The sequence below is a fragment of the Balaenoptera physalus genome, assembly GCF_965194825.1.
Source record: "Balaenoptera physalus genome assembly, chromosome: 7".
Lineage (NCBI taxonomy): Eukaryota > Metazoa > Chordata > Mammalia > Artiodactyla > Balaenopteridae > Balaenoptera > Balaenoptera physalus.
Window position 1 is genome coordinate 109,811,998 of NC_138886.1, and position 72,089 is coordinate 109,884,086.

The window sequence follows — 72,089 nt, forward strand, 5'->3', positions numbered from 1 at the left end:
ACCACCACATTAATGGGAACCCAATATAATAACAGATGACAGATGGAAAAGCTGCAAAGCACATACTCTATTTAAAGAAGAGTCTTTCAGGATACACAAAGGAAAACAAGGGAAACAAAGAAACAAAAGACTTGGAAGAACTCGGAACCTCTAGCACCTATACCTACAGCAAACTTTAAACACAGCCCAACTCCTAGGCAGATTAACACAAAACCTCAGACTAAAGGATTATTTATCTCAGTTCCCAATACCCAATGTCTGGCTTCCAAGAAAAAAAGTATAAGACATGCTAAAGAAATTGAATCAATAATTGAAAATGAGCAAGACTCTATGGGGCCCAGTGGGTACAAAAGCCTTTTTGCATTCCCCATTTCTCGTTTGTAGAAAAAGGTTTTATTCTTCTAGGTTTTCCTTGAGTTCCAAAGAGAAAGCTCAAGCAGTTATCAATTAGGGAAATGAGGGAATGCAGAAACAAAGGAAAAGCAGTCACACAAGAAAAGTAATGATAGCTTAAGCAATAGTTCAGTGACAAAACAGAGTCCTAGTTCCTCCTCAAGGGATATACATAACAATCTGACACATATCTTTAGGTTGCTCTGCAGAAAATAAGACCCCCACCCAAGTGGAGGATGGTGACTACATGCTGACCACAAGCATGTAGACCTTAAACTGGTTGGAACCAGAAGGCTGATGATTAAGATTCTTGAAACATCATGCTGTCACCTCACCACCAACTAATTAGAAGAAAGTCCACATCTGATCACACACCTTGGAACCCTCACCACAAATGTTGCCTTTTAAAACCCTTCCTTGAAAGCCTCAGGGAGTTTGGGTCTTTTGGCACTAGCTGACTGTTCTCCTTGCTTGGCAGCCTGCAATAAATGTTATACTTTCCTTCATCACAACCCAATGTCAGTAAATTGGCTTTGCTGTGCATCAGGCAAGGAGATCCTAGTTTTCCTCTCTACAAAGACAAAAAGGCACAAAATAACCTTCCCTGCTGTGATTTCCATAGATGGATGCTTCTCTGGGAACCCTTTCCCCACCTCCACCCACACACCCGCCCCATATAGCTACATGTTTCATTTCAGAACATCTTGCTTCCTCCACATGCTTCAGTGCTTTCCTACCAGTATAGAATTATGAACTCCAAGAATAAAGTACACAAAAAGGGGGTGGATAATGGGAGCAGAGTGTGTGACATGGTGCTCCACAGCGTGCAACATGGGGTCTAGTAGTAGGTTTCCTTCTCCACCAGCCACCAGGGCATCAGCATCACCTGACGATGACTTTTCTGACTTTGTCATATAGGAAGATGTGGAGAGAGTAGGAGAAGACACTGAGCCACCAGGTAGGTTTGAGAGGATACATCCTCAAGGCAACACCCACTCCAGGGCAGTAGAAAAGGAAAGCAGCAAGGGCCATCTCTTCAAAGAGGCCAAATCCCCTGCTGGAAGACTGTATTCCTCCTGGTCTTGCAGATGACCAAGTTGGCCCATTGTGCCACCAAGATACTGACAAAGAAGGCTGTGTGGCAGGTAAAAGCCAAGATTTTCCTCTGCTTGTAGGTCCACTGCTTTCCGCAGCTGTCCTCAACATCATTGATCCAGTGGTCATCTCAGGCCACTCAGACCCAGCAGGTGAATTGGGAGGAAGCTCTTCTCAGCCTAGGATCACAAAGTAAGTGAATAAGACCCCCAGAGCCTGGATCATACCAATCTGTCCATAGGCCATGCTGATCAGCTGCTTATTCACACGTTTGTCCATTTTGGGGTTTTTGAGCTGTCTCTTCATGATGTCACTCCGAGCTAGCTCATAAGCCAGGGAGGTGGCTGGAACCATGTCCATGCCCTAGTTAATGCAGAGGATGGTGATGATCCTCAGGGGTAGTGGAATGTTTGTAATAATGAATATCAGGAAGGGGGTGTTCCAGATAATAAATATCTGGAATGTTCTGGTTACGGTGTAGGCAATGGATTTCTTCAAGTTATCAAAGATTAGACGACCTTCCTCCACTCCAGTCACAATTGAGGCAAAATTCTCATCCAAGAGAATCATGTCAGTAGTTTACATAGACACTTCTGAGCCTGCAATTCCCATAGTAACCCCAGTGTCCACCTTCTTCAAAGCTGAGTCATTGACACCATCACCAGTTACAGCCATGATAGTGCCCTCTCTCTGGCAGTCTTCCTGAACAATCAGCTTCTGTTGAGGAGAGGACCTGGGAAACACAGTCTCAGTATGGTACTTCAAAATGTCATCCAGCTGCTGGAAAGTCAAGTCCTTCAGATCACTTCCATGTACCATGCAGGCATTGGCACTTCTTGGGTTCACCTGGCTCACTGGGATGATGAGGTAGGATGCAATGTCTTCTATGGTTTCCTTGTCTTCTGAGAGGATGCCCACACCTTTGGCAATGGTTTTGGCTGTGATTGGATGGTCTTTGGTAACAAATTAATAATCTTTCAAAAAAAGAAAAGAAGCATTGACTGAGATTGTTTCACTGGATTATGCTGCACACCCCAAACTGAATAAATACAGAGGAAACACGCATAAGCAGAGCATAGTCAAAATGCTGAAAAACAAAGAAATAATGAATTCTTTAAAAAGTTGGAGAAAGAGATATATTATGTACATGGGAACACAAATTCAAAAGGCCATGGACTTCTCATCAGAAACTAAATAGGCATGTAGTATTATTTCAATATGGATTTAATTTGCATTTCCTACTGACTGATGGTATTGAGCATATAGCTATGAGATGATTACCTATTACCTCATATATCTTCTTTTATAAATTCTGTGAATCTTTTTCACAGTTTTATTGAGTTTATTGTCTTATTTTTGAGAATGAAGAGGTCTATATATCTTCTGGGTACAAGTCCTTTGTTAGATACTATGTATTATTAAAATAGTTTCTCCAAGTCTGTGATTTGCTTTTTCATTTAATTGTGTTGTTGTAAGAGAAGTTTATAGTTTTCGTGATGTCAAATTTATTAATTCCCTTTCCTGGTTTAGACCTATTTTGTTCTATCTAAATATTTGCCCATCCCAATGTTGTAAAGATTTTCTCTTATTTCTTCTGGAAAAAACTATAGTTTTAGTTTTTATGATAAATTATAATATTTAGGCTTATAATCCATTTTAAGTAATTTTACGTGGCATGAGGAAATGGTCAAGGTTCATCATCATTTTTTGAAAAAACTCTACTTTCTCCACTAAATTACCTCGGCTCTTTTGTCAAAAAGCTATTGGCCATATTTTGAGGATTTGTTTCTAGGTTCTCTATTCTGTTCTATTGATCTATATGTCAATCCTTATGTCAATACCAGTATCAAAATTTCTTTAGATTTATACTAAGCCTCAAAATTAATTAGTGAAATCCTCCAATGTTGTTCTTTTTCAGAATTGTTTTGTCTATTCTAGCTCCTTTGAATATTCATGTAGGTTTTATATTCAGCTTTCAGCTTCCCAATTTCTATAAAAATAAATAAATAATAAATTTAAGAAGCCTGCAGAGATTTTGATTGGGATTACATTAAAATTACAGATCAATCTGGGGAGAACCACGATCTTAATAATATTGAGTCTCCCAGTTCACAAACATGGTTTCTCTCTCCATTTATTTACATCTTTTTAAAATTTCTCTTGGCAATATTTTGAAATTTTCTTTACCAAGTCTTGTACAAATTTTATTAAATTTATCTATAACTAGTTCATGATTTGTATGCTATTAACAGTATTTTTATTTTTATCTTCCAATAGTTTATATCATATATAGAATAAAATTTTTATATTGAGTTCTTTACTCACTCACTTGTGAGTTCTAGTATCTGCTTTTGTAGCTGCCTTAAAATTTTCATCATACATATTTATGGCATCTTCCTTTAGATCCTTGAACATATAGGGTATATTAATGACAGGTTTTTTTTTAATGTCCTTGTCTTCTTATTCCATCATCTCTATCAATTCTTGGTCTGTTTCTCTTTACTTATTTTTCTCCTGGTTACAGGTCATATTTTCCGCTTTACATGACCAGCAAAAATTTTTATTGGATACTGAATGCTATGAACTTTATATTATTAAATGCTAGATTTTATTGTATTCACCTAGAAGGTAGTTAGATTATTTGGAGATTAGGTTTATCCTTCCAAGGTTTATTTTTAAACCTATTCAGAGTGGGTCTAGAATACTCCTGAGGTTAAAGTAACCATTTTAATGTGTTCTATGGTCTCTGCTCAATGCCCTATGTATTTAATGAGGTCTTCCCACTTTAGATGGAACAATCAGAGTGTTCCCTATACCTATACAAGCTCTGGGCATTGTTCACCTTAAAGATTTCCAGTAATTGCTCTTTCTTCAGAAGTTGTTCTTGTCTAGCTCTTTCGGGTTTTACCCTACACATGTGCAGAGTTCTCATCCAAAGATACATGAAAACAATTATACACATTTCTGGAGTTCTTTCTATGTATTTCTTCCTCATCTTGGGTCTTTTCCTCAGAAATTCCAGACTCTTTGTCCTCCCTGAACTTTGCTCTCTGTCATTTCTATTGCTACAGGAGATTGCTAGAGTCTATCAGAGGTTCATTGCCCTGGCCTGCAGTCCAGAAATATCTTCAAAAAATTTTTTACATATTTTTTCCTTGTAATGGTAGGGTTCATCTCATTTGTTTCCCTCCTTTCCCTTTTCTCAAAGATTGCAATCCTGTCCTGTCTGTTATCTTATGTATAAAAGCAGATGCTTTTATAGTAACTCTAATTTACAGATGTTCACAACAGGAGATCAGTTCTGTAACAGTTTGTTCTCTTATGCTAGCTTTTACTGACTTTGGTCGACCTCTGGTTTTTACTAGATTTGATTATATCCATCTTTAATATATTGAAATGACACAATATTTCTACCTTTCTCAAGGTATTTAGGAATGACTAAAGACACTGAAATTATAATCATGGCAGATTTTTAAAAGGGTACTTTCCCTGAGTGAATAATTTTTAGCTTAAAAAAGTCATAGTCTGATACTTTACACAGTCTTAATGTTTATTTTATCTGGGAATGTTAGATTCTCAGGCATTACAGGTAATTTCCTTCTCCTGTCACACTCACACTCTGGGTTTAATGCCTAACTTCTATAAGATGCTTTGCATTTTCTACTTTCTCTATGGTATTTCTTTACCTACATTCTGCCCCCATGCAGCCATGTAATCTAGTGAGGGGTTTTTAAGTATCTTGAGAACCATTAGCATCCTCCACCTACTAGATGATTATAGAAAAACCATCCATGAAGAATACTTATCCCAGAAATTGTTTGGTTTCTCTTTTGATATGGGGAGTTAAGCTGTTTTCCTTCCATATACCAGGAACTGAAGATACAATTATAAGCAAAAACAGGGTCCTTGCTTTTGTGGAAATTATACTCTAATGTAAAAAATTCATTAATTATCATACAAATAAATGTATATTTGGAAGCAGTTACAATTGTTATAAGGAGAAGGAAAAGTGTACTATGAGACATTAAAACAGGAAACCCAGTCCAGTTTAGGGAAATCTCAGTGAAATAACCACTGACATGAAATCTAAGGCTTGAGTAGGAATCACATATGTAGACAAAGGTAATGGTAGGGAGGTGGGGTGAGAGAGTTGTTCAGGTAAAGGGAATACCATGTCCAGGGCCTAGGTTAGAAGGAGCATGGCACATTTAAACAATATGAAGGCCAGTATCGCTGACACTGGACCATGAGGTTATGCTGGTGAAATAGGCAGGAACCTGGCAGTTTATGTTAAAGATATTAGTCCTTACCTTAAAATAACAGGAAAATTATTTCAGGGTTTTTAGCAGGATAGTGATTTGATTAATCTAAGTTATAAAAAGATTATCATGATTTCAGTATGAGAGAGAGATTGAAAAGATGCAAAAATGATGGAAAGAGACTAGTTAGAATGTTACTGCAGTAGCCTTGACATAAAATAATGGGAACATGAACTCAAGACTTAACAGTGAAAAGAGAAAGCAGCAGATGGATTCAAAAGATGTCAGGAGGTAAAATCAACAAGATTTGAGTTATTATTACACATGGGAATTGAAAAAAGATCAAGGAAGAGAGAATGATGATTTCTGGGATTAACCAGGTGATGGTGTCACCTACTAAGAAGGAAAAAAAGAAAAAACAGGGTTATGGTGTTTGGGGAGAAAAATGAGTGAAGGCTGTGAGTCCAGTTTGGTTGTGCTGAGTTGAGGATGCCCTTGATGCATTGAATTGTAGATGTTGGGTAGACAGTTGAGTATGTGGAGCTAGAGCTCAGAAAAGAGGTCAACAAAATGGTAATTGTAGATGAGTTTGCCAATGCACACAAAACAAAGTATCTGGAGGACACTACAGTGAGGCACCCAGATCCCCTTTTAGTGAACTACTCTTTGCCCCTACTGCTAAGAGTACCATTGGCTGAGAGCCTGTCAGCTGCTTCAGGAATTATTTTATCTGCAAAGATAATGTTATACCTATTTCCAGGTTGGCTGAAAAATATCTGAAGGACTATAAAGCCCAGAGCATCATGGCCCAACCCAGAAAAACTGAAGAGCCATTCCAGTTTCAGAGTCCCCCAAAATGTTTTTGTTTGTTTGTTTGTTTTGTTTGTTTGTTTGTTTTGAACATCTTTATTGGAGTATAATTGCATTACAATGGTGTGTTAGTTTCTGCTTTATAACAAAGTGAATCAGCTATACTATACATATATCCCCATACCTTCTCTCTCTTGCATCTACCACTTTTATCCAAAGAGCCACATGTCTAGAAGTGTAGTAGGTTCCTAGGTTCCTCTAGGCTGGGCATCAGTCCAAGATTCTCCATAGTTCCCTCAGGATGCCCTGAAGTGCTAGGCCTTAGGGAGAATAAAGACGGAGAAAAGATGGTCCTTTCAAATGAGTAGAGCGATCAGATACCAAAAACAACAGGAACTACGAACCTGCAGCCTGGGAAAAAGAGACCCCAAACACAGTAAGTTAAGCAAAATGAGAAGACAGAGAAACACACAGCCGATGAAGGAGAAAGGCAAAAACCCACCAGAGCTAACAACTGAAGAAGAAATAGGCAGTCTACCTGAAAAAGAATTCAGAATAATGACAGTAAAGATGATCCAAAATCTTGAAAATAGAATGGAGAAAATAAAATAAATGTTTAACAAGGACCTAGAAGAACTAAAGAGCAAACAAACAGTGATGAACAACACAATAAATGAAATTTAAAATTCTCCAGAAGGGATCAATACCAGAATAACTGAGGCAGAAGAACAGATAAGTGACCTGGAAGATAAAATAGTGGAAATAACTACTGCAGAGGAGAATAAAGAAAAGAGAATGAAAAGAATTGAAGACAGTCTCAGAGACCTCTGGGACAACATTAAATGCACCAACATTCGAATTATAGGGGTCCCAGAAGAAGAAGAGAAAAAGAAAGGGACTGCGAAAATATTTGAAGAGATTATAGTTGAAAACTTCCCTAATATGGGAAAGGAAATAGTTAATCAAGTCCAGGAAGAACAGAGAGTCCCATACAGGATAAATCCAAGGAGAAACACGCCGAGACACATATTAATCAAACTATCAAAAATTAAATACAAAGAAAAAATGTTAAAAGCAGCAAGGGAAAAACAACAAATAACACACAAGGGAATCCCCATAAGGTTAACAGCTGACCTTTCAGCAGAAACTCTGCAAGCCAGAAGGGAGTGGCAGGACATATTTAAATTGATGAAGGAGAAAAACCTACAATCAAGATTACTCTACCCAGCAAGGATCTCATTCAGATTTGACGGAGAAATTAAAACCTTTACAGACAAGCAAAAGCTAAGAGAATTCAGCACCACAAAACCAGCATTACAACAAATGCTAAAGGAACTTCTGTAGACAGGAAACACAAGACAAGGAAAAGACCTACAATAACAAACCCAAAACAAGTAAGAAAATGGTAATAAGAATATACATATGGATAATTACTTTAAATGTAAATGGATTAAATGCTTCAACCAAAAGACATAGACTGCTGAACGGATACAAAAACAAGACCCGTATATATGCTGTGAACAAGAGACGCACTTCAGACCTAGGGACACATACAAACTGAAAGTGAGGGGATGGAAAAAGATATTCCATGCAGATGGAAATCAAGAGAAAGCTGGAGTAGCAATTCTCCTATCAGACAAAATAGACTTTAAAACAAAGACTATTACAAGAGACAAAGAAGGACACTACATAAAGATCCAGGTATCAATCCAAAAAGAAGATATAACAATTGTAAATATTTATGCACCCAACATAGGAGCACCTCAATACATAAGGGAAATACTAACAGTCATAAAAGGGGAAATCGACAGTAACACAATCATAGTAGGGGACTTTAACACCCCACATTCACCAATGGATAGATCATCCAAAATGACAATAAATAAGGAAATACAAGCTTTAAATGATACAATAAACAAGATGGACTTAATTGATATTTATAAGACATTCCACCCAAAAACAACAGAATACACATTCTTCTCAAGTGCTCATGGAACATTCTTCAGGATACATCATATCTTGGGTCACAAATCAAGCCTTTGTAAATTTAAGAAAATGGAAATTGTATAAAGTATCTTTTCTGACCACAACGCTATGAGACTAGACATCAATTACAAGAAAAAAATCTGTGAAAAATACAAACACATGGACGCTAAGCAATACACTCCTCAATAACCAAGAGATCACTGAAGAAATCAAGGAGGAAATTTAAAAATACCTAGAAACAAATGACAATGAAAACACGACAACCCAAACCTATGGGATACAGCAAAGGCAGTGTTAAGAGGGAAGTTTATAGGAATACAATCCTACCTTAAGAAACAAGAAACATCTCAAATAAACAACCTAACCTTACACCTAAAGCAATTAGAGAAAGAAGAGCAAAAAAATCCCAAAGTTAGCAGAAGGAAAGAAATCATAAAGATCAGATCAGAAATGAAGGAAAAAGAAATGAAGGAAACGAAAGGAAAGGTCAATAAAACTAAAAGCTGGTTCTTTGAGAAGATAAACAATATTGATAAACCATTAGTCATACTCACTAAGAAAAAAATGGAGAAGACTCGAATCAATAGAATTAGAAATGAAAAAGGAGAAGTAACAACTGACACTGCAGAAATACAAAGGATCATGAGACATTACTACAAGCAACTATATGCCAATAAAATGGACAACCTGGAAGAAATGGACAAATTCTTAGAAACGCACAACCTTCCGAGACTGAACCAGGAAGAAATAGAAAATATGAACAGACCAATCACAAGCACTGAAATTGAAACTGTGAATAAAAATCTTCCAACAAACAAAAGCCCAGGACGAGATGGCTTCACAGATGAACTCTACTAAACATTTAGAGTAGAGCTAACACCTATCCTTCTCAAACTCTTCCAAAATATAGCAGAGGAAGGAACACTCCCAAACTCATTCTACGAGGCCACCATCACCCTGATACCAAAGCCAGACAAAGGTGTCACAAAGAAAGAAAACTACAGGCCAATATCACTGATGAACATAGATGCAAAAATCCTCAACAAAATACTAGCAAACAGAATCCAACAGCACATTAAAAGGATCATACACCATGATCAAGTGGGGTTTATGCCAGGAATCCAAGGATTCTTCAATATACGCAAATCAGTCAACGTGATACACCATATTAACAAATTGAAGGAGAAAAACCATATGATCACCTCAATAGATGCAGAGAAAGCTTTCAACAAAATTCAACACCCATTTATGATTAAAAAAAACCCTCCAGAAAGTAGGCATAAAGGGAACATTCCTCAACATAATAAAGGCCATCTATGACAAACTCACAGCCAACATCATCCTCAATGGTGAAAAACTGAAACCATTTCCACTAAGATCAGGAACAAGACAAGGTTGCCCACTCTCACCACTATTATTCAACATAGTTTTGGAAGTTTTAGCCACAGCAAGCAGAGAAGAAAAAGAAATAAAAGGAATCCAAATCGGAAAAGAAGAAGTAAAGCTGTCACTGTTTGCAGTTGACATGATACTATACATAGAGAGTCCTAAAGATGCTACCAGAAAACTACTAGAGCTAATCAATGAATTTGGTAAAGTAGCAGGACACAAAATTAATGCACAGAAATCTCTTGCATTCCTATACACTAATGTTGAAAAATCTGAAAGTGATATTAAGAAAACACTCCCATTTACCTTTGCAACAAAAAGAATAAAATATCTAGGAATAAACCTACCTATGGAGACAAAAAACCTGTATGCAGAAAATTATAAGACACTGATGAAAGAAATTAAAGATGATACAAATAGATGGAGAGATATACCATTTTCTTTGACTAGAGGAATCAACATTGTGAAAATGACAATACTACCCAAAGCAATCTACAGATTCAATGCAGTCCCTATCAAACTACCACTGGCATTTTTCACAGAACTAGAACAAAAATTTTCACAATTTGTATGTTTAGACAAAAGACCCCGAATAGCCAAACCAATCTTGAGAAAGAAAAACGGAACTGGAGGAATCATGCTCCCTGACATCAGACTATACTACAAAGCTACAGTAATCAAGACAGTATGGTACTGGCATAAAAACAGAAATGTAGATCAATGGAACAGGATAGAAAGTCCAGAGATAAACCCACGCACATATGGTCACCTTATCTTTGATAAAGGAGGCAAGAATATACAGTGGAGAAAAGACAGTCTCTTCAATAAGTGGTGCTGGGAAAACTGGACAGCTACAATTAAAGGAACGAAATTAGAACACTCCCTAACACCATACACAAAACTAAACTCAAAATGGATTAAAGACCTAAATATAAGGCCAGACACTATCAAACTTTAGAGGAAAACATAGGCAGAACACTGTATGACATGAATCACAGCAAGATCCTTTTTGACCCACCTCCTAGAAAAATGGAAATAAAAACAAAAATAAACAAATGTGACCTAAGGAAACTTAAAAGCTTTTGCACACCAAAGGGAACCATAAACAAGATGAAAAGACAACCCACAGAATGGGAGAAAATATTTGAAAATGAAGCAACTGACAAAGGATTGATCTCCAAAATTTTCAAGCAGCTCATGCAGCTCAATATCAAAAAAAACAAACATCCCAATCCGAAAATGGGCAGAAAACCTAAATAGACATTTCTCCAAAGAAGATATACAGATTGCCAACAAACACATGAAAGAATGCTCAACATCATTAATCATTAGAGAAATGCAAATCAAAACTACAATGAGATATCATCTCACACCAGTCAGAATGGCCATCATCAAAAAATCTACAAACAGTAAATTCTGGAGAGGGTGTGGAGAAAAGGGAACCCTCCTGCACTGTTGGTGGGAATGTAAATTGATACAGCCACTATGGAGAACAGTATGGAGTTTCCTTAAAAAACTACAAATAGAACTACCATACGACCCAGCAATCCCAGTACTGGGCATATACCCTGAGAAAACCATAATTCCAAAAGAGTCATGTACCAAAATGTTCATTGCAGCTCTATTTACAATAGCCAGGACATAGAAGCAACCTATATGTCCATCAACAGATGAATGGATAAAGAAGATGTGGCACATATATACAATGGAATATTACTCAGCTGTAAAAAGAAACGAAACTGAGTTATTTGTATTGAAGTGGATGGACCTAGATTCTGTCATACAGAGTGAAGTAAGTCAAAAAGAGAAAAACAAATATTGTATGCTAACACATATATATGGAATCTAAAAAAAAAATAAAAAGGTCGTGAAGAACCTAGGGGCAAGACAGGAATAAAGACACAGACTTACTGGAGAATGGACTTGAGGATACGGGGATGGGGAAGGGTAAGCTGGGACAAAGTGAGAGAGTGGCATGGACATATATACACTACCAAATGTAAAATAGATAGCTAGTGGGAAGCAGCCGCATAGCACAGGGAGATCAGCTCGGTGCTTTGTGACCACCTAGAGGGGTGGGATAGGGAGGGTGGGAGGGAGGGAGACACAAGAGGGAAGAGATATGGGAACATATGTATATGTATAACTGATTCACTTTGTTATAAAGCAGAAACTAACACACCATTGTAAAGCAATTATACTCCAATAAAGATGTTAACAACAACAAAAAAATTGGCAGTTGGGTTTTTTGTTCACTTTGTATATTTTGTCCAGAAATTGCCCCAGAACTGCAACCCAACTGTGCATGAATGCAGTTCTTTTCAGTTCCATATAGTTTCTTTGTATTTTGTTGCTCAAGGAGAAGTTTGTCCAGGTGCTTGCATTGCAGCACTGCAGCAAAGGGTCTCGGGTCCCAACCTGTCTCAGCTTTCATCACAGCTCAGCTTTTCCCTCAACCAAACCTGATGTCCTTCTCCTGTCCACAGGTGTTGATCCCAAGAACACTCCTTAGCAAATACAGCGCATGCTAATCCTGGGGAAACCAGTCTTAGAGTGGAAATGGAAAGAGGTCTAGGACTGAGCCTTAATTAGTCCAAATATTTAGTCCCCCTTAAGGCAAGAAGAACCATAAAGAAGATAGAGACAATAGAACCAAACGAATACAAGTAGAAGTAGGCAAGAGTGGTTGTCACAGATGCAAAGAAGTTAAAGTATCAATTAAAACGTGAACTGAAAAATAATATTTATCTGGCTTAGAGATTTTGTTTTTTTTATAACAGTTTGGAAAACTGTGGGCTGAGGAGGGAATGGGATGTGCAGAAAAAAAAAAGATGGTGAATGTAGGCAATTCCCCTGAGACATTTTTCTTTGAGTAGAAGGAGAAAAATAAGGCTGATGGTGGTTGGCAGAGGTCAGGAAGGTTGTTTCGGTTCTTAAGAGGAGAGAGATTTATGTTTGTTCACTTATTCATGGAAAGGAACCAGTTGAATAGAAGTTTAACTTTTAGAAGTGGTATAGAGAGGGCAATATAATAAGTTGTTATATTGGGGATGCTTGAAAGATAAAAATGAAACAAAGACGGTGAATACAATGATGGGGCTGACTTCAGAACTCAGTGGAGTGAGGAGTGGAGTAAGGAGTGGAGTGAGGAATGGAGTGAGGAGTGGAGTGACAGCAAGATAGGACTCTCTGAAGTCAGTTTGTTTGTTTTTTTAAATCAAACTTCAGTGTATGTAATAGTCATTAGGGGACTTGTTGAAAATGGAGAGTCTAGGATCATTCTCAGAGACTTGGATTCAGTAGTAATGCATTGGAGCCCAGGAATCTGTCCTTATAAAGCTCTCAAGTGATTCTGCACAAATAGTCATGGATCATGTGAGGAGAACACGGGCATTGGAGGTGCAACTCATGAGTGTCTTGATGGCTCTCTGTTGAAGTAGAAGGAGATAATGCATGTGTGTGAGGAAGAACTCAAAATATTATCAGCACCAGAGCCACCCTTGGGTGGACAATAGAGCTTTCTTAGGAAATTAGCTCCCTGAGGAAGTAGAAGGTAAAGCCCAGAGGCCTTGAGGACTGGAAATAGAATGGAATAAAGAGAGAAAGAAAAAGGTACATTGATATGCCAGAGCAATGACCAAGAAAGGGAGGAAGTGGGTGGGAAAAGACAGTGTGACTTTTCAAGTGGTAAGCACTTAGGGAAAATGTGGCCACTGAAAAATTAAGGAACAGTGATGGAAAGACTTTTAAGATCTGAGCTGTTAGTTGATTCTAATTTGTTTGTGTTGCTGCTGTTATGAAAATACCCTCTCACTCTCCAGACCTTCTTCAAAACCTGACTTATCTACAAGAGATATAATGGTGATTAAAGGAATGAGTAGCTGAAGTGAAGTGTGAGCTCCTCTCCCGGGTTCCTCCATGATGTCTGGGTGGTCAGACCATGATTTGAGTCGATGGTCAGTGGTCTACAGGACAAGAAAATGCAGTCAAGTAGCAGTTACTCCATGGAAACAACTCAGGTGTCATTGAGAGATAACCTTGCTTTTTCCACAATATTAGAAAGCTAATAAGTCGATTACATATTTCTTCATCCATTCAACAAACATGGACTATAGGTCAATGATGTCCTGTATGTAATAGATTTTAAAAGAGTGCAAAAGTAGCCACGGTCCTTTTCCTCATGCATTTTGCAGTATGGTAAGGAAGATAAAAGTAAATTTAATAATCCCACCAATATAATTGCAACTTTTTGAGGTCCTGGGGAGATAAGATGCATGCCACTGTAAGAGTCATTAATAAGGGAAAGTAATTTAATGTTGGAGGTGAGATAAATTTTCCAGAAAATTAACTGGATGTTGAAGGATGAGTAAGAGTTAATGGGCTTAATAATATCTTATCACAGTGTCATCAAGAGGATTAACTGAAACACTGTATGAGAAGCCTCAGGACATGGCATATTTCCTTGATTTTGAGATGGTATGAATAAAAAGACACATTTATTTAACAACAGCTTTGTGGCGGATAAAGAATCATGACTACTTAGATGTACACATTTAGTGTAAGGTGCTGCTTCACTTCTGAAATAGTAAAAGGTTAACCCCCTGGAGACTGAGGCACAGTATTCTTTATATTCCAAGCCTAGCATAGTGCCTGCCACCTAGGAGATACTCAACAAACGTTTGTAAAATAAATTACTGTCTGCCCCTCTTGTGCCTCTCTTTCATCCTTCTTTTCTCTCGGGAGTTACTATCATTTCTCTTGTCAGGTACACTGATATTTAAAGATGTATGCATTTCTCCTTCACAGAGTATTTTAGTTTTGAAAGATGCTATGAACAAGATAATGATCACACTTAAGAAATGAATGCTTAATAATGGAATTTTAGGCAGTTCTACCCAAGTGTTTTGAGGTGAGGGCCTTCCCAGAGATCTTTGAATCGGAACATGTAAAAAGAAACTTGTATTAAGGCACAATGACAGAATTTTGTTTGTTTGTTTCAATAATTTACTTAACACCATAATAGTTCATGTTTTGAACAAGTCTCTGTCCAATACAGGTGGACAGGGCCGTGCTCTGTTCCACACAGTCATGCAGGGATCTCTTTCCATCTTTTGTGGATCTGCCCTCTTCTGGGTTCTTGCAGTCCCCTCTATTCAGGAATAGGATGTAGAAAGATGGCATGATATTTATGGTGGAGATATTTAAGGACCAGGCTGGGCCCTTAAGAAGCCTCTGACTGCCAGTCAGCAAAAAATTGTGGCCCTAAGTCTTACAATTACAAAGAAATAAATTCTGCAACAACATGAGTGAGCTCAGAAGTAGATGTCTCACCAGTTGAGCCTTCAGATGAAAACACAGTCCAACTCACACTTGGATTGCAGCCAGGTGAGACCCTGAGCTGAAGATCCAGTTAAGCCAAGCCTGGATTCCTAAACCACAGAGACTGTGAGGTCATAAACGTGCGTGGGTTAAGCAGCCAAGTTTGTGGTAGTTTGTTATGTACAAATAGGAAATCAACACAGGAACATCATTTGTTCCTCTGCCTGAGCTGTGCAGCTACAACACGGATTGGTAATCCAAAGCCTTAAAACTTGACTGTTCAAGATGGATTTGGAAATGGACAACACACACATCAACCTAAGTGTCAATTTTGTTTCCTGGTCCTCTAGAAAGGGACCTCCCTGTATGTGCTATGCGAATCATCCTCCCACACTGATAATGTTTTCTTCTTGTCAGATTTACTAGGTAGGCACTCTGCTTTCTTATCTGTGCCATTACTGAAATAAATTTACAATCCTTATTGGATTGTAAACTTATAATTCATTCCAAACTTGACACAGATGCATCATGAAAAAAGAAGATAGTAAAATGAACAGAAATAAGCACAACAATTCTTATGCAAATTCCTAAGGAGCAGAACAGCATGGGGCCTTGTGGCTGCCAACCCCATACCCCCTCGGCTGCTGGGCTGAGGAGCGCTTGGCTCCAATCTCCTCTCCCTGGCCAGAATATCAGGTCCTTGGGGGATAAAGAAATGCTCAGAAGCAGCCCTGAGTAGAGCTTTGAACTGCTGGACTCTTCAGCCACCCGGAACAACTGACAGATGGAGCAGCTATGGAGCCAGGTGGTGAGGCTGAGCTGCAATCTAGCTGCCTGCCCATCAGCCCATCCTTCTGTTGCTCTGGGATGTCCCACAGGAACCCATGCGGCAGCAGGGAATTGAAACGATGGGAAACACCTTAGCAATAGTTTCTAAGCAGCCCACAAAGCACAGCCAGCATTTGGGAATATAACTGACTATCTCCCTTGCTTTGAAAAAAAAAAAAAAAAAAATCAGGTCCTTCCCATAATAGGGAGAGGGAACCTCCCTGGACTGTGGAGGAGAAGCTGGCCATATGTTGGCTTCATCCTATAGGCAGGATTATATAAACTCCCCACAGAGGCCCATCAAATCTCCATCCCATCCAAATAAAAGGAATTGAAACAGCTTTCATGCATCTCTCTGCTCAAAACACAAAGAATTTTGGTAGCTAGTCAACATCATCTAATCCACCTCTATCAATACAAATCCCAGCTTTAGTTTTTCTCACTCACCAAAATATAAATCCAATCTTTTTTTTCTATACATTATACCTCATTCTTTCATTTTCCCTCATCTTCAAGGTTGCAAAGAGTAGAAATTCCCAAACATACCTGCCATTTGAAAATATATATTTCTAGAATAGAAAGGCAAAATTTAAAGAGTGGAAACACATATTAAAAAGTTCAACTTGAGAAAAAAATACCTGCCAATGTACCAGTGCAGATAAACTGGGTATAAAAAACTAAAGATAGTTCCTGAGGGAAAAAAAATCACCGCCATCTGCAAATCAAATCAGCAAATATTCATTGAGCACCCACTATATTCAAGACATTAAGCTTGATGTTAAAGAAAATATAAATGTCTTAAAATTACCATTGCCTTCCCTAAATGTTTACCATTTGTTTTGGGAGATAAGGGAAAGAGATTAGAATGACACCATAGTATACATTGTAGAATGTCACCCTCATTTCACACTTATAATCATTTTCCATGTCTATAAAATGAAAAAAACACCTTTTCCAGGGGCTGATGCAGTACAGGTATAGCTCTGGGATACTGCAGGTTCAAGCAAATATCCCAAAAAAGCGAGTTGCCTGAATTTTTTGGTTTCCCAATGCACATAAAAGTTATGTTTACACTATAATGTAGTCATTAAGTATGCATTAGTATTATGTCTAAAATATATGTACATAGCTTAATTTAAAAATACTTTATTGCTAAAAACTGCTAACCATCGTCTGAGCCTTCAGCTAGGTGTAATCTTTTTCAATAGCGACATCAAAGGTCACTGATCACATATCACCATAGCAAATATAATAATAAAGGAAAAGTTTGACATATTCAGAGAGTTACCAAAATGCGAAACAGAGACATGAAGTGAACAAGTGTTGGAAAAATGACACTGACAGACTTGCTCAATTCAAGGTTGCCACAAACCTTCAAATTGTAAAAAAATGCAGTACCTGTGAAGCACAATAAAGCAAAGTCTAATAAAACAAGGTATGCCTGCACAGGAATATTTTTCTCCTTTAAGGCAGAGAAGGAGGGTATGAGGCAGCAACCCCTACTTAGGTAGGAGGCAGTAGTTATATAGATGGGCTTGTTACAAACTGCCTGAGTTCAGATCTCATTTTCATTACTAACAAGTTATATAACCTTGCAGAAACTGCTTTGGTTTCCTAATCTATCAAATGGAGATTCTGAGAGTACCTAACGCCAATGACTTTCGTGAGCAATAAATGAGTTATCTCCCCAAAACACTCATCAAACAAGTGCTAAATAAATACTGAATTTGAATCCCTCTGAACACCCTATATTTCCCTGCAAAAACAGTTGTCCAAGAATCCAACCTAGAACCCTCCAAGCAAGAAAGATTGAGAACATGCCCTGGGGCCTGGGTCTGAGCAGTAGTTCTAATAACAGCACAGGGTACTAGAAACTCCCAGCTGCTACAGATCAGTTGCTTCAGAACCAAAATTGATTCTGAGCAAGCCAAGTTTTATAGATCTAATTAGAAAGCATGGCTTTATAGCCCCAAAGAGTGTGGAAGATTCAGATGTGGGTGTGTCTGTTATGCTTTTACAGCAGACATAAAACTTAACTGAAAATCTTTCTTCAGCATCCAAAGTAGCTCTTTGCTCCTTATATCACGTAAACATTTAGTCTACTTTTAAAGAACTAGATTCTAAACATTTTACTTTTTTCGTATTTTGAACACTTCTAATTACGTGTCTCCATGTTCTGTCTTGGTTTGGTTTGGTTTTTGTTTGTTGGTTTTTTGGATTGTGAGCAAATGTCGTCCTTGACTTTCACAGATGCTCTCTAATGTGTTATGATTTCTACTAAGTCTAGTAGCAATTGTGGGTGAAAATCTTTAAGGATTAAGTAACACAGTCAGACCACTGATACTTAGATTGAATAAAAGAAGGCTTTGATACATTGTGCATATTATAAACTAAGCTAAATATCAAATGATTCGCAGAAGGGACGAGGAAAGAGGGCATGGGGTATAGACACAATGAGCATACTGCCTCAACTAAAAATGAAAATAATATTTCTAATTTGTTAATTTATCAATAAAAGACTCATAACCACATTAATATGTAAATCAACCTTAGTAATGTGTTCAGCATATTACTCTGCATTGAAAAGGAAATAATTACCTTAAAAAATACATTTTTTGGGCTTCCCTGGTGGCGCAGTGGTTGAGAATCTGCCTGCCAATGCAGGGCACACGGGTTCGAGCTCTGGTCTGGGAGGATCCCGCATGCCGCGGAGCAGCTGGGCCCGTGAGCCACAATTACTGAGCCTGCGCGTCTGGAGCCTGTGCTCTGCAACAGGAGAGGCCGCGATGAAGAGTGGCCCCCGCTTGCCGCAACTAGAGAAAGCCCTCGCACAGAAATGAAGACCCAACACAGCCATAAATAAATAAATAAATAAAATAATTTTTAAAAAAATACATTTTTTAAAGATACATATTAGTTAAGATAATCTTTGAAATCATGTTTGCTCGGATAAGACATGTAATTGTTACAAGAAAGGGGTTGCTGGTCTACGAAGTATAATGCCTATGATGACTGCTCTGTGCTAGGCTTTATACATGTGATTTCAATTAATTACCCCTATTTAGGAAGTAGATCATATTAGTTCCAGTTTTCAGATAATCTTACTGTGGCTTATAAAAGTAATTTCTCCAAAACCCACATCAAGCAAGAAGCAGCATGAAGATTCAAGCCCAAGTGCTGCTGATGATAAAGCCTGCCCATTCGCCCCTGTTGCCTGCTGCCTCCCGAGAACAAATGAAAATGAGAAGCATTCCTGGGAGCGGGCACATGCTCTGTGCTTCATGCTCCCTAATGAAACCCAACTGCCTATCTCAGCCTAAGACCTTATCCCCAGACAACTGGCTTTTCCTGTTACTGCCACCATTAAGACTTACCTCCATCATTACTTATGAGGCTAAAAAAAGTGGAGATTCTGGAAAATGTTCTAATTCATTATAAGCTCCTAAATAGAATTCATATAGCAAAAAAAAATTTGTACATGTATTAATATATATGAACGTGTAAGCTTGTAAGCATATAAAAACATAATTGTAGATAAAAGTCTACGATTAGTTATTTTTCCCTACGTCACGGAAAGGTAACTCTGAAAGACACTGCTACAAATACAGAAGTGAACATATTTATTACCTTAATCTCAGAGCAGTGAAACTCATAGGTAATTAAAAGTGAAAAACACAAAACTTTCTGGACTCCATATCAGACTTTCAATAACCAAAGTTTCTGTAATTTACTTTCTTCCACTCAACCCTATAGAAAATACTGCATTTTGTTTTGGTTTGGTTTTTATTTATTTGTTTTTTGGATTATGAGGAAATGCAGTTCTTGACTTTCTGGAGCAGAAGAAGATATAATTGTTGATAATGAAAGGTTTTTCACTATTATTTATATCCAAGAAAATCATAATGCCAAGAAAATGAACAAATTAGTGCTTTATTGAAAGAAAAAAAAATACTTAAATGGTTAAAAACTGAAAGATGGTGAAGCAAATTTAAGCAAATGTTATTGTCACTGAGAATGTTAGTAAGATGAAAAATAGTACTTGAAAAATATATATAATGGAAAGCAGGGAGCATAAAAAATAGGGTGATGATTAAAATCAGTGTTGCACTCTTGTCTACAATAGTTAAACAGTCAATAATTCTCTAAATCAATGAAATGAGCCCCCTTTTCAGTGTTTGAAAAAATTTTGATAGAGTCCAAATTTAGTCTTGTTTTTGAAAACTCCCTAGACTCTTCCACAAATATAAATCTAACAGCAAAGGAGAGTAAGCACCTATCCCTGGGTGGGAAAAAAAAAAAAAAAGGAAAACAGTTAACCAGAAGTGTAAAGTGTTCTGAAGCCTCATGGTTTATCTTAAAATTTGTGCAAAATTTTCTTTTTATTCTATCATATATCTGTGTTTGTTGTAAAGTTTTTAAAAAGTCATACTTCCCAGCTAACTTCTCTTATCCCATAAACACGTTCACACTCAAGCATACATGTCCAAATATAATCAATAGTCAGGAGGGAAACAACCTGTTTACCATGTTGTCTTAGATGCTCCCTGACCTTCTACTATAAAGTCACAGGGGTGAGCCTGAGATCTTAGCTAATGTTGGGGCTCAGATCAAATTCTTCCCCTTCCAATATGCACCCACTGGCTTAATGGAACTAATGTCCTTAGCACAGGATGATAGGTGGTGTCTAGTCTGAAGTTTTGGAAATGTTACTCAATTCCCACCCCACTCCAGCTTGAGAGAATGAAAATTTCAATACGCACCCAACACCTGGGCAGTACACTACAACATCTTTGCTAACTCCAACAAATACTTGACCACACCTAACTCTATGTCCAGTTTTGGCATGATTTCTGGGAGTATAAGAGCAGCACCATGTATTTGGGGTTAGTCTTTAACAAGATTGCTATGGGAGGGGTTACCTTCTGCTTAAATTCGATTCTCTTTCTTCAGACAACATAGCACTAATTCAATATAGTTTCATAGTCAGGACAATGTGAGTAAGATAGGGGTCCTTCTTAGATCTTTCCATTTGTCCTTAACCTTTTAAAGAATATGACATACTGTGAGACAGGAAGCAATAGGGAGAGAAAGAAAGGGAAGACCTGATGTCATTAACGATCACACACAGAGAGACATTAACCCACTATTTTCTTTGTCAAAGAGGAAAAAACAGGGACTTCCTTGGTGGCGCAGTGGTTGAGAATCTGCCTGCTAATGCAGGGGACACGGGTTCGAGCCCTGGTCTGGGTAGATCCCACATGCCACAGAGCAACTAGGCCCGTGTGCCACAACTACTGAGCCTGCGCGTCTGACTGGAGCCTGTGCTCCACAACAAGAGAGGCCACAATAGTGAGGGGCCTGCGCACCGCGATGAAGAGTGGCCCCCGCTTGCTGCAACTAGAGAAAGCCGTTGCACAGAAACGAAGACCCAACACAGCCAAAAATAAATAAATAAATAAATTTAAAAAAAAAGAGAGAGAAGAAAACAGAGAGACGGAGAAAGACAGGGACACGGACACAGAGAGAAAGGCCTCTGTATCCTACTAAGATCATACTTAATGGAGAAAGACTGGATGCTTTTCTCTAAGATCAGGAACAAGCCAAGGATGTTTGCTCTTGCCACCTCTATTCTAAATTGTACTATAGATTTTGGCTAGGGAAATGAGGAAAGAAAAGGCATCCATATTTCAATGGCAGAAATAAAATTATTTCTATTTGCAGATAACATGATCTTACATACAAAAAATTCCTAACTAATCAATTTTAAAAACTATTAGAATTAATAAATTCAGCAAACTTGCAAAATACAATTTTGATATACAAAATCAATTGTTTCTATATACTAGCAATCTGAAAATGAGATTTAGAAAGGAATTCCATTTATAATAGCATCAATAAGAATAATATAGTTAGGAATAAAATTAACAAAAGGAGTGTAAGATTTATACATTGAAAAGTACAAAGCATTGTTGAAAGAAACTTTAAAATATCTAAATAAAAAGAATGACATCCATGTTCATGGGTTAGAATAGTAAATACTGTTAGGATGGCATTAATCTTCAAATTGATCTACAGATTCAACTCAATTTCTATCAAAATCCCAACTGGCTTCTTTGAAGAAACTGGTAATTCAGAATTCATAGAGTTATGCAACTATTGCCCATTATTTAATTTTAATTATACTAATATGCACCCAAAGAGAAATATAAGAATTTTAATAACAGTCCTATTCATAATAGCCTCAAAATGGAGACAACCCAAAAATATATTGAGTAAAATGTATAAATAAATTTTGGAATACTTATTTAATGGAATGTAAACGAATGAACCACTACTAAATGCAGCAACCTGGATAAATCTCACAAACATAATGTTGAACAAAGAAGCCCATTACCAAAGAGAACATAGTTCCAAATCAGACAAACCTAACAGTAATAGAAAACAGGATAGTGGTTATCCTTAAAAGGAGCTGTGACTAAGAGGAGATGCAAGGAGAGCATCTCAGGTGCTGGGATGGTCTATTTATTTCTCAAGGTATGTGTTTACTTTGTGAAAATTAATTAAGCTGTATACTTATGACTGCTGTACTTTAATGTGTGTATGTTACACTTCAATAAAAAGTTTGACATAAAAATTTATGTAATCATTACACAAGTGTGTTATGTATCACACATACTTTAGAAAGGTATTCAAGATTTTGTCAATTTATTTCTAAAGACAGAAATTATTTAGGTCACATTCTCTGAATATAAAATAGAATAGAATAGAATAGATCTGAATTAATAATAATAAAAGTTTTCTAAAATTTAAATCCACCTAAAAATTGAAATTCACTACTGTAACTTTTAGATGAAAGTGAAAATTAAATCAGCTTTTACAGAAACTATAGAGAATGACATAAAACACTGACATAGCAAAACCCATGGAGATGTGGCCAAAATTGTCTGTATAGTAAAATCATGATTTTGACTTATTTCATAATTGTAAAAGAAAAAAATAAAATTAAAAACTAAGATTTAACTCAAGGATTTATTTTAAAAAAAAAACAGTAAAGAAAGCTTAATGCAAGTAGGAGGTAAGCAATACTGAAGATAAAAGTAGAAATTACTGAATTTGGAAATGGAAGAAATAATTAGCCCCCAATTTTTTAAACTAAAAACAATTTAAAAAACAAAAAGAGAAAAAGAAAGAGAATGGGATCATGTGTCCCCTAGACACCCTTCTTCTCTCTCTGCCCCTTCCCAGTGAGAAAGGTGACATCAACCAGTGATCTGAATAATGGTTGGGCCATGTCTGTAAAATGGTCCCCAAATGCATTAGGCATCATATCTCTTGGTTTATAACTGCTTACGTATAAATCTATACACTGTTATCTCAGAAATCTGAGATCTGTTATCTGAGATCTGTTATCTCAGAAATCTACTACCCACATGATACTAGATCTCTAACAAATTAAACAGAAGAAGCAGTTCTGTCCTGAATCCTATTTACCACAGTTATATAATTCAAGTCTAAATATTTGAACTAAATGCCTCTAATAGCAACTAAGTCAGCTAAATACGGTGGTGCTGTTGAACAGTGATCTTAGACCAGAGTCAAAAAACTTGGGATAGAGGTCTTTTCCACTGTTTACTTCTGATCATGGACAAATCACTGTAATATCATTCTAGTTCCACTTCAGGGACCTTGAGGTCCACCTTCCATGGAAAGATGGGATGGTTTTCCATTTGGGAATAACAACTTTAGCTATCATAGTAGAACAGCATATTATCTCTTTGTCAAGCATTCATAATTCATCAATTTTCCCAGCCCAGATCCATGGAATATCACAAATGCAGGACAGAGAGTATTACCATATTTTGTCCACTGTTTACCTTTTGCAAAACCCAGCTTGGATTAACAATCTCCAAATAAGACAGCCTAAAGGATGTGCTGTCTATATACCACTCTAGGCATTTTAAGTACATAAGAGTTATAACAAGTTAGAGCATAAAATATGACATACTTAGATCATACTAACTTAGCTTATTGACTAATAATCATTTTCACCATATTATTTGCAACTAATTTGGGGATCTTGTCATATGCCTTAGGTTTGAACAGGAAATAGACCTATGGAAATAACTTTACACTCATTTAGAGGTATCATTGGGACATTTTCATCATGCTACTTGATGTCTCCTGAATGAAGTTTCACATGATAAATTCCTTTTGGAACTAGTAAAACTTTGTCTCCTTTGAGGTATAGATATCTAACATGTGTGTCTTCCTACTGCATGTTAAGAATTACGTAAAAAAATTTCTTCCATGGATCCTCAACAGTGGACTCCATATAATGTAGTTATCTAATATAATGATGAGCACTTAGTGGGAATTATCCAAGTATTCTTTGTCTACATTGCTACCTTCACATTTCAGAAAAACTTTACAAGGCTTTTCTGAGATGAGGAAACTGAGGTTCAAAGAAGTTCAAGAACCTGGCCAGGTTGTATAGCATAAATGGCGGCGCTGGGACTTGACTGGGCCTATTTGTCCGTTAAGTCCCTGCTGTTGACCACTGCTTTAGAACCATATCCCTAGAGTGAAATCATTATGTTCCATATGGTATTTCTTATAATGACCTTAACGGCCAATGATAAAAATGTGTCAACAATGGAAGAAGTTATCTGCAAGCTAGAAGCCTAAAGCATTACTTGTAACACAACTTTAATTTTTTATATTGAATTCTTCGTTTGTACTTTTCACTAGTAAATTACTAGGAATAAAAAAGATGCATGTTCTTTTTCAAAGCTACAAATGCTTCCTTAGTAAATAAAACAAGTCACATTTTCAAAATTCTGTATTTTCTCTTTTATGTAGATCACAGCTCTCACACAGACTATTCAAGGGTTTTCTCACTAATGGAAATTAAAGTACACTTGTGGATTCTAGAAGTTTCTCCTTAAAGAGACTGTCACCTTTTGTTTAATTTTGCAGTTCTGTGGAAATAACTTAGTTTTTTTCCCTACTTGCAAAGGGAACTTTTCCACCCAAAACCTGTTGGAAATATTAAATAGGTTATATTTCCATCAAAGAAAAGCTTATTACTTATTCACATAGTATTTTCCAATTGTGTCAAATTGAAAAGTGGCATTAAGTGAGTGACCACAAGACACCTTAAAGGCTAAGGAAGGATTAAACTAAAGGCTAAAGCCTGAGACAGGTTTATGTAGACTGTAGTGTCCTTTCCTGGAGCTTAATGTCATTTTGCCTATCTATAGAGGATATCAGAGGGCCACATTTCTTTGACGAAATAAGACCAGTCAACTTAGTTGAGTTCGTATTTAAGGTAAGGTGAATTAAAGAAGACAGTTTCTGAAACAGATGTCAGATGTGTTTTTCAACCTACAGTCAGAGAATTTTCCGCAGTTGAAAGACAGAAAGTCTTTGGGTGGTTCTTCCTTGAGGAATGTCAAAACCAGGAAGTCTTCACAGAGGGTGTAAGTATACAAATCTACACATTGATTAGCCCAAACTGAGGCTACTTATTCTTAGTAAAATGTTTGCACATATAAAATGAAAGGACAATTTTATTTTAAAAGAAATACAGTTCTATACAGATCTAATGAAAAATAAACAAGTAAGGAAGTTATCTTATAGAAACACCATAAACAGCAAAAAAAAAAAAAAGAAAAAGTGACACAGCTTATTTCCCTTTTTGATTTTGGTAGCCAGGGCCTTTGAGCCGAAGTCAATGCCCAATCAAACATTAATACCCTGAACAACGTACCTATTTTCTGCTTTTAAATCAGAGACCTGCTATGTACCAGCTATACGAGTTTTGACAATTTATATAGCTGTTCTAACCATCCATTTCTTTATCTATAAAACAGGGATTACAATAACTCCTACCTATGTTATGAAGATTCAATAAGAAAAGCCATGTAAAATATTTATTTCCCCACACCTGGTACATTGTACTCAATATTTTTAATATATTTTATTTTAATAATCTCATTTTACAGTTGTCTTTTACTATAAGCTACTTCTACTTTTTTAAATACTGCATTTAAAGTACTTATTGAACGTTACCACTAGTGTCTAGTGTAAACACTAGACACTAGACACTGTTCAAACTCCTTTGATGTCTTAATCACTTCACTATACTGAAATTCCATCAATAATAATCTAATTAGTCATGAAGAATAACTTTGTTGGCTGTGAAATTTGGCTCAAATTTCACAGCCCCAAAAAAAAGGACCCAAAAAGTAAAATCATCTAAGCCATGTAATTCTCAACATCTGATAGATAGAAGTCATAAAATTTACCATTTCTCAAGTTTGTGGTAAACAACAAAAGGCATTCTATACATAAAAGTACTTTGGGAGTATTATTATTTTCTTGTTTCATATGGATGATAGCATTAAATATTATTAGAGCAAAATTAATATTTCTATATAAGTAAAGAAATCTAAGTAAACAAAAGATAGGAATTGAATGAATTTGGCCAAATAAGAAGATAAAAAGCTAGGACAGGACATTCTTCAATCACTGGAGAGACCAAAACCACTCAAAAGCATGACTGCAGTAGAATCACTATATTTGGTCCACCTTCCAAAAACCTGAGGCCAAGACATCAACGTTGGTGGATTGAGAATTCCATGTTTGGTGAGGGTATGGGATGGGACTACCTCACTCTTGGTTGTATATGTCACGGTCCACAGATGTAATATCTTGAGGTCAAATCACTTTTACAACAAGTATAACCCCATGGAATTCACATTCATTATTTTTTAGAAGATGATACAAATTCTTTAGCATTCTATACTTTCTTAATTTAAACAACTTGATGACTTTGTCAGATGCATTAGGCACTGGTTAATGGCAATGCATAAGATCTCATTCCAGCAAGTAGCCAGATGGTAAAAAGAATAATCCAATTTAATCAACACAGCACTGTAAATTAGCAAATTTAATCATTAGCACAGCACTAATGATTTTATTGATTAAACTCTTATAACAATAGCTTACTATGTGCCAGGTACCACTTCTAAGTGCTCCCTATATATTTGCTATTAACTTTGACAATCATAATCCGTGAGTAGTTACCATTATTATCTCTCATCTTATGGATCAGGAAACCAAGGCACAGAGAGGTTAAACGACTTTTCCAAATCACACTCCTGTAAGGAGCAGAGTTGGAATTTGAAGCCAGGCAAACTGGATCCAATCCACACTCTCCACCACTACTCTCTACTGCCTCATGTGTATTAGTGTGTGAGATGCGAAGTGAAAAGCACAACAAAAGTGAAAATTGAACGAAGTTGCTTAATCAGTCTTCCCTAGTTTTAAATCTGGTTGCTATGTCCTTTTCTCTTTGTTTATCCATGTAACTAATTCCTTTTTCGGTTTAAATTGATGCTTTACCCTCAGGTAGAAATAATCATTCTTTCCTCTGTGTACCCACATAACTTGTACATTCCTATTACTACAGCACTTTTTAGAGTGGATCTTAATATTAGTTTGCCTCTTTCTCTCCCTACTTAACATAAGCTTCCTTAATGGTAGAAACTATAACTTTGTGCTCCCAATGTGTAGCATGGAGGAAGGGAGGAAGGCAAGGGAAAGGATGGGAGGAGGAAAGGAGGGAGAGAGGAAGAAGAGAGAGGAGTAAGAAAAGGATGGACCTGATACTTCTTTATTTCTTTTCTGCATATTAAACAGGGTAGTGTTTTAATATGCATAATATTCAGGACCCCTCTCCATTTAGATAACTTGGATGGTGAAGGGTCTGATATAGTCCTGTAAATTTGTCACCAATGCGTGAAAATATTTCTAAAGTAAAAAAAAAAAAAATGTGATCTGGAAGAAAGAGGAAAAAGAGAATAAGATAAGGGAGGAAACAAAGGAGTCTTGAGGATACTTCAAAACTGCTTAGACACAGGAAAGAAAGCCAGTTCCCTCTCTCCTCCACTCTTGTCCAAAGGAGATACTTAGCTGATTAAAACAGGAACTGGTTCACTTCCAAAAGACTGCATCACCATCTATTTATTAAATTTATCCTGTGTACAGATTGAGGCAAGCAAACATTTCACTTGTTCAAATACCTCATGCCTTGGAGACAGGCTTCAGTTGCAAATAATTTCACCCTTTAGCTGACTACATTTATGATCCCTCTGCCTTTCACCTGTCTTGCTCTTTTCTTCCCGTTTGCAACTTTCACTGATGTGATCAACAAGATCATACAATACAGCCTTAAATTTTCATTTTCTTTGGACTCAGAACCATCCACTGTTCCCCAAACAAAAATTCTGGTTACCTCAACTTCTAAAGTTCTTAACCAGTGGTGCTGGAAAATTCTTTAATTTCTTCTTCAACTGCACCATCCTGTAGCTGCCCCACCCAGGATGGTATATGTGCATTTTTTAACTTGTTCCTGTTTTCCCTTGTAGATGTATATGTAAATATAGTATATTTATATTTTCTACTTTGAGAGTTTCTTTAACGGGGCCAAAGGTTTGTTTAACTTTCTTATAAATGTCATGAGTGCCTGAGATGGATTGGTTTGGAGGCACCCAAAACCATTACTGGGCTGACCCAGGAGACCCCAGTTCCCAGCAAAGAGCCTATGTCATGGACCTGGCAATACATAGCCTCAATGTATTTGTAAATAATGAAATGATGCAAGTTATTTAGGAATGCAGTATATTTCATCCATTAATCTAATAGCTTTTTTTAAAACCAATCCCTGCTTTGGTCTCCCTGGAATAGAAAAGCCATCTGTACCAACCCCGAACAATTTATTAAATACTTAAAAAAAAAATGTGGAGGGGGAGGGGCATGTTCTCATTGGTGATTTCCCTTGTTTCCATTCTTCTGGTCCATTTTTACTGCATTTTTTCCTTGTATGATTTTCTATTTTTCCAGGTTTAGATGCCTCATGAGCTGGACTTTGTAATAAAGTCCAATGTTTTCCTCCTTTCCATACTTTATATTAAAGTGATGGGCTTAAAAACATGGGTTTTAGACTTAGGAAGCCTGAGTTCAATGGCTAGATGTGCCACTGAGTTGCTTGGTGAACTCAATCAAGTAACTTCACCTCTCTAAGCCTCAGTTTTCTCATTTGCAAAATGGGAATAATCCCTACTTTTCGAAGTTGTGTGAATATGTTCAAAATCTCTGATGTTGGGCAACACTCTCTCACTGAAAGCTGCTAAAAAGGGGCACATGTTCCTCGGGGAATTTTTGAAACAATCTTTTTTCTCCCTGATAACTGCTTTAACATCTCTGAAGTTCACTGGAGAAGAGAGAGAAAGGATGTGGGGTGCTGAATATCAGAGCAGTTTGCTGATCTGATAGGAGCCCAGTTTGCAATAATTTATCCCTCTGGACTGTCCAGGGTAGTCCTTTCCTGCAGCAGGTCAACTGGGCTGAGCTGGGGGAGTCTTGGTCAAAGTGCATGTCTTGGGGGTCAGAGGCAAGCTGGTGAACTGAGGGGCAAGGTGGACTTTTTCAGTGAGGCTTTGTCAATTTCAGGTTGTTATGGAACACTCACTCAAGCTGGCTTAGGGCAGTATGCTGGGCCAAACACTTCAGGGAAGCAGGGGGGGAAATCCAAAAAAAATTTTTTTTTGCCTTAATATCAAGCTAGCCTTAAATGCATCACAGTCTTAGCTTTTTAAATTTATTTTCAGCATCTTTAGGGCCCTAGAATTTTTATTAAAATAAAAGTTCCACCCTCTCCGACATCTGTTCTATATGTTTCTTACAACACCAGAAAGTTTCTTTTAGTCAGAATGTACTGAAAACAACACAGATAGTTGAAGGTGATCCCCACCTGGTCTTGCACGCACTGGGCCTTGATGTCTGACACTGGATGCCTATGGAGGACTGAGTCAGTGCCTCCACTTTACTGCATCTGCTTAGAATTGTGGCTATTTTCACTTAATCCTTGGCTGGATAGAAAGTACCTTGAAAGCAAAGTTCATTTCTAATTTATTTCACCAGCATTCACAGTCTCTTCACAATACCATGCATAGAGCAGATACAGCGAGTGTCCGTGAATGAATTTTAGTGGCTCAGAACCCAAAGTGAGATGTCAGCCCAACCAGACTTACTTGCCCATTACTTAAAGTCATGTTGGCAATTTCTGTTTTCTTAGGGGAAATTGCAAAACTATGCGGTTGCATTCATTTCCTCCACCTAATTCCCTTGCTTCTGCTAAGAGGGAAGAAAATCCCATTTAACCTCTTCAGTAAGCGTTCTAGTGCCCAGTGTAATGAATGATGTTAATTATGAGCTTTGGGGTCAGTCGGCAGATTACAAAGGGAGCGCTGTGTGAATTTACACTATTGACATAATCATCTAAAACTTGGCTTTCTCATCTTGAAAATGAGGATAACAGTAATGCCTTCAACACAAATTTATAGGAAGTATTAAACATGTAACACACACACACATTAGGAGCTCAGTAAATATGAGTTTGCTTTTCTCTGATTTCTTTAGCTCCATCAAGTATGGGAAGAAATGTTCGAATTCTCTAGCAATCAGACAAATTCAAAATAAAAGAATCCTTTAGGTCCATCATATAATACTAAATGTTGGCAAGGAGTGTTTAGACAGGAATCTTCTAGGCTGCAAAGGAGAGAATAAACTGGAGCAGCCATTTGGGAAAGCACTCTGTCAATCCTTGTGAAATTAAGTATATGTACACTGTATATACACACAACCAGACATCTCAGCCTTGGGAATATACCCCAGAGAACTTCTCATATAAATCCACAAAGAAATTAAAATGAGAAGAATTATTGCAGAGTTGTTGATTATACTGGGGAGTTGAAGATAATCCAGGTGCCCATAATGAAATAAAATGTGGTAGATGCATTTAACATTCCATGCGACTGTTAAATGATACAAACTAGATGTATACACAGTGAATGTAGTTTATTGCAAGAAAAAGAAACTGATAGGTATCCCTTATGTAAACTGGAGACACATGAAAAACAACATTAAATATTTTATGAGTGCATATAAATTCAAGGCCATATATCAAAGTCCTTGGAGCATGTGCCCATGGGGAGGAAATGAGAGAATGGATTTAATGGCAAAGGGGAGAAATATCTAAAGGTGCCTTATACAGACCAGTGATAATGACAGTATGCCATAAACTGAAGGAAATGATTAATTCAACCCTCTGCACCTGAAGTCCAAAAAAATTTAAAAATGGAAAGAATAAAAATTTTAAAGATGTGTTTGTGTGTGTGTGCACATGTGCACACATGTGTGCTGAAAGATGCATGGAAATATACACAACAATCTCAATTAGGGTTATCTTAAGAGAAGATTGGGGATTAACCAGGAGAGGGGGAAGGGGGAGTTTTTAGTCTATACTTTCTGCATTATTTGAATCTTTGCCTTGTGTATGTACAACATCTTTTTGAATAAGACTTCCAATTTCATCTCTAATCACTTATTTTTCGCATTGGTATCAGAATCTTTCTAAAATCCTCAGGTGATCCTGTTAAGTTTCCACTTAGGAGCCTTCCAGTAGCTCCCATTTGTTTATGAACAACTTTCAAACTCCTAATCCCGAATGGAAGGCCCTTTACAATCTGGTAGATATTCTCTAAACTTGAGTTGATCTAAGCCCATAAGCCCTTTACTTCTGAAAAATTAGACTACTCAACTGTTTCCACACTGCCAGGTATCATTACATTCTACATGTTGGCTCATGCTGTGTTCTTTCCTCGGAATGTTATCCCCTAATTTACTGTCAGTTGAATCCCTACCTATCCATCAAGGCCCACATCACAGTTTCTCTTTCCTGGATTTCTCTCTGGCTCCCTGCTTTCCTGACCACACACTATTACCTCCTTCATTTATTTTCCTGTCACATTTTATACAAACTTCAACTCAAGTCCAGTCAACTCAGTGACCTTGAGCTATTTGTTGCCATGTCTGTCTCCCTGGCTAGAATTGAGGTTGTTTTTCCTCTAAATGTTGAAATGTCAGGAACCTGCATAATGTCTGGTGCATACACAGTGTGTACCATAACTGTTGAACTAAACTAGAAATTGTCTTCTCAGACTATGCCTTTAAATGAACTGTTAGATCATCAGTCTGAGCCAAGAATAGAGAAAAAGCAAGGGTTCTTTCCTAAATTTAAACGGCAAAAGACTCTGATGAAACTGTCAGTTCAGGAAAAGAAAGTGTAGACCCATTTCTCCCTGTTCCTCTCCTCTAAGTTCAACTAAAAACATCCTGAAAATAATCTGATAGACAATCATAAAAAACAAAACAAACAGAAAACCTCTGAAAGGTGGCCATGAGGGCAGACTGACTGAGGACCTTAGGACTTAAGAAAGGGCATGGTAGTGAGTTCCTTGGGTTTTCTTTTTATCTGCCATGTATCTCAGACAGTGAATCTGAGAAACCCTAGATACCTCACCCTCAGATCCTAATAAAGGCAGAGCCCTAGGTCCGTTCTTTCTTAAAACTAAAGTGTTATCAGTATTACAGCCCACAAAGCAGACCAGGATGTGTGTTCTAAATTAAACAGGGTAACTTTCTGCTAAAATAAAAGACATAAATATCAAGAACCAGGAAAATCACAACCTGGAGGAGAAAAGACAATAACAGACACGAACACTGAGATGGCTGAGATGCTGAAATTGACTGGCAGGGATTTTAAAGGATCCATTGTAAAAATACTTCAACAAAAAATTACAGATTCTCATGCAACCAGTAAATGAGGAGAAAATCTCAAGAAAAAAAAAAAAGTTATAAAAGGGAACCAAAATGGAAGCTGCAGACCTGAAAAATACTGTAATAGTTTTTCTTAAAAACTTCACTGGATGGACCCAAAAGTAAGATAGAAATGTTAAGGAAGAATCACTGAACTTGAGCTCAAATCAATAGAATTTACCTGACTGGAACAGAAGAAAGAAGGTAGACCGCCAAAAAAGCAACAAACAAACAAACCAAAACAATACAAAAACAGAGGCTCCGAAACCTGAGGGGCAGTAACAAGAGATTTAACACTTATGTCATCAGAGTTCCAGAGTGACAGGGGGAAAATGTGAAGCTGAAAAAATATTCACAGAAATAATAGCTGAAAATTTCCCAAATTTGTAAAAACCCTAAACCTACAAATTCAAGAAACTGAGCAATCTCCAAACAGTATTCACTCAAAGAAATCCATGTCAAGATACATTATAATCAAACTTCTAAAAACTGAAAACAAAGAAAAAAATCTTGAAAACAGCTAGAAATTAAGGACACATATAGGGGAACCCTGATTTGAATGGCAGTAGGTTTCTCATCTGAAACCATGGAGCCAAAAGGAAGCAGGACAACATTTTTAAAACACTGACAGAAAGAACTGCTACCTTTAAGTTCTATATCCAGCAAAAATATTTTTCAGTAATGAAGGGGAAATAAAGACATTCTCAAAGGAGATAAAGCTAAGAGAATTTGTCATTAGCAAACAAAGAAGAATGATTATAGGCAGTTCTCCAAACAGAAAGGAAGTATAACAGAGGAGACATGGAAATCTATAAAGGAAGAAAGACCAAAAGAATGGGTCAAAATAGGGCTCAGTAAAGTAGGCTACCCTTCTCCTCATTAGTTTTTAAAACTATATTTGATGGTTGAAGAAAAGTATATTATCACCCAATGTGGCACTCAGTGTATGAAGAGGAAATACCAAAAATGCTATATTTTTAAAGTAGAGAGGGTAAAGATACCTAAATGAAAATATGATTTCTACACTTCACTTGAAGTGGTAAAACTTCATTACCAGTAGACTGTGACATATACAGTTATATATGTATATTGTATATGTATATGTATAACATATAAGTTATATATGTATATTGTAATATCTAGAGCAATCACTAAGAAAATTATGCAAAGAGGTATATTCACAATCATGACAAATAAAGTAGATTCTAAAAATAAAAGTTCAAGAAACTCAAAGGAGGACAAGAAAAGATCAGAGAAATGGGAAACAGAGGAAACAAACAGAAAACAAAAAATAAAATGGCAGACTTAAGCCCTAGCATATCATAAATTTAACTGTAAATGGTTTAAATATACCAGAGATTGTCAGAGTGGATTATAAAAAACATGACTGAACTATATGCTGTGTAAAAGAAACTCACTTCAAATATGACATAGTAGGTTGGAAGTAAAAGGATGGGAAAAGATATATCATGCAAGCATTAAAGAAAAGCAGAAGAGGTTATGTTCATATCAGATAAAGTAGACCTCAGAGGGCTTCCCTGGTGGCGCAGTGGTTGAGAATCTGCCTGCCAATGCAGGGGACATGGGTTCGAGCCCTGGTCTGGGAAGATCCCACATGCCGCGGAGCAACTAGGCCCGTGAGCCACAACTACTGAGCCTGCGCGTCTGGAGCCTGTGCTCTGCAACAAGAGAGGCCGCGACAGTGAGGCCCGCGCACCGCAATGAAGAGTGGCCCCCGCTTGCCACAACTAGAGAAAGCCCTTGCACAGAAACGAAGACCCAACACAGCCATAAATAAATAAATACATACTTAAAAAAAAAAATTATAAAAAAAAAAAAGTAGACCTCAGAGCAAAGAAAATTACTAGAGACAAAGAGAGTCATTACACAATAATAAATGGGTCAATTCACTTAGCAATCCTCAATGTGTATACACCAAACAACAGAGCATCAAAATCCATGAGGCAAAAACGAATAGAAGTGAAAGAAAAAAACCGATGTAATTTCTCAACTGGTGAGTGAGGATCAAATCTTTTTTTTTTTTTTTTTTTTGGTTGCTTTGGGTCTTCATTGCTGCTTGTGGGCTTTCTCTAGTTGTGTCGAGCGGGGGCTACTCTGTTGTGGTGAGTGGGCTTCTCACTGTTGTGGCTTCTCTTATTGCGGAGCTTGGGCTCTAGGCACACGGGCTTCAGTAGTTGTGGCACGCGGGCTCAGTAGTTGTGGCGCACGGGCTTCATTGCTCCGTGGCATGTGGGATCTTCCCAGACCAGGGCTCGAACCTGTGTCCCCTGCATTGGCAGGTGTATTCTTAACCACTGCACCACCAAGGAAGTCCCAGGATCAAATCTTAAAAAGAGTAAAGAAAGCCTACAACAATCTCTCACAAGCTTCTCCTTGACAAGCAGTCTTCTGTATTAAGTGCAAAACTGTGCTTGTAAGGATCTGCTATATTCCTGCATCAGATTAAAAAAAAAGTAATTCCTCTAAATTGGGAGAGATCTTTTTTGTAATGATAGATATCTCTTATGCCAGATATTGGTATTTTGCAAAGAATTGCACTGTATTAATATTCCAATAAGTGGGTTATAAATATTGGTTGGTAACTCAAGAGCACTGCCACTTTAAGGAAAAGAAAAATCATGGCCAAAGGAGAAATGTTATACAAACACACTTCATTTCTAGCGAGCACTCAAGTATCTGGACACCTATTTCTTTCCGTCAGCCCATCCCCTGGTCTGATCTGGCTGCTCCCAAGAGCTAGCTGTCATGAATGATATTCCCTGGCCCAGCCTCTATTGTTCTTTGACAAGAGCTTTACTTGATTTATTGGTTGCAGTTTCTACCACTCATAATCAACACAAACTTCTACTTCTGGCTAAGATGTGATAACAGGGACCCAATTTACCCTGCCACCTGAAACAACATCACACACACATACACACTTGCACACAAACACAACATATATATATATACGTATATATGTATACGTATATATATATGAAACAAAACCTTTCAAAACACTGTACAAAAGGCAAAGAAGGGTAGGGACCTCTGGGAGACAGGGAACAGAGGAGATGAGCCCTACTGTTGCCCCGGCTTCCTGCCTCCAGAGTCTCCAGGCCACAGTGCAGGGAGGGGGAATCCAGGCAGAGACCTGCAGACTCCCTGAGTTGAGCAGATAAAACTAGGAGTCTGGGAGAATAAGGCAACCAGAGTTCCCGCGATATAACACCAATGAGAAGACTGTGTAGAGAGTACCAAAATTCTCTACCCAGAGAGAACCCCAGAGATCTCCAGAGCAACCTGCTGGATCCATCACTCCAATGCATGCATGTGAGGAAATTACCCAAGGCCAGGAGAAAGAACTATTTCAAGGATTAGAGGAAGCAGTACCCAGTAGCTATACAGGTCTGGGGATCGTTTCTGTTCTCACCAGACAGACTGGAAAATCTTATCATTAGTGGGGCATTGCATAGAGTATTCAGAATCATTTGGCCTCAGTAGTGGGGAATGGTGCTGTTCTGATCCCATCTTAAAAGCAAGACTCCAAAAGATTAAACTGTTTCCAAGTATCTTAACTGCACGCCAAAATAAAGGCAAAGAGTATTTAAAGCAATACAAAAATGTCCAGCACCCAACAAGGTAAAATTCGCAATGTGCACACCCAGTCAAAGATCACCAGACATGCAACGAAGTGGAAATGTATGACCCTTAGCGAGATGGCTAAGCATACCACCTCTTCCCACCTTACCACACAAGGCTTTCCCACTTAATCATGACAACTAGCAATTATTGCATTTCAAAGTAAATTATTAAATGGGTGTTTATGAGATATGACTTCAATGTTTGATTTGGTTTGGTTTGTTTTTTTATGATTTAACTTCTTCTCTTTAGGATAACAAGACAACAAGATCCCAATACTTTCTCAAGGTCAGTGGTTGCTGTCAACTCAACCTCTACTTCAGCATTTTAAAAATAAATGCAAACACACGTTGTCCCCTCAGTGGACTGAAGGTCAAAGTCTTGTTCTTGTCAAGTCCTAATCAGAAGATCTTAGCTCTGAGAAGTGAAAATTATGATATGCTTGAGAAGTTCTGAAACAGCAGCTTTTTGTATTTGAAGAACCCGTGTAGGTAAGCACAATTTGAATGAGACAAAACAGTTGAAATTTGCCTGTGATTATGCTTACCTTGCCCAGCTGTTGAGAATGGCCAAGTGGAAAGTCAATGCTGACCTTGCGTTGTGAAGATTGATAGTGTCAATAATCAGATTACCTCCTGCACAAATTGTTTTTGCTGAAACCAGTTCTCCAGCATATGCATAAAGGAAATCCTAGGTCTTACATTGGCCCGTGACTTGAAAGTCCTCTGTGACCACTTAATTTACCTCTTGATTATGATATAAGATGTCAGTTTTTCACTCACTCTCTGCATGACCTTGAGCAGGTCATAAAACATCTTTGGGCTTGTGTGAATAGATGCAAAGATGGAACTGAATCTATTTTCCATTAATCTCTCTCAGAGAGAATAAAATAAGATTGTGTGCCCAGAGCTTTCTTTTGCCAGAAAGGCCTTTGACAGATACATAATGCATTATTGTTTTTGGAACCGACCCCAGCCTGCTGCCTTATAATGGGCGTGCTCAATCAATACCCTTGGTTGATAGATTGGTTCAGTAAATGAAAGTGTCCATGTGAGACATCTACAATCAGAAATATCCCCAATAAAACAGATTCAGCAGAACATCCACTGAGTGTGCAGATATAAGTGCCTTTTCTCTTCTGAGTCAAATGAGAGACACTGAAAGGACAAAGTAAGGTACAAAATGTCTAAAATCCAAGTAGTCCCTACAAAAGATGTGAATCTAGTGACATACACCACCCAAAGAAATCAGTGACACTAACAGGTATTTATGGAGTATGCAAAATTCCATTTACTGGGAAGAATCTAGAACTTCATAAAAGATAGACTATACATGGAATACCTCTGTCAGCTGACTCTTCCAAACTCAGGAATTACTACCCACTTGGCACATGGTGGTTTGTTCTAGTAGCTGTTTTGCCCAGAAAAATATGATACAGAATCTTACTAAAGTCAGAGTCTGGGAAATTGTTCCAGCAAAACACAATCCTTTTCTCTCTGTATATGACTCTAATGAGCCGCAGCTCAATAAGCCCTGCATACTAAGGAAGCTAAAGTTCTGATCATTTTAAACTTAAAAGTTTGAGAGAGATTTTTAGAAAATCATTGCCTGGGTTGTATTGTTAACTCCACTTGAGTTAGGAAAAAACTCATTTTTGTCACACTATGGTATCATGCCTATCTTGCACTATTTTAGGAACACCTGTACCCTCAAATCCCTGTCCTCTACCAGAGCACACCCCACTACCATCCTGTGTACCCCTGCCACAGTGCTTGTGGTCATTTATTGGTATTATTACTTGGGAACTTTTGGCGGTATGTATATTAACGTTTCCAATAATCTAAACTGCACGATCTAGAAGGAATTACATATTTAAGGCTAAAGTCAACAGAAATCATTTTACTTGATTAGCTCAGAACCATCCTTTTCACTTAACAGATAGGAGCTTGGAAATAATGAGAACACCCAACAAGATTGAGAATGAAAAATCAGCATTCAGTCTTTAAGCATCTTATGTGAAAAGGATGAGTATTCTAAAAGGACATGGGGGGAAAATGGAAGAATAGAAGCAGACAGACAAATTCATTTTGCTTTATAATCCTCACTAAGACTTAAATACACTTTAATTTGTGTAGATATAACCTGATTTAGACAACAAGGAACCAGAGAATCACAGGCTGTCTCAACTAGAGTGGATATTTGGAAACCACTCTGTATCATAATCTGAGATACATTAGACAAGATAGCCCCTTGGCTAGGAGAGAAGGGCCATTTGATTGTAAATATAGGCCTACCAGAACCACACATGCATGCTCAAGCTGTCCTCCAAGCCATCGGGGACAATGTCTGCAGATATCTGGAGGACTGTTAGAAAGAGGAACAGATGTTCCTTGTCAAAAACTATTAAAACTCTCCAAGAAGGGGGTAGGCCCAGAGGCTGACCTCATAGTATAGGAGATAAAGAATGGAGTGATGCCATTCAAGTGGGGAGAAAACTCTCAGGCAGACTGACTTAGATAAATGATTTTAACTGTGATTCCAAAACAACAGGAATGCATTAAGTGGGTGCTGTCAGCATCTAGGGACAAGCAATACTGCACTTGCAGTAGTCAGTCTAGTCCCAATCCCACTACAGACATGATTCATAAGATTGTGTGCAGCATTATAGAAAAGCAGCATGATACAGTGAAAAGGGCAGTCTCCTAGGAGTTTGGAGCACTAGGAAATACCTGCAAACATTATTGACCACCTGCTATTTGGCAGATACTGTGCTAAGCGCTTTAAGAGCAGTAGCTGTTCAATCCTCCCAGCACCTTCTGTGATAGGCAGTGGTGTGCTGGAGCCAGCTTGTACCAGTTTATGAGAGCATCTCTGCGGTTTGCATCTCTTCCCAAGTCCATGTTCAGTGACATCACACTGCTAGCTTGAAATTAGCCACGGTGGGACCATCCATCTACTTAAGAGCAATCAGCAAAGACAACAATTCAGTTTTGTTTTTTGTTTTGTTTTGTTTTGTTTTTTTAACATCTTTATTGGAGGATAATTGCTTTACAATGGTGTGTTAGTTTCTGCTTTATAACAAAGTGAATCAGTTATACATATACATATGTTCCCATATCTCTTCCCTCTTGCGTCTCCCTCCCTCCCACCCTCCCTATCCCACCCCTCTAGGTGATCACAAAGCACCGAGCTGATCTCCCTGTGCTATGCGGCTGCTTCCCACTAGCTATCGGTTTTACATTTGGTAGTGTATATATGTCCATGCCACTCTCTCACTTTGTCCCAGCTTACCCTTCCCCCTCCCCGTGTTTGGGTTTTGTTTTTGTTTAACTGGTTGTTAAACATTAACCAGCATGCTACTGGTGACAAGTACCATTATTACTCCTTCTTTATGAATAAGGACACAGTCGGTGAGACACGAGAAAACTTCCCCCAAACCATACAGCTGGGTAGTGTTGGAGCTTAAGCTCAGTCTCAAGTTGATTTGGTTCCAAAGCCCATGCCTATAACCCGTATGTGCTCAGAAGATCCCTGGGCCAGTGCCAAGTCTGATGACCTGACATCTCCAAACGTCTTTGAACTCCAGCCTCCTGCTAAGTAAATTGGGTGTTTAAATGGAAAGATCAGTGGTTTTATCCAGTTCCTCTAGCCTACTTGTGTGGTGATCACGCACATGAATTCACAAGCCATCATTTAAAATCTTTCTACAGGGAGAGACTCAATGTTGTCAACAGCTAACAAAGACTACAATACTTCTGAGTCATAAGCAAGAAGAAAATACAAACATAAGCATTTAGAGACACCATCAACCATATGCATTCATTCATATTTGTTAATGTTCACTCTCTCCTTAACACATTTACATAAGACACAATCAAATGTCACCATTCCACGCTTGGGAGCTCAATTCCATCCCTAAATAGATGAAAAGGGTCTTTAATTCTAGGAAGCTTCATATTTTACTGATTCTTTGTTCTCCCCCTTCTTCCTTCTTTTTCATGAATGTTCTACTTCCCCTGGTCTAATCTGATTTTCTTCTCTATTTCACCTTATTTGAACACTGTAAGTCCTTTTTTTCTCAGAATACATCTTCACTCATCAGAGAACTCACAAAATTAATTTGAGTATCTTTACTTTTAAGGCAACATGAACAGTCCTTATTTTATGGTTATACAAGCAATGCATGTTCTTCATGGAAATTTTCAAAACTATAGGGAAGCAAACCAAATAAAATTTAAAAGTTATCTGTATCCTCATTACTGCAAAGAGATTTTCACTGTTAATATTCTGCAATATTCTATATTGATTCTACTTTTTTTTCTAACTCAGCCTGTTTTCAGGTCGAAGATTTAGACCAGTGGTTCTCAATCAGGAATGACTTCACTTTACTGCCCCTCCCCTCCCACTGCAAGAGATATTTGACACTTTCTGGAGACATTTTTGGTTGCCACACTTGGAGAGGGGTGCTACGAACATCTAGTAGGTAGAGGCCAGGGATGCTTCTAAACATTTTACAGTGCACAGGACTGCCAGCCACAAGAAAGAGTTACCCAGCCCAAGATATCAATAGTGTTTAAACTGAGAACATTTGGTCTAGACAAAGCCTAATATAGTCTAGGGTTTCCCATACCTATTGTATTTCTGGTTTCTCTGATACTTTCAATTAATTTCCTGGTTCATCCCTTGTCTTCTTGTAGCCAATTTTCCACATGGAATTATCAAGCAATCAGTGAACACACTCTAGTGAATGAGGTACTTGCTTCTTTTTTGTCTCTGCTATAGCCCTCCTCTCCAACTGTGCTTAGAAACTTTTTTTTTTCATTTTCCCATCCTTAGTTAGTTCCCTCTCCCCCTCCCTCCCTCTCTCTCTTTTTCCCTTATACATACACACACATTTTTGTACTGAAATGCTTTGAATGGATATTTTCCATATTTTATTATGGACTTGGTTATCTATTCTTCAAATTCTTTGAAAGGTTTGGTCTTCAAAATGAATTAACAAAATGTGGTGGCATCCCTAAAGAGGGAGAGTTTCTCTGTGAAGACTAAAGGGATGGGAGATGCTCCAGAATTGATAGGGGTATGTGGTATTGAAACTGAGCAGGACCCTACAGGGCCTTCCCAAGGACAAACCCCCCATGCCCCTGCCTGTTGTTTGTAGAAAAGCTTTAGCATCCTTGGTCTTCTCTGAATTCCAAGGAGAAAATTTTATCAGAGAAACAAGAAAATGCAGAAACAAAGGAAAACAGTCAAGCAAGATAAAATAATAATACTTTAGCCATAAAACAAAGTCAAGGGGCTTCCCTGGTGGCGCAGTGGTTGAGAATCTACCTGCCAATGCAGGGGACACGGGTTTGAGTCCTGGTCTGGGAAGATCCCACATGCCACGGAGCAGCTGGGCCTGTGAGCCACAATTACTGAGCTTGCGCGTCTGGAGCCTGTGCTCCGCAACAAGAGAGGCTGCGATAGTGAGAGGCCCGTGCACCACGATGAAGAGTGGCCCCCGCTTGCCACAACTAGAGAAAGCCCTTGCACAGCAACGAAGACCCAACACAGCCATAAATAAATAAATATTTAAAAAAAAAAACAAAAAAAACCCAAAAAACAAAGTCAAGGACCTTTAGTTCCTCCTCAAGGACTATAGATAACATCTTGAGCCTTATCCTTGAGTTGTTTTGCAGATACTAAAACCCCCTCCAGGTGGAAGAAGTTAACTTCATGTTGACTACCAAGATGTAGACCCCATACCTGTTGGAACCAGAGGTTGATGATTAAGATTCCCAAAACATCACCCAGTTACCTCACCATCAACCATGCAGAAGAACGCCCATGAGCTGATCACCCACCCTGCAACCCCTCCCTCACCTTGCCTTTAAAAATCCTTCCCTAAAAGCCATCAGACAGCTTGGGTCTGTTGAGCATGCACTGTCCATTCTCCTTGCCTGGCCCCACGTTGCAATAAACACTGTACTTTCCTTCACCACAACCCAATGTCAGTAGATTGACTTTACTGCATGAGGGCAAGTGGACCCAAGTTTGGTTCAGTAACAGAATAACAGAGGAGAAGAAAGCACTGAGACTGTCTGCCAGGAAAGTCAAGGGAGGGTCCCCCAGCTTACATAGATCCAGACATGTAGCATGGATCAGAGGGCCATGACATAAATTGCAGGCATCTAGATGTCAAAAGGACTTCTTCCTCTTCTCAAGTGCCTAGAAGAGACAGAGTCAATAATACTTTGTGACCTCTAAGAGCCTGAGCCATTGTAGGACTTTCAGAGACATTATGCACATTGTAGAGTGTACCTTTTTATAGGCTGTTTCCTGTTAATGAAATATCCTTCTCCCATCCTGAATAAACAGTGCTTCTAAGGAATGCTGAATGTGGTATAGATCTCTGTGTTACACTGGGTAGATGTTCGAGTCAAGAAAAGTCCATGTATGTCCTGTTCCTCCACCCCTATTACAAACATCCTGGGTACCAAAGGGGTAACTTCACCAAGAATGAGCTCTCCCATAATAATTTGCTGAATAAATAGTTAAAACTTGATCATCATTATGACCAGTATTTCTAAGATTTTATAGACTGCAAAGCATTTTCACTTACTTATGTTGCTTGTTCCTCACAATCTTGTCAAGGGTATAGGGGCGCTTGATTTTACGTTAGAATTGGCATTCCCTCTCTGCCACTTAGTATTTGGCTTTAGTCAAGCCACTTAACCTCTTTGTTTTTCATCTGTGAAACTAGGATAATTATGCCTTTTTCACCCAATTCTGATGAGACTTAAATAAGAAAATGTATTAAAAACTTTTTGTAAACAAAAAGCATGTTACAAATACAAGCAAATATTTTGCAGATGTAGAAACTGAAGCTTGAAAAGATTAGTGACATGCACAACACCAAGAGTGACTCCTAAGGTAAACTATGGATTTGGGGAGATAATGGTGTGTCAATGAAGGTTCATCACCTGTAACACATGTACCACTTTGGTGGAGGATGTTTATAGTGAAAGAGGCTATACATGTATATGGGAAAATCTCTGTATCTGCCTCTTAATTTTTCTGTGAACTTAAAACTACTCTAGGGGAGGGATAAATTGGGAGATTGGGATTGACATATACACACTACTATATATGAAATACATAAGTAATACACACCTACTGTATAGCACAGGGAACTCTACTCAATACTCTGTAATGGCCTATATGGGAAAAGAATCTTTAAAAAGAGTGGATATATGTATATGTATAACTGATTCACTTTGTTGAACACCTAAAACTAACACAACATTGTAGATCAACTATATTCCAATACAAATTTTTTTTAAAAACTACTCTAAAAAATTAGGTCTAAAAAAAGCAATTCGTGACTTTTTGAACATTACACATCTAGTAAGTTCTAGACCCAGGTCTCTGATGGCATATTCTGATATTAGCATATTCTGATACCACATTCAGGACTCATTCTTCTCATTGCTCTAGGTGATCTCAAATCTTAGAAATTCCATAACTTATATTCTGCTTAGATTTTAACACAATACAATAGGTGTCTGATACAGTGGTGGTCACAAAATCTATAGGCACTAAATAACTACTCTGTCTGCTTGAGTGATTACCTGAAACTTAATAATGGAATAGAACACATCTTTCTACCAACTTTACAAGTCATTCCATACTGAAAGGAAGTATTGTATAATGGATATGAAATAGAATTCTAAAATCAAACAATCCCAAATTTAAATACAGCCTCTGTCATCTATTACTTGTGTGACCTTGAATAAGTTACCTAATATCTATGAACCTATATAGTTCCTTATCTATAAAAGGTGGATAATAATATTTCATAAAATTTTTAAGACAACTGAAAATATATTGTAGAAAAAGAATTGAGTACCAGGCTTAGCTTATTTTATACACTCAATAAATATTCACTTTTCTATTATTTTATGCTAAATTTCGGTACCAATTTCTTCTTTTCTGTGTTATTGAGTTAATTTTATTAAGGCAGTTAAATACCAGTACAATTTGCTATTATGAAAGAAACATCTATTCCACATACTGAGAACAAAGGTTTGCTTAGAAGGCAAGAGAAGAAAAGGAAGAATGCAAAGAAATTTCCCCCTTGTCTGGTGGCTCCAAGAGATGTTTTGGTAGGTTTTTTTTTGTTTTTTTGTTTTTTTGGGTAAGAAATAAAAAATTTTTTTAAATGTTAAAGCATGAAAAAGTCAAATTTCTCCTGCAAGATCCATAAGTGAATAAATGGAATTCCTTCTACCAGTCCTGTTCATAAACCTAGAGTACCAATTACAGCATGCCCTGATTAAAAACATACTAGCCTCTAAGACAGAAAAAACTTGACTTGTTCAAATGTCAAGAGACAAATGAAAGTACTTAACAGAGAAATAATTAATGGGGATCATTGAGTTGGCCAGAAGATTTTTAGAAGATTAGGACTCATTTTTAACTACTAAGGGTGAAAAAGAGAAACTAAAAAAATTATACCCCTGACTGACCTTAAGGACCTTCTGCTTAATTCCTTTTTGTCACTTACTCCCAAGGGCCTCCACCTCCAACCTTTCAGGGCAAGGGCAATTTTCTGTTAGAATCCATCTAGAAAAAAAAAATGCTTTGTTGCTGGGTTGTGTCTTGCGTGTCACAGTGTGGGGGCTAGTTTTCATGCCAGGGGTCAGCAAACACCTGAAAAGACAAGTGTGTTTGGAAGAGTTAACATCCCATGTTATTAAGCTGGAAGTTCTTTCCTCTACTGAACTTTGCACATCATGAGAATAAAAGTCAGCCAATGACTCAAAATAAACTTTTGCAAACACTCTCTTTCTCCTTACTGTCCCTGCTGGGGAATTTTATTCCTCCGCAACCTGACCTTCTTGTTCAAAGCTTCCAATCAATTCCTCAGCTAAGTGCTGTCTCTCTGGAATTGAGATCACCGTTGAATTTTCAAATATTGACATTTTTGAACACCTGGGTGAGAAGCTCCTGGTGAGATAAGAGAGAGAAATAATAGAGTAGGCTCATCAGTGTACTGCAAACCTTTGACATTCAGGAGATGGGTTCACAATGAATCAAAAGGATTAACAGCTTAATACTTTTGGCCGAGGTTCCTAGTGCCAACCCAAATATACTCCTCTCATTGTGACGTGTCCAGGTAGAGTGAAATTTTCTCAGTCTCCAAAGACTTTATATTCTTCTGCCTTCATAACCAGAGATAGGCAATCTTGAACTGTGGCTGAGATTTCTCCTTTTCACGATAGAAAATCTTCAATGACAGATTAAATGTTTTTGGAGTTTCTCTAATGCTTGTGTCACAAAGTTCTGAAGGGACTGTGTCTACTCCAGGGAGAAAAAAATAGGGCAGGCCCCTAGAAATCCCAATGGCATGAGAATCAAGGGAGTCTCCTTGCAGAAACAGTGATGAGAAATTCAAGTCAGATAAACACAAGTGTCAGAGGCAATTCTCTCCTGGACACGTAGCACGTGGAGAACTTTATTTCAGAGAAAAACAGAGCACGCTTCTACCAGACAGGATAAGAAACTGGGAAAACTGACCATGCAGCAAGAGCATTTCCTTCCTGAAGGGAAGAGCAGCGCACTTACAAGTAACCAAGAGAGTAAGAAGGAAAAATCATGTAAGCAAAACTCAGCGAGCAAGATGGAACCCGAACAAAGAGAATGCAGTGAGGCCACATGCAGCTTTTGAGTCAGGAGCCATTCTCACCAGGTAAGATAAGCTCATTTAAGGTGAAACAAGGGAAGATATGGAAACAAGCTAAGTGTCCATCAGCAGATGAATGGATAAAGAAAATGTGTTTGTGTGTATACACACACACACACACACACACACACACATATACTGGATATATATATACTGGAAAAATAATAAAAATTTTAACAATAAAAACACTTTAAAAGATGGGACGAGGGAGCTCTGAGGCAGAATTCAGCCCCCAGAAAAGATGGGTAAACAGAAGAAGAGAAGGTCATGGCTGTTAGTCAACTCTCAGGGATTCAAAATGAGGTTGCATTTTCCAAAGGGAACCATTCAAGGCACCAGGTTGTCAAGAACTCTTCAAGAAAACTAGTCCAAAAAGAGTGGACATATGTATATTTATAACTGATTCACTTTGCTGTACACCTGAAACTAACACAACATTGTAAACCAACTATACTCCAATAAAATTTTTTTTAAAAGAAAAGAGAAGAAATCTAGTCCGGGGCTTCCCTGGTGACACAGTGGTTAAGAATCCACCTGCCAATGCAGGGGACACAGGTTCGAGCCCTTGTCTGGGAATATCCCACATGCCACGGAGCAACTAAGCCCGTGTGCCACAACTACTGAGCCTGCGCTCTAGAGCCTGTGAGCCACAACTACTGAGCCCATGCACTGCAACTACTGAAGCCTGCATGCGTAGAGCCTGTGCTCCACAACAAGAGAAGCCACTGTAGTGAGAAGCCCTCGCACCGCAACAAAGAGAAACTAGAGAAAGCCTGCAAGCAGCAACAAAGACCCAACGCAGACAAAAATAAATAAAATAAATAAATTTAAAAAAATAAAAAAGAAAGAAACCTAGTCCATACATGGTGAAGGTAGATTAAATCAGTTTTCCTATGGACACCAAATTCCAAATTCATCATCAAGTCTATTACACTAGGAATGCTGGAAATTACTGCTGGAAGAATGAAGGAAACTGGACTAATTAGGCTACTCCTAAATAATATTTGCTGGAGAGTGGTTCATAATTGTACCACGAAGCTTGGTTCTCATGGAACCTGGTCCTGAATAGGCTGGAATTAGCAGTAGCAGAACGCCTTGCATCAACCCTTCTCTCTACCCTCCTCTTTCATCTGGAACCCAACATCACCATGTCAGGTGGTAGATTGCCTTATGTCATTTTTCACAATTTAGCTGAAGATTTCCAGGTAAGATGACAACTAGACTATCATTTATAAAATGGAGATACACTACCTCTCAAAATTATTGCAAAGATTAAATGTGATCATTCATGCACAGTTTATAGCTATGGTGTCTAATAGTGTTAGGTACACATTATACCGTAGTTATAATCATCATCATCATCATAATTATTATGAAGCATAAGCATCTTTCTCCCTATTAGCTGATAAGTAAAATACTCAAAGGAATATAAAAATGTAGGGAATCCAACAGTGACAATGAAAAAACTAAACAAAAGTACAATCCAGTAGACAGATATTTCTGCTAGCTCTGTTGCAAACAGCTAACTCACAAAGTCCATTATCCAAAAATTGGTACAATGCCTCAGATGGTAAATAGAAAATATATTTGCAAACAGTCATGAATGCCTGCTTATCTAAAAGAAAACAATCTAAGGTCAAATGAAGGTTATGAGAACAATGGGGAGCACTCCATTTAATACCACTTTCACCACTGCTTAACAACAACACACAAAAGCGAATTTTCTGAGAGATCTAAGAAGTCAGAAGGTGGTGAGTCTTCTAATGCAGCAGCTCCCAGAAGGAGTCCATTCACAGCTGCACCATAGCCAGGAATTCTCCAGCCCAGCTGCATGGGTGGATCATTTAGGACCTTTAAGATAGACTGATGTCTGAGTGCCTTTGTCCCAGAGATTCTGATTTAATTGGTGCAAGCAAGCTTCAGAGCCATTGAACCTGAACCATGGACCAAGATGAACTAAAACCTACAAGTAGAAGGCTGGCTGCTAACTCAAGAGCTTCATCATCATGAAAAAGAATCTCTGCAGTTCATGTATGATTCTGGCTCCCCCTCTCCCCTCCCTTGGACAGCAAGATCATTGACTCACTGAATGCAACCTTCTGAGGAACAGCATGTGAGGGGATTCCAAGAATGTGGCAAGGCATCAATCCAGCCACACGGCTGGTCAGGTATCAGGCTGTGGGAGAGCTTTTCTGAAAGACAAGTCAACAGAGCAAAGCCAGCAGAGCTCATGAAAAAAAACATGCATCAAAAATAGAGTGAAAGGGCTTCCCTGGTGGCACAGTGGCTGAGAATCTGCCTGCCAATGCAGGGCACACGGGTTCGAGCTCTGGTCTGGGAAGATCCCACATGCCGCAGAGCAGCTGGGCCCGTGAGCCACAGCTACTGGGCCTGCGCGTCTGGAGCCTGTGCTCCGCAACGGGAGAGGCCGCGGTGGTGAGAGGCCCGCGCACCGCGATGAAGAGTGGCCCCCGCTTGCCGCAACTGGACAAAGCCCTCGCACAGAAACGAAGACCCAGCACAGCCAAAAATAAATAAATAAATAAATAAATATTTAAAAAAAAAAAATAGAGTGAAAGAAGACCTTCAAGAAGGCAGAGGAGTAAGACGTGGAGATCACCTTCCTCCCCACAAATACATCAGAAATACATCTACATGTGGAACAACTTCTACAGAACACCTACTGAACTCTGGCAGAAGACCTGAGACTTCCCAAAAGGCAAGAAACTCCCCACGTACCTGGGTAGGGCAAAAGAAAAAAACCCACAAAGACAAAAGAATAGGGACAGGACCTGCAACTCTGGGAGGGAGCTGTGAAGGAGGAAAAGTTTCCACACACTAGGAAGCCCCTTCCCTGGCAGAGACAGGGGGTGGCAGAGCTTTGGGACCACGAAGGGAGAGCACAGCAACAGAAGTGCAGAGGGCAAAGCGGAGAGATTACCGCACAGAGGATCGGTGCCAACCAGCACTCACCAGCTTGAGAGGCTTGTCTGCTCACCAGCCAGGGCAGGCAGGGGCTGGGAGCTGAGGCTCAGGCTTCAGAGGTCAGATTCCAGGGAGAGAACTGGGGTTGGCTGCGTGAACACAGCCTGAAGGGGGCTAGTGTGCCACAGCTAGCCAAGAGGGAGTCTGGGAAAAAGTCTGGAACTGCCTAAGAGTCAAGAGACCATTGTTTCAGGGTGCATAGGAGAAGAGATTCAGAGCACTGCCTAAATGAGCTTCAGCGATCGGCACGAGCCACGGCTATCAGCATGGACACAAGAGATGGGCATGAAACACTAACTCTGCTGCTTCAGCCACCAAGAATCCTGTGTGCAAGCACAGGCCACTATCCACACAGCCCCTCCTGGGAGCATGTGCAGCCCGCCACTGACAAGGTCCCATGATCTACAGACAGTTTCCCTGGGAGAACACATAGCGTGCCTCAGGCTGTTGCAAAATTACGCTGGCCTCTGCTGCCACAGGCTCACCCTGCATTCCACACCCCTCCCCCCCGGCCTGAGTGAGCCGGAGACCCCTAATCAGCCACTACCTTAACCCCCTCCTGTCTGGGCAAAGAACAGACACCAGACGGTGACCTACATGCAGACACGGGGACAAATGCAAAGCTGAACCCCAGGAGCTGTGCAAACAAAGAAGAGAAAGGGAAATTTCTCCGTGTAGCCTCAGGAGCAGCGGACTAAATCCCCACAATCAACTTGATGTACCATGCACCTGTGGAATACCTAGATAGACAACGATTCATCCCAAAATTGAGGCGGTGAACTTTGGGAGCAACTGTAGACATGGGGTATGCTGTAAGGGACTGACTAGTTTCTGATTTTATGTTTATCTTAGTTTAGTTTTTAGTGCTTGTTATCATTGGTGGATTTGTTTATTGGTTTGGTTACTCTCTACATTTTCTTTTTTATTACTTTTTAATTTTTTTATTTTAATAATTTTTTAATATTTTATTTTAATAACTTTTTAATTTTTTTATTTTATTTAATTTCTTTAATCTTTTCTCCCTTTTCTTCTGAGCTGTGTGGCTGACAGTGTCTTGGTGCTCCGACTGGGTGTCAGGCCTGAGCCTCTGAGGTGAGAGAGCCGAGTTCAGAATATTGGACAACCAGAGAACTCCTGGCCTCATGTAATATCAATTGGCGAGACCTCTACCAGAGATCTCCGTCTCAACTCTAAGACCCAGCTCCACTCAACGACCAGCAAGCTCCAGTGCTGAACACCCCATGCCAAACAACTAGCAAGACAGGAACACAACCCCACTCATTAGCAGAGAGTCTGCCTAAAATCATAACAAGGTCACAGGCTCGCCAAAACACATCACTGGATGTGGTCCTGCCCATCAGAAAGACAAGATCCAGCCTCATCCACCAGAACACAGGCACCAGTCCCCTCCACCAGGAAGCCTATACAACCCACTGAAACAACCTTACCCACTGGGGGCAGACACTAAAAACAATGGGAATTGCAAACCTGCAGCCTGTGAAAAGGAGACCCCAAACACAGTAAATTAAGCAAAATGAGAAGACAGAGAAATATGCAGCAGATAATGGAGCAGGGTAAAAACCCACCAGACCAAATAACTGAAGGGGAAATAGACAGTCTACCTGAAGAAGATTAGAATAATGATAGTAAAGATGATCCAAAATCTTGGAAATAAAATGGAGAAAATATAAGAAACGTTTAAAAAGGACCTAGAAGAACTAAACAGCAAACAAACAATGATGAACAACACAATAAATGAAATTAAAAATTCTCTAGAAGGAATCAATAGCAGAATAACTGAGGCAGAAGAACGGAAAAGTGACCTGGAAGATAAAATAGTAGAAATAACTACCGCAGAGCAGAATAAAGAGAAAAGAATGAAAAGAACTGAGGACGCTATCAGAGACCTATGGGACAACATTAAATGCACCAGCATTCGAATTATAGGGGGCCCAGAAGAAGAAGAGAAAAAGAAAGGGACTGAGAAAATATTTGAAAAGATTATAGTTGAAAACTTCCCTAATATGGAAAAGGAAATAGTCAATCAAGTGCAGGAAGCACAAAGAATCCCACACAGGATAAATCAAAAGAAAAACATGACAAGACACATATTAATCAAACTATCAAAAATTAAATACAAAGAAAAAATATTAAAAGTTGCAAGGGAGGCAGGCAATAGAGAAGGGGCGTCCGACGGCGACGGAGGACGTGATCTTTGCAGATTATCTTCTGGGGAAAAAATGCCTAAAGTCAAAAGAAGCCGGAAAGCTCCCCCAGATGGCTGGGAGTTGATCGAGCCAACATTGGATGAATTCGATCAAAAGATGAGAGAAGCTGAAACAGAACCTCACGAGGGAAAGAGGAAAGTGGAATCTCTGTGGCCCATCTTTAGGATCCATCACCAGAAAACCCGCTATATTTTTGACCTCTTCTACAAGCGGAAAGCCATAAGCAGGGAACTGTATGAATACTGTATTAAAGAAGGCTATGCAGATAAAAACCTGATCGCAAAATGGAAAAAGCAGGGATATGAGAACCTATGCTGCCTGCGGTGCATTCAGACATGGGACACCAATTTTGGGACAAACTGCATTTGCCGGGTCCACAAAAGCAAGCTGGAAGTGGGTCGGATCATCGAGTGCACGCACTGCGGCTGCCGGGGCTGCTCTGGCTGAGGCCATCGGGCCCGACCCCTCTCCGCCCTGGACTCTGGACTGCGCAGGTTTCTGCCTGTCACGCCACCCTTTCCTGGGAGCAGCTCTTCCTCAGAGCAGTTCCCCAGGCCCGAGTAGGAGCATGGTCTCTACGTGTGAAGGCTTTGGTGTTCATCAGCTGTGATTTGTAGAAATAAAACTCTTAAACCTTAAAAAAAAAAAAAAAAAAAAAGTTGCAAGGGAAAAGAAACAAAGAACACATAAGGGAATCCCCATAAACTTAACAGGTGATCTTTCAGCAGAAACTCTGTAAGCCAGAAGGGTGTGGCAGGACATATTTAAAGTGATGAAAGGGAAAAAACTACAACAAAGATTATTCTACCCAGCAAGGATCTCATTCAGATATGACAGAGAAATTAACACCTTTACAGGCAAGCAAAATCTAAGAGAATTCAGCACCACACAACCAGCTTTACAACAAATGCTAAAGGAACCTCTCTAGTCAGGAAACACAAGAGAAGGAAAAGACCTACAAAAACAAAGCCAAAACAGCTAAGAAAATGGTAATAGGAACATACATATTGATAACTACCTTAAATGTAAATGGATTAAATGCTCCAACCAAAAGACACAGTCTGGCTGAATGGATACAAAAACAAGACCTGTATATACGCTGTCTACAAGAGACCCACTTCACACCTAGGGACACATACAGACTGAAAGGGGATGGAAAAAGATATTCCATGCAAATGGAAATCAAAAGAAAGTTGGAGTAGCAATTCTCATATCAGACAATATAGACTTTAAAATAAAGACTATTACAAGAAACAAAGAAGGGCACTACATAATGATCAAGGGATCAACCCAAGAAGATATAAAAATTGTAAATATTTATTCACCCAACATAGGAGCACCTCAATACACAAGGCAAATGCTAACAGCCATAAAAGGGGAAATCGACAGTAACACAATCATAGTAGGAGACTTTAACACCCCACTTTCACCATGGACAGATCATCCAAAATGAAAATAAAGAACGGAACAAAAGCTTTAAATGGCACATTAAACAAGATGGACTTAATTGACATTTATAGGACATTCCATCCAAAACAACAGAATACACTTTCTCCTCAAGTGCTCATGGAACATCCTCCAGGATAGATCATATCTTGGGTCACAAATTAAGCCTTGGTAAATTTAAGAAAATTGAAATCGTATCAAGTATCTTTTCCGACCACAATGCTATGAGACTAGATATCAATTGCATGAAAAAAATGTAAAAAATTCACACATGGAAGCTAAACCATATGCTACTAAAAAACCAAGAAATCACTAAGGAAATCAAGAAATACCTATAAACAAATGACAATGGAAAGACGACGACCCAAAATCTATGGGATGCAGCAGAAGCAGTTCTAAGGGGGAAGTTTATAGCAATGCAATCCTACCTCAAGAAACAAGAAACATCTCAAGTAAACAACCTAATCTTACACCTAAAGCAATTAGAGAAAGAAGAAAAAAAGACCCAAAAACCCAAAGTTAGCAGAAGGAAAGAAATCATAAAGATCAGATCAGAAATAAATGAAAAAGAAGTGAAGGAAACAATCGCAAAGATCAATAAAATGAATATCTGGTTCTTTGAGAAGATAAACAAATTGATAAACCATTAACCAGAATCAACAATAAAAAGAGGGAGAAGACTCAAATCAACAGAATTAGAAATGAAACAGGAGAATTAACAACTGACAATGCAGAAATACAAAGGATCATGGGAGATTACTACAAGCAACCATATGCCAATAAAATCGACAACCTGGAATAAATGGACAAATTCTTTAAAAAGCACAACCTTCCAAGACTGAACCAGGAAGAAATAGAAAATATGAACAGACAGATCACAAGCACTTAAATTGAAACTGTGATTAAAAATCTTCCAACAAACAAAAGCCCAGGACCAGATGGCTTCACAGGCGAATTCTAGCCAACATTTAGAGAAGAGCAAACACCTATCTTTCTCAAACTCTTCCAAAATATAGCAGAGGGAGGAATACCCTGAAACTCATTCTATGAGGCCATCATCACCCTGATGCCAAAACCAGACAAAGATGTCACAAAAAAAGAAAACTACAGGGCAATATCACTGATGAACATAGATACAAAATTCCTCAACAAAATACTAGCAAACAGAATTCAACAGCACATTAAAAGGATCATACACCATGATCAAGTGTGGTTTATCCCAGGAATGCAAGGATTGTTCAATATACGCAAATCAATGTGATAAACGATATTAAAAAATTGAAGGAGAAAAACCTTATGATCATCTCCATAGATGCAGAAAAAGCTTTTGACAAAATTCAACACCCATTTATGATAAAAACCCTCCAGAAAGTAGGCATAGAGGGAACTTACCTCAACATAATAAAGGCTATATATGGCAAACCCACAGCCAACATCGTTCTGAATGGTGAAAAACTGAAATCATTTCCTCTAAGATCAGAAACAAGACAAGGTTGTCCACTGTCACCACTATTATTCAACATAGTTTTGGAAGTTTTAGCCACAGCAATCAAAGAAATAAAAGAAATAAAAGGAATCCAAATCAGAAAAAAATAAGTACTTTCACTGTTTGCAGATGACATGATATTATGCACAGAGAATCCTAAAGATGTTACCAGAAAACTACTAGAGGTAATCAATGAATTTGGTAAAGTAGCAGGATACAAAATTAGTGCACAGAAATCCCTTGCATTCCTATACACTAATGATGAAAAATCTGAAAGAGAAACTAAGGAAACACTCCCATTTAACACTGCAACAAAAAGAATAAAATACCTAGGAATAAACCTACCTAAGGAGACAAAAGACCTGTACACAGAAAACTATAAGACACTGATGAAAGAAATTAAATATGATACAAACAGATGGAGAGATATACCATGTTCTTTGACTGGAAGAATCAACATTGTGAAAATGACGATACTACCCAAAGCAATCTACAGATTCAGTGCAATCCCTATCAAACTACCACTGGCATTTTTCACAGAACTAGAACAAAAAATTTCACAATTTGTATGGAAATGCAAAAGACCCCGAATAGCCACAGCAATCTTGAGATAGAAAAACGGAGCTGGAGGAATCAGGCTCCCTGACTTCAGATTATAGTACAATGCTACAGTAATCAAGACAGTATGGTACTGGCACAAAAACAGAAATATAGATCAATGGAACGGGACAGAAAGCCCAGAGATAAACCCACGCACATATGGTCACCTTATCTTTGATAAAGGAGGCAAGAAAATACACTGGAGAAAAGACAGCCTCTGCAATAAGTGGTGCTGGGGAAAATGGACTGCCACATGTAAAAGAATGACATTAGAACACTCCCTAACACCATACACAAAAATAAACTCAAAATGGATTAAACACCTAAATGTAAGACCAGACACTGTAAAATTCTTAGAGGGAAACATAGGCAGAACACACTATGACATAAATCACCACAAGATGCTCTTTGACCCACCTCCTAGAGATATGGAAATAAAAACAAAAATAAACAAATGGGACCTAATGAAACTTAAAACCTTTTGCACAGCCAAGGAAACCATAAACAAGACTAAAAGACAACCCTCAGAGTGGGAGAAAATATTCGAAAACAAAGCAACTGACAAAGGATTAATCTCAAAAATATACAAGCAGCTCACGCAACTCAATATCATAAAAACAAAAAACCCAATCCAAAAATAGGCAGAAGACCTAAATAGACATTTCTCCAAAGAAGATATACAGGTTGCCAACAAACACATGAAAGGATGCTCAACCTCATTAGTCATTAGAGAAGCAAATCAAAACTACAATGAGGTTTCATCTCACACCAGTCAGAATGGCCATCATCAAAAAATCTACAAACAATAAATGCTGGAGAGGGTGTAGAGAAAAGGGAACCCTCTTGCACTGTTAGTTGGAATGTAAATTGATACTGCCACTATGGAAAACAGTATGGAAGTTCCTTAAAAAACTAAAAATAGTACTACCATATGACCCAGCAATCCCGCTACTGGGCATATATCTTGAGAAAACTGTAATTCAAAATGAGTCATATACCACAATGTTCATTGCAGCACTATTTACAATAGCCAGGACATGGAAGCAACCTAAGTGACCATCGACAGATGAATGGATAAAGAAGATGTGGCACAAATATACAATGGAATATTACTCAGCCATCAGAAGAAACGAAATTGAGTTATTTGTAGTGAGGTGGATGGACCTAGAGTCAGTCATAAAGAGTGAAGTAAGTCAAAAAGAGAAAAACAAATACTGTATGCTAATACATATGTATGGAATATAAAAAAATGGTTCTGAAGAACCTAGGGGCAGGACAGGAATAAAAACGCAGATGTAGAGAATGGACTTGAGGATACGGGGAGAGGGAAGTGTAAGCTGGGACGAAGTGAGAGAGTAGCATTCACATATGTACACTACCAAATATAAAATAGATAGCTAGTAGGAAGCAGCTGCGTATCACAGGGAGATCAGCTCGGTGCTTTGTGACCACCTAGAGGGGTGGGATAGGGAGTGTGTGAGGGAGGCACAAGAGGGAGGGGATGTGGGGATGTATGTATATGTATAGCTGATTCACTTTGTTATACAGCAGAAACTAACAGAATATTATAAAGCAATTATACTCCAATAAAGATGTTAAAAAAAATACCTAGGAAGTAATAAAAAGACAATCTCAAGGGCAGTGGCAAGCTCTCCATCACCCCACGTGCATTTTTTTAATTAAACTTTTAAATTTGTTGGTTGGGTGGGGGTTGGACCACAGCATCTTCTGTGGTGTTTGTCTGGAGTAGAATAATTATTATTGAAAAAAATTTTTGTATTGGTAAGCTGCCTCTCTTCTGGTCCTTTGGATAGAGAGCAGGCTTTGGTTGGGAATTTTTTTTTTGGCACCTGTTGACATTTCTGGGTTGCCAGTTTTTTCAACTCCAAGTTTGGGATATATCAGACAGAAAGGGAACCCATGCAATTAACCATCACATTATTCCTTGGGTTGTGTGATCCATCACCTATCTGCCTTCATCTCTACACCTTTCCAAGTCTTCTTATGTTAGTTTTCTATTTAGTGTTCAGAATTCTTAGTTGAACTTAGCAAGGGAAGTAGGGATAAGTACTACTTCATCTTCCCAAAGCAAAAGTCTCCCCTGTGTGCACTTTCTCATACCCTTTATCACTTTATCACTCTAAATTGTGATTATTTACTTTTGTATATTTCCCATATTAGGTACTTATTACCATAATAATCATTGTGAGACAAACCAGCTCAAAATTCAGTGATCAAAAACTACATACCTTTATTTGCTCATGAGTCTATGAATTGGTGATTTAGAATGGACAGTTCTTCTGTGCTCAGGTGGGCTCTTCACATGGCTGATAGTTGACAAGTTGTCAACTAGGATCACTTGGCTCTGTTCCATGTGTTTTTCATATCCCTCTCAGAGGCTTACCCTGATATATTCTCACAGTTCAAGTGGAAGCAAAAGGGTGTAAATCCTTTTTCAAGCCTCAATTATCTCACCTCTGCTAAAATGCCATTGGCCAAAGCAAGTCACATGGCCAAACTCAGAATCAAGATGCACAGAAATAAGCTATCTTTTCAGTCAGAAAAACTCAAAAATTTCAAGGCAAAGGATACCTATACAGATATCATGAAGAATTGGGGCAATTTATACAATCAGTCTACCACTCTCCCACCAAAGGGTAAGCTCCTTAAGAGCAAAGAGATATTCCTTATATCTCCAGCACCTAAGGTGTTAAAAGACTCAGAACAAGTGCTCAATAAATGTTAGGGTGAATAAATGAATAACTAACTAATAAATGACCATCGGCATTTAAATTTACTTGCCATCCAGTTGAAGATGGGAAGGCAAACTTTCCAAGTCTCTAGAGTTTATCTGTAAGTTTGGGTTGTTGGTATCTAGAGGGATACTAGTAATGTACCCTCCATCAGGGCATTTTCCAATTAGGGGATCCTGGCAACTTTTTTTTCAGGAATCTTAACTATTCACTGTAACCTACCTTGCATCCAATTCACTAGCTGAAAGATCTTATTGTACCAACAGTGAGCATTGGGTCTGTCCAGAAATTTCAAAGCAGGCACTATTCCTCTCAAACTAACAAGACCTACCTCATTTTATATCAATCTGTTTGCTTACTGGGGAATGGAATGAAATCTTGCTGCATTCACTAAGACTTGTCTATTTTGGATTACAGATGGCCCTTAGCTCCTGACCCAGCTGTTTCTCCAAGTATCCAGCACTTTCTTCTCCCAATCTGGTCTCTTCCACATTGCTCACAGCATGAAGAGCATTACTATCTTATGACTCTCACACTTCTGGTAGAATCCGCTTTTCAAAGTTCAGCATAAGTACCTATACTTAGGCAATCCCTAGAGATGTCCTTGAATCTTTAACTGGAATGATGCAATCTGCATAAATCAGCTTTCATCAAATAGACTTATACAGTGAATCCTAAAATTACAACACACATTTCTTCTAAGATTGTGGCAACTGAAAATACAATTTAGAGATGATTGTAGACATTCATTTCCAATGACTGATATATTAATACCTTTATAAAGGAAACTATGGCATTTCATGATGCTGCTCTACACTTTTGAAGTCAATGCCACCTTGCTGTCCTACAAAATATCTCTCAAAGTCTATGAAAAAATAATTTACAATCACTTTTGAAACCTCTAATTTCCTTTCCAAATATAATGGTATGTGGTGAAAGATACATAACAGATTGTGTCAGAGGAAATTTGAAAAATTTACATTTTGGTTAAAAAAAAACTCAACTGCCACAAAAAGTATTCAAGAAATACCTAGGGAAAAAAGAAAACCCTCCGCATTGGAGAGATTATGTGATGGGTTTCACAATGCACAAGAAAAATGAAGTTTTCTGCCTTTACTCCTGTAAACGGGAAAAAATAAACATCAGATAATGGAGAGAATGAAGAAAGATGTTTCCTTGTTTTCTCTTTCCATTTTATGTCCTTAGTCTTAACTATTTCTAGTCCACTACCCACCTGCTTTATATAATGAGAGTGACTGAAGAAAAACAAAGAACAGAACCAATAGGTTACAAGGATCCAGTTAGGGAATTTGTAATTATCGCAATTTTTAAAAAACATACATTTATTATGCAGCAACAACCTGCAAGGACTTTCATTCATTTCTTATCAATAAATATTTAATGAGTAGTTATTATAAGATTGTAAGTAAGGCATGCTGGATATAGTGAGAGAATACAAGGATAAATCAGTGTACAGAACTACAAGAGAAGATAAAACAATGAAACCAGATAGAAAATGGAGGATGGATGGATGGACGGATGGAGAGATGATAGATAGGTAGATAGATAGAGAGAGAGATAAAGAGAGAAGGTATAATATAAAAGGAAAGAGAAGAAAATTGAAATGATGGAAAGTAAGTGCTATAGGAGGTCAAGGAAGAAATTTCCTATGGCCACCAGAAAGAAGTTGTGGTTTAGGATCCAGAAGAGGTAAGGAGAAAGAGTTTAGGCATGAGGCGATGAGAAGTGCTCTTTTAGAAGAGTTAGATGGAGCTAGAAGGAGCAGAAAAAAACAGGAACGGTTGCAAAACAGGAACATGTGCAAATATCTAGGGAAAAAAGAAGTGGTTCAGTTTGATAGGAGCACAGAGAATATGCGGGAAACGCAAGAAACAAGATTAGCAATGTAATTCAACAAAATTTGCATCCCAGAGGGGAACGTTACATATCTAACCAGCATCAGAAACAAATCTTAAATTAAACAGATGTTTTATTTCTCCTGCCTACTACATTTTAGTGTAACTAATTCTAAACTCTTTACATAAACTAACTAGGATTATAAAAACAATCACTAAATAAACCCCAGGACATTTTTGAAAATAAGAATATATTCTGCTATATCCCTAATACTTTCTTGTGTATAATTCTAAAAAACAGCACCAGGTTTTCCTCTGCATAGTTAGATGATAAGCTGAAATAATTTTATCCTTCCAATAAATACATAACCCAAGCCAAAGCAAACAGCAAAGGTTAAAAAGAAAAATAAGCACGTATGTAGAGAAAAGAGAGAAATCAATATTTATCTAGAAGTCAAGAAGCTATCTGAAGAATTTATGCCATATTTCACTGTTTTGAAAATGGAAGGAAATAATACTGTAACATCCCAAGCTGTACGGATATTTATTTTATTGCAGCTTCATTTGTTTTAACACCAAAGCCAGAACAAAGAGACCATAAGCTTTTCCACACAACTCTGATCTCTGGGAGGGTGTGTAAATGGAATTATAAAAAATGCACTGAAAGCTGATACTTGGCAGCCAATCAAGACTTCCCCATTTCTGAAATTAAATGAAATGGTCTCTCCAAGAATGGGAGATGAGGGGACAATTGAAAGGCTGCTGCATTATTCCTGAAACTATAAGCCAGATGGTTTCAAAAGTCAAATGCTTCACACATAAGTCACTGCTCTAAATGAATTACTTTGGGATCTGTAAAATGGAACCTGAGCTGTCCATACTACTGGGACATATTCCACTGCACCATTAATCTGAGAGTAAAATACTTACAAGCTCATTCAAAATTTTACCTAAAGAAAAATCATGGTGGCAAAGGACTTAAATAGCATGTTTAGAAAAAAGCATCATGTAATCTTTAGCATGCACAGAAAATACAAAATCCCAAATCATGTGTGAAAAAAATCTTCCCATTCAGGCAGGTGGGGACCCATAGACAAATAATAGGTGTATAGAAAATTAATTGCTCCTAATAAAGTGAAAACTATGGAAGCAACAGAGGTTTAATGAAGCACAGATTCTAGAACTAAAGTACATTTAGTGAAGATGCAGTGCCTATGAAACCCAAGCAGTCCTGAACATTTGATAAAAAGATTCATTTTTTTCTTTTTGGAGACCAAGAAGGATTAGACAATAGGAGGAGGTGTACGAGGGATGCACTGAAAAAGTTCCATAAAAATGCTTTGGACAGCTCTCTGTGAACTAGTTGATGCCTCTTCTTTAACCAAATTTGACTTTAATATGCAGAGTGAATGCAGGTTATTTACACAGTAGAATGTATGGAAATGTCAGAGTGAAGGTTATCCTTTGATTTTCATCTGATCATTATTGAAGGCAAACAAACAGAGAATTCATTTAGGATTTTTAAAAGGTCTTTCTTTCTTCCTCCATTTCTCGGTCTCCCTTCCATCCTGTTCCTTCTCCTCTATTCTTTAAATTAATACTAAATAAACATACTCTGGAAGTCAGAGAAGACTTTACAAGATCATTCCACTTCAAATATTTGAACGTAATAGAAATCTTTAGTTTTCCATTCACTTGACTTGATTGACCTTAATATATCAAAATATAGGATAAATATAAGAACTGGAAAGCTCCATAATTATAAGGATGAATTTTCCTATCTCCTCCAACGGAGCTGTCATGGTAAAAGTGGTCCTTATTGATTTGATCTTTCCATGTATGAAACACTAATAGTGCTTGAGAATTGTTTTGCACAATGGAGCCCTGGACTTCAGCTACTCCCTGTGTTTTGCTTTAATTGTTGCTTATAAAATATCATGCCTCTTCAACTAGAATGGAAGCTTCTCAAGGCTCAATAACTTACATTTGTTCTGTGTTCTTCTCAATACATGGAACAGAACTGAGCAAAATTATGGTAGACATTTACTAAGCATATTTAATTGATTTATTGGTTGAAATGTGTGCTGAAAAGTTGTGTTGATTTTATCCAAAATAACATTTGGGAAGTTTACTCGTATTACCCTTTCAAAGGAATTTTATCTTAAAAGGCATGATTTTTCTTATGTCACCACATCATTTGCCTGTATTTTTTAGCCACATTACCATTCTTCATCATCAACTTACCCTTTTCTTCCCAAATATTTAATGATTTATGAACTAACACAATTTCATTTTGGAAAAAAATTATTCAGTCTTTCTGTTTTTTTCCCAAATCTTAGTCTTAAAGAATGTAATCTTATAAAAATAATGGCTTAGTCCATTCAGGTTACTATTTTAAAATACCATAGACTGTGTAGCTTATAAACAACAGAAATTTATTTCACACAGTCCTGGAGGCTAGGAAATCCAAGATGAAGACACCTTCAGATTCTGTGTCTGGTGAGGACCTGCTTTCTGGTTCATAGACAGTGCCTTCTCACTAGCTGTGTTCTCATGTGATAGAAGGAGTGAGGGAACTCTCTGGGGCCTCTTTCATAAGTTTACTAATCTCACTTATAAGGGCTCTGCCCTCATAACCTATTCACCTCCCAAGGACTGCCCCCCCCACCTCCTAATATCATCACCTTGGGAGATAGAATTTGAACATATGAATTTGGTGGGGAAACAGACATTCAGTCCATAGCAAATGAATAATCACTACCACTCCTAATTTATTCATTAGCCTCTAATATAATATTTTCTTAAAGAGTGCAAACTATAAGCCAACTAATCAATTCTACAAAGGTGAGAAAATTAATATAGAGTGAGCATCACTTATAATCTGTGAGCTTTGGGGTCATCACTTGAATTCTCTTTGTTTATCAAAACATCCTTCTTTCTTTCAAACTTCCTAGCAGTGTAAAGAATAAGGGGAAATAATATACCAAAAACCAGAAGCTTCAAAAACTTAACATTTTCAAACTAATATCTCAAGATTTCTATTAGTACCCATAGTGTTCCAACCAGAGAACAGAAGGGCAGCCAACTTAGTGATAGAAATATCAGGAAATAGAAAAAGTTTTAGTTTAAACCAGCTGACCAGAGATCCATGGAAACAGAAAAGTTGTCAAAAGCAAAAGCAATGACTCTATCATTTTTCCTACCTGGAAACTGACCAGACAGAAATGCATGTTATACTGGAAGTAACTTGGAAAATGAAAGGTTGATGAAGATGTGGAGATGCTATTAGGAAATGAAATAAAGTTCATAAGAATCCCCTTAGGTAAACTTCTACTCTTGTTGAAAGCTTCAAGAGTAGGCTGAGCATGGGGCATATGCACCGAAGATTACTCAGATCCACCTGGCTCCTCATTGACTATATTCCAAAGAACACTGGTGCACTGACCTTAGATATTTAATTTTCTATTGCTATGACAGCTAAATGACCTTGTCTAGTTTAGAAAATACAAAGAAATAGTCATCCCAGGTAACCATGTATAAGCCAGAATTTTGGAGATTTGGATCTTCTGCATGACCCTAATTCTGACAGTTACTGAGATGTTGAGTTCAGTTTGCCCATCCCAAAACTGAGGAACATATTGATGCTCTCACCTCCTTGCATATGAAGACTCATTAGACCAGACAGTCGATGCACTTTGTAAAAATAGTGCCCTATGTAAAATGAAGAAAAATGAAGCCTTATGTAAAAATAGTCTTGAATACTCAGCAGAACATCTCTGCTTAGGTCTCTGTTACCAAATTCTAAAGATTCCAGGCCCTATAAACTGATACATTAAAAGGAATATGCTCCCCAAAAGACCATTCAGGGTAAAGTTATTTCTATTCATCTCCATTACTTTGAGAACAATCTGCCAAACACAAATTAACTGCCCAAGAAAACTTACAAAAAAATCTTTGTTCCCAAAGCTATAATATCTTAATTTTATCTTGGCTTCCACTTGCCAAAGCCATAAATCACAGAATATCTCCATCAAAGCTATTGCCAAATTACAAATATCTCCTCTGGCTGTCATCTGAGTGAAGACTTCTATTCAGGCTTCAATCAACTGTGTGGAAAGAGTAGACTATTTTATGATAGCCTAGGCAATAAAAAGTCAAAAGAGAAATCATTTCTTAAAGTCCCTGAGTTGACAGCTTTGATCCTAGCTCTGTTTTTCATTTGAAAAGGTAAGTATCCCTGCTCCTACAATGGCAGAACCATCAGCACTAACAAACTTGGGAGCAATTAATCTGCTGATGAAGTCAGCACGAGCTAATATGAAGGCTCAAGGCTGACACTTACAACCTGGGTTCAAGTTGAGTTTTTTCATCAAGAGGGAGTTAGAATTTGAGCTTGTCACTTCATGTCTTAGGTAGATGATCCCAGGAATGTTTCCTTGAACATGGCCTTGAGATATCATAAAAAACATACAAGAACATAAAAAGAAGAAAAAATGAAGCTTAAATTAGTTGAAGGAAGGAAATAAAGATTAGAGCAGAAATAAAATAAAGACTAAAAAGACAATTTAAAAAATCAATGAAACTAAGAGCTGGTTCTTTGAAAAGATAAACAAAATTGACAAAACTTTAGCTAGACTTGCCAAGAAAGAAAGATGGGAGACTCAAATAAATAAAATCAAAAATGAAAGAAGAGATGTTATAACTGGTACCACAGAAACACAAAAGATCATAAGAGATTACTACAATTATATGCAAAGAAATTGGAAAACCTATTAGAAAGGAATAAATTCCTAGAAACATACAACTTACTAAGACTGAATCAGGATGAAATAGAAAATCTGAACAGATCAATTACTAGCAAGGAGTTTGAATCAATAGTCAAAAACTTTCCAGCAAACAAAAGTTCAGGACCAGATGACTTTACTGGTGAATTATACCAAACTTTCAAAGAAGAATTAATACCAATCCTTCTCAAAATTTTTTTAAACAGAAGGAGAGGAACTCTTCCAAACACATTTTATGAGGTCAGCATTACCCTGATGCCAAAACCAGACAAGGATGCCACAGAAAAAGAGAAAATTACAGGTCAATATCCCTGATGAACATAGATGTAAAAACAATCCTCAACAAAGTAATAGCAAACCAAATTCAACAACACATTAAAAGAATTATACACCATGATCAAATGGGATTTATTCCAGGGATGCAAGGATGGTTCAACATCACAGTCAATTTGATACACAGCATTAAGAAAATGAAGGATAAAAATCATATAATCATCTCAAAAGATGCGAAAAAAAGCATTTGAAAAAAGTCAACATCAATTTATGATAAAAACTCTCAATAAAATGGTTATAGAGGAAAACACACTTCAACATAAGAAAGGCCATATTACAAGCCCACAGCTAACATCATACTCAACAGTGAAAATTGAGTGATTTTTCCTCTAAGATCAAGAACAAGACAGGATGTCCATTCTCAGTTTTTATTTAACATAGTATTGGGAGTCCTAGCCAGAGAAATCAGGCAAGAAAAAGAAATAAAATGCATCCAAATTGGAAAAGAAGAAGTAAAACTGTCACTATTTCCAGATGACTTGATATTATATATGTGTAAAACTCTAAAGACTCCATTTAAAAAAAAAACTGTTAGAGCTAATAAATGAATTAAGTAAAGTTGCAGGATACAAAATCAATACACAAAACCCTGTTGATTTTACATACACTAATAATGAATTATCAGAAAGAGAAATTAAGAAAACTATCTCATTTAAATTGCATCAAAAAGAAAAAAATACCTAGGAATGAATTTAAGGAGGTGAAAGACCTGTATATTGAAAACTGTAAGACATTAATGAAAGAAACTGAAGAAGACACAAATAAATGGAAAGATATTCTATGCTCATGGATTGGGAAAATTAATATTGTTAAATGCCCATACTACCCAAAGCAATCTACAGATTGAATGAAATCCCTATCAAAATTCCAATGGCATTTTTCATAGAGTTAGAACAAACAATCCTAAAATTTGTATGAAACTACAAAAGACACCAAACATCCAAAGCAATCTTGAGAAAGAAGAACAAAGCTGGAGACATCATGGTCCCTCATTTCAAATTATATTACAAAGCCATTGTAATTAAAACAATAGGGTATTGGCATAAAAAGACACATAGATCAATAAAACAGAATAGAGAGTCCAGAAATAAACCCACACATATATGGCCAATTAATTAATTTATGACCAAAGAGCCAAGAATATACAATAGGGAAGGGACAGTCTCTTCAAAAATGGTGCTGGGAAAACTGGACAGCCACATGCAAAAGAATGATACTGAACTACTATCTTATACCAGACACAGAAATTAACACCAAATGGGTTAAGGACCTAAAGATAAGACCTGAAACCATAAAATTCCTAGAAGAATACACAGGCAAGAAGTTCCTTGACATAGGTCTTGATGATGATTTTTAAAACTCTGACACCAAGAGCAAAAGCAACAAAAATAAACAAGTGGGACTACATCAAACTACAAAGCTTCTGCACAAAACAGGAAACCATCAACAAAATGAAAAGACAACCTACCAAACAGAGAATATATTTGCAAATTGTATATCTGATAAAGGGCTAAAACTGAAAATATATAAAACTCATAAAACTCAATAACAAAAAAGCATTTAAAAATAGGCCAAAAATCTGATTAAACATTTTTCTAAAGAAGACATACAGATGACAAACAGGTATATGAAAAGATGCTCTACATCATAATCATCAGGAAAGTGCAACTCAAATCTGCAATGAGGTTTTACCTCACACCTGTTAGAATGGCTATTATCAAAAAGACTAGAACTAACAAGTGTTGGCAAAGATGTGGAAAAGGGAACTCTTGTGCTCTGTTGGTGGAAATGTAAATTGGTGCAACCTTGTGGAAAATGGTATGGAGTTTCCTGAAAAGCAACAGAACTACCATATGATTTAACAATTCCACCTCTGGGTATCTACCTGAAGAAAACAAAAATATTAATTCAAAAAGATTATGCACTCCTATTTTTACTGCAGCATTCTTTACAATATGGTTCTGGCATACAAAGACACATAGATCAATAAAACAGAATAGAGAGTCCAGAAATAAACCCACACATATATGACCAATTAATTAATTTATGACCAAAGAGCCAAGAATATACAATAGGGAAGGGACAGTCCCTTTACAATAGCCAAGAGTTGAAAGCAGCCTAAGTATCCATTGATGGATGAGTGGACAAAGAAATTGTGATATATATATATATATATATATATATAGAGAGAGAGAGAGAGAGAGAGAGAGAGAGGGAATATTATTCAGCCTTAAAAAGAATGAAATCTTGCCATCTAAAACAAATGAATGGACGAAGGTATTATGTTTAGTAAAAAGTGTCAGACAGGTAACAACAAATACTGTATGATCTCTCTTATATATGGAATATCAAAAAAAATAAATAAATAACATCAACAACAAAAACCAAGCTCATGGGTATAGAGAACAGATTGGTGGTTGCAAGAGGCAGGGAGTGGTGCAGTGGGAGAAATGGTGAACTTTTTTTTAAGTTTAAAGAAATTGAATTTTAAAAGTTATTTTAAGAGTTAAGAAACAAAATCTACATTACCACCAGAAAAAAAATGAAACAAAGACAAAAAGAAAGGGAAAAAAGAAAAATAGTAGTCTGGTGAGACATGGAGAAAGAATCTGGAAAACTGATAGTTTGATAGAATTTGGTGGTCATTTTTCCTAAAATGAAATAAAGAATTTAAGGATATGTGATGTAACACTTTGACCATCACCACCCCTAGAGTTCCAGTACACTGAAAAATCTGTACTCCTAATTGTGAGATTGCAATAGCCTCCCAAGGCTTTATTTTATACCTAAAGTTATTACCTTCTTTTATATCAGATTTGTTGTAAATATTCATTATTATCAGTGTTGCTTAACTTAGCAGATGGTTGGAACTGAACAATTCTTCTCAGAGGAATTAAATATGGTTATGTAATTTCCCAAGTTGATTTAAAAGAAGTAATTTGAGTACAAGTAATATCTAAATTTCAGTATTAGTTCCGAATCATAGATGTTTTCGTTTATCCACGTCTATATTTTGAATATCTGTGATGAACTGGATTGGTCTTCCATTTTTTTCGTTCTTTATGGTCTTCAATAAAAATGATGAATAAATCAATTTTTAAAGTCAATAAAGATTAAAAAGAAAGCAATCGGACTGTTGGGAGAGCCATCAGAACCCAATTCCAACCTACTTCTGCCTGAAAACATCCTGTAAAAACATCCTGGTCTTGGAGCCTATGCCCTCAACTGCAAGGAGGAAAATATCAAACTCAAAATAGATTAACACAAGGAAAAGTATTACATACAATAAATCCTTGGAATGAGTGGCAACTTCGCCAAGGACCCAGGTTCTTACCATCATTCTGTTTAAACATCCTCAGCATCTCTGCTCTGTCCCCAGACTAGTTGCCCTCAGGGCTGTCAGTTGGCCTGCAGAGTTCCAGAAGTCACACCTAGGAAAGGTGACACCTTCTTTTTGTACTTTTTTAAAAACAAGGAACCTTTTTTCAAAAGCTGCTAGCAGACACACCTCTTATCTCTTTGGTCAGAACTGATCGCAGGAATAACTCTAACTCTATCTCTCAATTAGAAAAATGGAATTACCTTGATAATTTAATTAATGCGAATGTACCTCATAGTTGAAGGTAAAGTCACCTTCTCTACACTCAGCTGCATGGAGGAAACAGCTGTACAAAGAATTCTGGAGATCTGTCAATAAAGAAGAAAGGGAATAAAAAATGAGTAAACAGGACTTCCCTGGTGGCGCAGTGGCGAAGAATCCACCTGCCAATGCAGGGGACACGGGTTAGAGCCCTGGTCCAGGAAGATCCCACATGTTGTGGAGCAACTAAGCCCATGCACCACAACTACTGAGCCTGCGCTCTAGAGCCCGTGAGCCACAACTACAGACCCCAGGTGCCACAACTACTGAAGCCAGCACGCCTAGAGCCCGTGCTCCGTAACAAGAGAAGCCAGCGCAATGAGAAGCCAGTGCACCACAAGGAAAAGCAGCCCCGGCTCGCGGCAACTAGAGAAAGCTCGCATGCAGCAATGAAGACCCAATGCAGCCAAAAGTAAAAAACAATAAATAAATAAATTTATTTTAAAAAAAATGAGTAAGCAACCAACAGTAACCCCTAAACGAAGAAAAAAAATAAGTGTTTTATTTTTTATGAGTTTTAACTCATAATCCACTCAAATGGATTCATTCATCGTATGATTTGAAAAAAGCAAACCAAGTGGAGCGATTTAAATTAAAAACAAAACTCTTTTGCTCCATACTTCCCAATATCTAGTTTTTCTTACAGGAGTAACACCATTTAACCTTTAAAATTATTTCTAAAATTGTATTTATGATGATTACTTTCAGTCTTTAATCTACTTTTCTACTATATTTCTTGATTCATTAATTTGAGATAATATCTGTTGACTTCCTATTCTGACACAAGATTTAAGTCTTGTATCATCTCAGGCCTCCTGCCAATGTGATTCTTACCCTTCTTTTCTGCTTTCTTTTAATTATTTTTGTAACTTTAAATAAATGTCCACCATTATATTTCTTTTTGTAGCAACCATAAGCTACATCTCTTGCCTTTAAACTGTCAAGGTGAATAACATTTGCATCCTTTTCCAAGGCTGTAAATGTCTTCTATGACTGATCTATAGTTTGACTATAAAAACAGAAAGCCGATTAATCATGTTTTGTTGGTTATTCCTCTGTAGATACCGTGTGCTGCAGAGCCATGTAGTTGATTTTGCTGTTTTGTATAGCTTTTGCATTTTTCTGGAGTTTCTAATTACCTTTTTATTGTCTCATATTGCTTACCCTTATTAAATACTTAAGTAGTTCTACCTTCTCAACAATAATATCAACTTTATGAAATGCCATTTTTTGCTAGGTGCCTCCGTCTTGGATCCTCTCTCTGTTCCCTCACTTTTGTCTGGACTGCCATCCTCCAGACCTGCTGCAAAGCTGCCATCCTGGGACCCCTGCCTTTGTCCCCTACCCTGAATCTGCGTTGCTTTGGATTCCATGTCTTCTTCATTCTTACTCTCCTCATTTTGCTAAACAAAATCGTTAAGTAAGTTCCTAAGAAATTTTGTCTGGGAAGTAATATCCCTTAGTTTTGTAAACGTCTTGATTCTTTACTCATCCTGATTGAGGATTTAACTTGGGATTTTACATATCTTTGAAAATAATTTTCCCTCAGAACTTTGAAAGCACTTCATTTTCTTTCAGTATCCAGCATTGCAGATGTGAAATTAGTATCAGTCTGATTCTCATTCCTTTATCCTTGAACTGGTTTTGCTCTCTGGAAGATTTCAGAATCTTTCATTAACTCTGTCATTCTAACATTTCACAGTGATTTGTCTTGTACATTTTTATAATTTGTGATGTTCTATACCCTTTCAATCTGAGGGCACTTATACTCCAGCTTTTGAAATTTATCCTTCAGCCTTTATTCTATAATTTCCTTCTACCTATTTTCTCTGTATTGCCTGTTAGTCAGATGCTTACCTCCATTTTCAGTCCTCTATGTCTCTCATCTTTTCACTTATCTTTTCCCTCTACTTGTCTTTTTTTATAGTAGCTAATAAAATTTCCTAAAACTGACATTCTAATTGCATAATTGGAATTTGTGTATTTTTTACTAATCTTTTGAATTTCAAAAAAACTACTTTTTATTCTCTAACTTACTAATTTTTCAAGGCTCCTCTGATATTATTTATGGAGATGATATTTTCTTAAATCTCTCTGAAGGTACTGAGTTATTTTACAGTGCCTGGGTTATCTTACACTTTGTTAGAGTCATTTTTTTTCCTATTAATTTTTCTTTGCCTTTTTCCTTTAATGTTGCAAAGTTGCCACATGTTGATTGGATTACCTGTTTATGTGAACAGAGAAACCATCATCAGGCTTCACTTTATTCATTATAAATTTATTTATTTTATTTATTTTATTTTTTTAATTTTTGTCTACATTGGGTCTTCATTGCTATGTGCAGGCTTTATCTATTTGCAATGAGTAGGGGCTATGCTACGTTGCGGTGCTCGGGCTTCTCATTGTGGTGGGTTCTCTTATTGTGGAACATGGGCTCTAGCTGTGTGGGCTTCAGTAGTTGTGGCACACAGGCTCAGTAGTTCTGGCTTGTGGGCTCTAGAGTGCAGGCTCAGTAGTTGTGGCACACGGGCTTAGTTGCTCTGTGGCATGTGGGATCTTCCTGGACCAGGGCTCAAACCTGTGTCCCCTGCATTGGCAGGCAGATTCTCAACCACTGCGCCAACCAGGCTTCACATTAGAAGTGGCCAGGAAGATGGCTTTGGGGGGGGCCAGAATGCAAAAGCCTTTATTAAGTAATGCCACAATTCATACTGGCATCCCCAGAGTTTCTGATTCAGTTGATCTGAGTAGGGCCTGGGAGCTAACATTTCTAACAAGTGTTCAGGTGAAAATGATGCTCTGCAGGGGAGTACTGCTTGTGCCTCAGTTGACCTCATCAGCCTCAGATATTTTAGAACCCAATTTCCTTCATTCTGTTTCATCGGCCATCTGTTCTCTACCTTGTTTCCATCTTGCACAAAGTTGCTAAAATTTCTTTTCTACTAATGGTCCACCTCCAAACCCTATGTTAGGGGCAATACTTTTTTTTGCTTTCCTTTTGTTGATTAGTTTGTTTTCTTTACTATCACGTTAATGACTTTTGGGAAAAGAGAGAATATAAACGTATGTTGTCAGGCTGCCTTGTTTTTTTTTTTTAAACATCTTTATTGGAGTACAATTGCTTTACAATGTTGTGTTAGTTTCTGCTGTATAACAAAGTGAATCAGCTATACGTATACATATATCCCCATATCTCCTCCCTCTTGCATCTGCCTCCTATCCTCCCTATCCCACCCCTCTAGGTGGTCACAAAGCACCGAGCTGATCTCCCTGTGCTATGTGGCTGCTTCCCACTAGCTATTTTACATTTGGTAGTGTGTATACGTCCATGCCACTCTCTCACTTTGTCCCAGCTTACCCTTCCCACTTCCCATGTCCTCAAGTCCATTCTCCATGTGTGCTTCTTTATTGCTGTCCTGCCCCTAGGTTCTTCAAAACCTTTTTTTTTTTTTAGATTCCATATATATGTGTTAGCATACGGTATTTGTTTTTCTCTTTCTGACTTACTTCACTCTGTATGACAGACTCTAAGTCCATCCACCTCAATACAAATAACTCATTTTCGTTTCTTTTTTGGCTGAGTAATATTCCATTGTATATTTGTGCCATATCTTCTTTATCCATTCATCTGTTGATGGACACTTAGGTTGCTTCCATGTACTGGCTATTGTAAATAGAGCTGCAATGAACATTGTGGTACATGACTCTTTGAATTATGGTTTTCTCAGGGTATATGCCCAGTACTGGGATTGCTGGGTCATATGGTAGTTCTATTTTTAGTTTTTTGAGGAACCTCCACACTGTTCTC

The 72,089-nt window shown here is 37.8% G+C and overlaps 1 long non-coding RNA gene and 1 pseudogene across 2 annotated transcripts; one reads left to right on the plus strand and one right to left on the minus strand.

Moving 5' to 3' along the window:
- Positions 1 to 11,795: 11,795 nt before the first annotated feature.
- LOC309664113 lies at positions 11,796 to 34,882 on the minus strand. Its single transcript, XR_014265626.1, has 3 exons — positions 34,647 to 34,882; positions 18,990 to 34,325; positions 11,796 to 18,704 (listed from the first exon to the last, which is right to left on the minus strand). It is a non-coding gene; the product is annotated as an uncharacterized lncRNA (long non-coding RNA).
- Positions 34,883 to 51,325: 16,443 nt separating this feature from the next.
- Positions 51,326 to 52,199, plus strand: LOC309664078 (protein BUD31 homolog pseudogene; annotated as a pseudogene). The gene has a single exon. The product of its transcript is annotated as a protein BUD31 homolog pseudogene (transcript).
- The last annotated feature ends 19,890 nt before the right edge of the window (positions 52,200 to 72,089 follow it).